The sequence below is a fragment of the Bidens hawaiensis genome, unplaced genomic scaffold, assembly GCF_021521415.1.
Source record: "Bidens hawaiensis isolate Kalapana, Puna unplaced genomic scaffold, B.hawaiensis_p1.1 tig00040085_1, whole genome shotgun sequence".
NCBI lineage: Eukaryota > Viridiplantae > Streptophyta > Magnoliopsida > Asterales > Asteraceae > Bidens > Bidens hawaiensis.
The window spans coordinates 1-72089 of record NW_027497068.1 but is presented as its reverse complement, the minus strand read 5'-3'; the positions used below and the strand labels follow the sequence as shown (position 1 = coordinate 72089).

General features: G+C 34.5%; 5 protein-coding genes and 1 pseudogene across 6 annotated transcripts; 3 read left to right on the top strand and 3 right to left on the bottom strand.

Moving 5' to 3' along the window:
• The first annotated feature begins 5360 nt into the window (after nt 1–5360).
• LOC143591834 (protein JINGUBANG-like) lies at nt 5361–9303 on the top strand. Its single transcript, XM_077071920.1, has 3 exons — nt 5361–6003; nt 7405–7745; nt 8572–9303. Exons 1-3 carry the CDS (start codon nt 5599–5601, stop codon nt 9083–9085), a joined length of 1260 nt encoding a protein of 419 aa, XP_076928035.1. The 5' UTR covers nt 5361–5598; the 3' UTR covers nt 9086–9303.
• Nucleotides 9304–39178: 29875 nt separating this feature from the next.
• LOC143591828 (histone-lysine N-methyltransferase, H3 lysine-9 specific SUVH4-like) lies at nt 39179–51490 on the top strand. Its single transcript, XM_077071915.1, has 13 exons — nt 39179–39291; nt 40029–40430; nt 40524–40578; nt 40651–40760; nt 49250–49438; nt 49522–49614; nt 49862–49960; nt 50024–50070; nt 50159–50241; nt 50367–50526; nt 50623–50911; nt 50987–51214; nt 51291–51490. Exons 2-13 carry the CDS (start codon nt 40032–40034, stop codon nt 51402–51404), a joined length of 1866 nt encoding a protein of 621 aa, XP_076928030.1. The 5' UTR covers nt 39179–39291; nt 40029–40031; the 3' UTR covers nt 51405–51490.
• A 170-nt stretch (nt 51491–51660) lies between these two features.
• On the bottom strand, nt 51661–54638 carry LOC143591831 (uncharacterized). The gene is made up of 3 exons (XM_077071917.1): nt 54448–54638; nt 52545–52728; nt 51661–52298 (listed from the first exon to the last, which is right to left on the bottom strand). The coding sequence occupies exons 1-3, from the start codon at nt 54636–54638 to the stop codon at nt 51675–51677; spliced, it is 999 nt and encodes a 332-aa protein (XP_076928032.1). The 3' UTR covers nt 51661–51674.
• A 1104-nt stretch (nt 54639–55742) lies between these two features.
• On the bottom strand, nt 55743–57383 carry LOC143591833 (delta(3,5)-Delta(2,4)-dienoyl-CoA isomerase, peroxisomal-like). Its single transcript, XM_077071919.1, has 3 exons — nt 56986–57383; nt 56449–56678; nt 55743–56090 (listed from the first exon to the last, which is right to left on the bottom strand). Exons 1-3 carry the CDS (start codon nt 57381–57383, stop codon nt 55900–55902), a joined length of 819 nt encoding a protein of 272 aa, XP_076928034.1. The 3' UTR covers nt 55743–55899.
• A 6652-nt stretch (nt 57384–64035) lies between these two features.
• On the top strand, nt 64036–70779 carry LOC143591827 (chaperone protein dnaJ 16-like; annotated as a pseudogene). The gene is made up of 11 exons (XR_013145789.1): nt 64036–64223; nt 65575–65698; nt 65822–65904; nt 66351–66462; nt 67551–67655; nt 67966–68016; nt 68476–68566; nt 68669–68775; nt 68954–69101; nt 69193–69246; nt 70220–70779. The product of XR_013145789.1 is annotated as a chaperone protein dnaJ 16-like (transcript).
• A 627-nt stretch (nt 70780–71406) lies between these two features.
• Nucleotides 71407–71900, bottom strand: LOC143591837 (uncharacterized; the record flags this gene model as incomplete). Its single annotated transcript, XM_077071922.1, has 2 exons — nt 71407–71630; nt 71733–71900. Coding segments are annotated over 2 exons (392 nt in total), but the record flags the coding sequence as incomplete, so codon positions are not given.
• Between the last annotated feature and the right edge of the window lie 189 nt (nt 71901–72089).

Here is a 72089-nt window from a genome sequence, read left to right as displayed (position 1 = left end):
GTGCGATTCGATTTTGAATCTCGGTACAACCAAAACTGAACAGTAATCCTCAGTTTTATAAAACGAATCATCGGTTATTAATTTGATTATACTTTATCAATTATTTTAATTTTGGTGCAACTATTCAACTAATAGGGTTTTCTCATCCATACCTATTAAAATCAATCTTCTATGTGCCACTATCACTTTATTTATGTCTATTTTTCACACGACTAATATTTAATATAAGACATATTTAAAAAAGGTAATTTTATGTGCAAGTTCAATTGTCCATTGATGGCCACAAAGAAAAAAAGATCATATGCAAGTTGGAGGAATGTTACACAAGTTGACAAGGATAATGTTAGAATGTCTTTAAAAACTATTGACCATGTGAACTTTTATGTTCCCATACCTTTATAGCCTTTTAATATGGAATATAATATAGCTTTTCAACTTTTACCTTATATACCTTACCTTCAATAAAATTTGTGTGTCATACTATAACAAAATGATAAACGAAATAATAACGTTGTATAGCATGTTATAGTACTTGAGTTAAAAACTCTTGGAACAAAGATTTTACAACAATATTAATGGTTCCTTTTATAACTTCAAGCCATTTGAAACCCTAGAAATTCTAATACCATTTATTTTATTTACATTTTACATAGTTAATATTATTTGAAAGTGGTTATATCATTTATAAATTTATGAATACAAGTTTATATAGGTGTAAAAGTTAACTTCCATGTAATCATAAAATTGTATATAATAAGTAACAAAATTACCCTCAAATAATATTAATTAATGTATATGAAAATTAAAAAAAAAATGGTTGGTTATATGAGTTTATAAAGTCCAGAAATTGAAGATATGTGTAATATTTTAGAAGTACAAATTACAAAGCGAATAAAAAATCCGAGACCATTTCCTAAAACCAATTGGGTGCATTCTTTCGATTTCCTTTTTACTATAGAAAAAATTTGTATAAACCTAGCCAATTTAATAAACTTTGGTGAAAAAAGAATGGTTGGATTTTCTCATTTCTTTCATAATAATAATAATAATAAGTTACATTATAACAATAATAATAATTATAAATAATTATTATTATTGTTATAATGTATTATTATTATTATTATTATTATTATTATTTCAAAGGTGTGGCCCCAAAAGGTGTTTAATGAAGGATCCAATTTGGCAACTTGCAGCGGGTGCCTAATATCCGAAAGAAATAAAAAAAATAGAAAATAAATAGCTAAACAATAAGTTTATTATATTATACTAACAAGATTTAAACGTCGCTTTAATCGTTTTAAAAATGACAAGAATTAAAATTTAATTAAAGACTAAACAATGATTATACTTTTGTTTTGTGTTAGTTGGTATGTTTTGGTTGAAAGGTGATAGGTGAACATTGATGGGGATTACTTTTTTTTTCCAAAAGAATCAAAAGTCTATCCATGACATTGATGGGGATTACTTTGAATATATCTGTTTCGTGAGCACTATCTATTATCTAAGTTTTATATTATATATAATTTGATGTACAATATAAATTATATAGAAAATTAAATTTCACTAATCCAAGTTATTATCTATTTGTTGATAATATTCTATACTTAATAAATGTAATTGTTGACACTTTTAACTTTCATTTTCGATATCAAGTGCAATCATAGTCTAACATATGGATAATTTTGTATATCTCCATTTTTTTTCACGGTTCAAAACAATTTGTAACATTCTAATTGGGATAAAACCATCAAATTATTCAATATACAAGTGGGTGAAACATATTTGATTCGTGTTATAAACCAAATGGCTAAACCTTTTATTGGTAAAGACGAAATTTCATCTTCTGAATAGATTAACTGAATGAGCAGAACTGGGGACTATTTCTCAACATTTTGTATATGAGCCTATTCTAATAGAGCTTCGATTTAACTTTTTTATTGATGGCTTTATGTTTATTAAGTATTTTGCTTTTTACAAGCACATGCACAAGTTATGCAATCAAACAAATGTTCTCATATGATTATGTACATTAACACACATATTTGTGTAATATAATTACAAATGAACTAAGTCTAGGTTATATACACACTAACAGAATAGATATACATAGGTATTTATAACTTCAGAGTGGAAGCAATAAACATCATATTTATAACATTTCTTGTTATTTTATTTATTTTGAACTTTTTCATATTGAAAATTGATAGTTAATAAAGATCACATATTTATATGGTAATTTAGCGACAAATCAATTCCTTGCCTAATGCACACTCTAAAGTCTAAGGCATACTTTAATAGTATAAGGAAGCTTCTATTTAGTTAGATCTTATATTAGGCTAATGAGAAGGAAAACCACAATCTTGGATTTATAACAAGGAGACCATGTGATGTGTTTTGTTATGATTGATTATTAAATCGCTCATAAAGTGTGCACAATCCACTTGTGTTAATATAATCCCAAATTTTAATATAGTATATTCTAAGACAAAGATTTGTGATAGATGGTTGGAATGAACATAGCATCTCACAAGTTTGAAAAAATACAAAGAAATTAAACGCCATCTTTTGATGTCCAAATTATTAGAAAGAAAATAAATAATATAATATTTTTAAGTGGATATAAAAGGGTACATAAGCACATTAAAAAAATGTGAATACAACTTAGACAACTTATTACTTCATACACATTTATTACTTTCTCAAGCCTTCTACAACTTATAAAACAAAGTCTTTTAAGAGATCTGTTATACATGCAGTCGGTTCATGTAAAAACCGAGAAAATGTGAGAAGCATTTGGAGTTGCTTCAATATGTTGATCTAATTTTATTTGATAATAAAAAAATGGTTATAACTTTGTAAATATCTTGAAAATAAAAAATGCTAGTTAAGGGGTGAAAGGAATTTATTTCATTTGGTTTTTATAACGTTAGATAAAATAAGAACCTGTATTGTAATACGCTATTTTAGTCTCTAGACATCTTTAGTACATAATTTAAAACTATTGCTTGAAATTTCTTGTTTACGCAAGCAAATAAACTTATCAAAACACGCACAAGATGCATCATAATGAAATCCTGCACAACAAAAGGATTCAATTCTTAAAACTATTTTTAACGTGTGTGTGTGTGTGTTTGTATGTATGTATGTATGTATGTATTTATTTATTTGATACATCATATTTGTGGTTTCTTAAACCTGAACATATGAATTTGATTATTTTCGTTTTCTATCATTTTATTTTTATAATTGTAATTGGATCTTTTTATTGTTATATATGCGTTAAGTGGTTTTTCTAATATTTTAACTATAATACAAAACTCTAATAAAGATTTAACAGGGTTAAATTCAACAACATATAATTATTGATTTTTAACTTTAGAATTTGAAGTGTAAATGATATTCACTAGTAGGTAAGATGGTAATTTGTCTGTCGGTTTTTAAATAACCAACAAGATATCATATCATTATTTAACATGTTATAAAACCAACAAAACATAAATGATCAAAGTTTGAAATAAAACCTTAACATGTTAACTGGCATATGATAGTGTAGATAAATGAGATAAATGAACAAGATAGTCAAATATAAAGACTTTTCAAACATTTAATTATTAAACGATTAGGTTAAATAGTTTTCAAGAATTCAAAAATTAAAAGGGAAAATGTAATTATTTGACCCCATATAATTTATTTAAATAAAGAAATTCAAAAGGAAATTAAAAAAAAATATGATTGACAACAATTTTTATAAAATTATATTCATTAGTAGTATCAAATTATTTAAAATGTAATATACCTTAATAGGGTTAGCATCATAATTCACACTTCTAGTTCTTTCAAGTTGATTCTCATACAATCTAAAATAATTTTGGTAAAAGATGGTTAAAAGGTAATGTTAATGATGGTATATTATTAAACTAATAATGTAATTAGGTGTTAGGTTAGAACTCCTAATTAAATGACACGTCAACATTAATGTAATAATTAAGTCTCCTTTTTGTACTAATATTCTATTAGTTTGAATTTGACATGTCTAAACGCTATTGCGGCCGACAACAAAATCACAAGTAATTTATTTTATCACGTCAAGAGTAAAATACATTGTGAATATGATTCTATAAAGTTATAATGCTATTGTACCGCTGCCATAAAATACCGTGCTTGTTCGTAACTCCATCCAAAACATTAAGAAATACGTACGCACGCATGGGCACCAATAGAAAAGAGTCATTTGGGCATTACTGTGTTAATGGACACAAGGGTGTGAGACTATGAGGGCATAAATTCTTTCTAACTAATAAACGCCACCAACTCACATTTTTATATAAAAATTATTAAATAATAATTGTATGATTAGTTAAATTATTATATTTTTTTAGTGAAATAATTAGTGAAAGCGATTATGTGACAATGACTTGTTAGTCATGTTTTCATTTTTTGGTTAAACCACTGTACTTGTCGCTACGAAAGATAGTATGATTATTTAAATAATTAAAAACTAATTTGTTAAATCTAACAATCTTAGAATAAAAAACTATTACATGTATCAAAAAGCAAGCACCATTGACATTATCTCTTTTATAAAAATGAAATTCACAATACATGACAAAATTTTATTCCATTCATTTCAAAACCCTACTTTATGTAACTTGATATAAATAAATAAATAAATAATTTTAAATCATTCAAGGTTAATAAATGGTAAATCTAGGTTTTTTTAGAAAAATAAAAAACGATAAACCAATTCCAAAACCGCATCTATACCTAATCAAAACCGGTTTCCAGCCCTATTCATACTAACAGTTCGTATACCAATTCACACTTCAGTGACTCAATTTGGTTTAACACCCGACCTAACTTAGATAAAAACCGAATTTTCTCTCGCTTTATAACCCATACGAAAACATTTTCCTACTAAAGCAGTTTATAATTTAAACCAGTTTCAACCAAACATTGATAAACCAACCCGATATACAGTGGCGGAACTTGAGCTTTCAAACAAATGGGGGCCGGAACTATTGAAATTAGTATTAAGTTTTTACAAATATCAAAACCAATATTTTTTACCAAATAAAGATCATAAATCCTAAAAAATATAACCAGTTCTTTTAGTTGGTTTATTTTGGGCTATCAAAAATTATATATTACCACTTCTAAGCCCAAATATATTATTCTAAATATATGGGCAATATTTATCAAAAATATGAACTTTAGAAGTTCTGAGCCAAAAAATATAAGGGGGAACACCTTCTCGCCCCTTTAAAGTTCACCCATGCCGATATATAACCCGAACCAGTTTAGACCCATTAACGGATATTTACAAACTCTACTTACACAAACACCACAAAATCTTCTTTCTATCGTACAACTCACTGTACCATTCCTCACCACTTTCCACTGGGACCCACATGGGCCCCACCAACCCATTTCCACTAACACACGCCTCTCAATGCTAACATACGCCATCACCCAACCCTTTATATTATTATTATTATTCCACACTCCCATCACCTTCACATTTCCTTCATCCCACAACCTTCAAATCCACCGTTGACCACCGTCGTTGACTTCCGGTCACCGGAATATTCCCATCCGGTCATGGGCTTATTCCTTTCATCCCCATGCACATGCACATTATTATTCCCAAATCCAAACCAAGATTCCAAACAGGAATCTTTGTCGGAATATTCCCATTTAATAAACTCATCCGACACAAAATCTATATCTTCACAACCTAGTTTACCCTCCGTTAAATCTTTAACGTCAAATACACAACCGCCGTCAACCGCCGTTAACCACCATTACATCACTACCTTTAAAGCACATACTTCACCTATATATTCACTCTCACTCACCCGAAACCGCCTCATATCCGCATCATCTGATGGCCACATCCGCATGTGGCCACGTCAGCCTTTGAACTCATTGTCACAATCTGTAAACACTCCGCCTGTTGCCGCGGTTGGAACCGCGGTTAAATCCATGGTGGTTCATGGTGATAAGGTGTGTTAACTTTTATATAGAATAATATTAATGATGTAATGAGTTTATTGGTTGCAGTTAGGAGAGTGCATGGTTCGGTTTTGGGCTAGCACTGAACCAAAATTCGGAATGTCAGTTTTTGAGTTTTTGAAAATCGTTCGGTTTCAAAGTTTTTGGTTTTTGGTTTTTGATTTTTTGTTTGGTTTTGAATCACTCCAAGTTTTTTTCTAGTTTTGTCATTCGAGTTTAAAATTTGGGTCGGAAAAATATTGGTTAAAGCTTAATGAATTTGAGCATCAATGTTTTTGTTAGTTAATAATTGACTGATTATTAGATATTTTAGCTAAAAAGTTTGAGCATTAATGGTTCGGTTTTGGGCTAACATTGAACCAAAAACCAAAATGTTGGTTTTTTAGTTTTTGAAAACGGTTAGGATTTGGTTTTTTGTTTGGTTTTGGTTCGCTCTCGGTTTTTTCGTTTTTACGATTTGAGTTTAAAAATTTTGTTTGGAAAAAAATTTGACTAAAACTAATGAATTTGAGCATCGATAATTTTGTTAGTCAATAATTAATAATTGGTTGGTTATTACACATTTTGGCTAAAATATTTATATCAAACTAGGGCTGTTCAAAAAGCTCGCGGCTCGTGGTTCGCTTGAAAAAAGCTCGAACAAAAACGGCTCGGCTCGGTTTCGAAACGAGCCGAGCCCGAGCCATGGTCGGCTCGGCTCGTGGCTCGGTGGTTATATATATATAATGTATATATATGTATATATTAATTATTATATATTTATCTTATATATGGACTTGATTTGGACATCTATCTATTTGGCTGAAATATTTTTGCATATGGTTTATTAAATTTAAATATTATATATATTAAGTTAAGCTATTAAGTTTAAAATTTGCATTATTTTTTTGTATTTCGAGCCAATTCGAATCGAGCCGAGCTGGCTCGTTTTAAAACCGAGCCGGACTCGAGCTCAGGTTTTCAGCTCGATTTCGAATTCGAGCTCGAGCCGAGCCCGAGCCAGCTCTGGTTCGAGCTCAGCTCAGCTTGTGAACACCCCTAGTGGCCAAACTATTATAATTACTTAAAATTAAAAATAAAAATACAAATTCTATAGGCTTGGTTTTTCTGGTTTGGCTAAACGCAAAAGCAAAACTGAACCGAAAGTTTTTTTTATAAAAATTTAAAACCAAAACGTCATTTTTTGTTTCAGTTCGGTCATGTTGGATTGGTGTTTTGGGTTTTTCTTTTTGGATTGTTGACCAAGGTTACTCTTATATACAATGATAAAGGTCATGGTACGAGATATTATTGTAATCGAGTTTTGAGTTGGTTTCTTGCTTATAATAACACGAGAGTTCATTCTAAGCCATGTGTTTGTTTATGTTTCTGATTATCAATTCGTTCTTGAAGGTGTTCACCGGGCACCAAGATCATAAAATCCGTGTGTGGAAATACGACGAGAAACATAACACAATCAAGGTTATAGCGGTTTTACCAACGCTTAATGATCGTCTTACGAAGCTTGTGTTCGCAAAAAACTATGTTAAAATACGACGTCATAGGAGGTGCACTTGGGTGCATCATGTGGACGCCGTTTCAGCCTTGGCGTTGTCGAAAGACGGGGAGTTGGTTTACTCGGGTTCGTGGGACCGGACGTTTAAGGTGTGGAGGACGTCCGATTTTAAGTGTTTGGAGTCCGTTTGGAATGCGCATGATGATGCTATTAACGCTGTTGTTGTCTCACATGATTGGTATGTTGATATTATAAGTTATAACATTTACTATTTTAGTAAATGATACATTTGGAAAATTATATGGTAATATTATGAAGAGAGAGAATATTTTCTGAAAACTAAATATAAATACATTTAAACAAGAGATTTAGCTAGCGATGAGATCGGTTGAAACCGGTACCAAAAATCATAAATATTTTTACCAGTACTGGTAGCGAAATTTTCGGTTCGGTACTAGTAATTAATGCAAAATTTGTGAAATAAAGGTATTGGAAACTCAAAACTTAACACCGATTCGGTACCGGTACCAGTACCAAATCTGCTTATCCCTGGATTTAGCTACAACTAAACCGTTAATAGTCGCACTTCTCTTATGATTTAGCCTTTTGTAAGTTTTTTTCGGAGAGATGCACCCCCATTGAGACTTTAATGAGGAGTGCCTCCTTGTGAGTAACTATTTATTTGGGTATGTAAAAAACCGAACCTGAATTTTATTCGAAATTTTGATATCCAAAATATTTTTTTTAAGTTAGATATTTCATACAACTTTTAGATTATTTTTGGATATTGTGAATCAAATAATTTCTGGATATTTCAGATATATTTAAGATATTTCAGACAATTTTTGAATATCTGAAATATGTTTTTTTCCAACTTTTTTAAAACCTTTTAAATTAATAAATATTATTTTCAAATTTTTGATTTATGTTTAAGTTTGATGTCATATTTTTATTAAGTTCGCTATCTTGGTAGTGAGCTACGCAATCAAAATAGTTTAAAAATGTACTATAAAAAAAAGTGTCACAAGACAAATGCGTATAATGTGTATATCAATTTGTTGTAGTGTTTACACGGGCTCCGCGGACCGGAAAATCAAAGTGTGGAGGAGAGATGGTGGAGAGAAAAAACATAAGCTAGTGGACACATTAGAAAAACACAAATCCGCGGTGAACGCTTTGGCTATAAGCGCCGACGGGTCGGTTTTATACTCGGGTGCTTGTGATCGGTCAATAATCGTATGGGAAAAAGGTGGCGGTGGTGGCGGTGATGGGCGGCACATGTTGGTGGCTGGTGCACTTAGGGGGCACACTAAGGCCATTTTGTGTCTAGTGGTGGTAGATGATGTTGTGTTTAGTGGGTCAGCAGATAAAACAATTAGAGTATGGAGGAGAAGTATTGATGGGAAAAAATATTGGTGTTTGTGTGTGTTGGAAGGGCATAAAGGTCCAATAAAATGTTTGGCTGCTGCAGTGGAGAGTTGTACATCTGGTAGTAGTGGTGGTACATCTTATCTAGTTTATGGTGGGAGTTTGGATTGTGAGATAAAGATGTGGAAACTATGGGTACCTTTTCTTTAGATTTTTTTTTTGTTTTGTTTTTTGGTTATAATTTGTGTGATTATTATATGTTTTGAGGATTTAATTTGTATATAGGACTATAGGAGAGTGATGTTTATTTTCTTTTTTTTTTCCTAAGGGTTTGATGATTAATTTATAGAAAACAAGAAGTCAAAGTTTACCTTAAATTATGATTTATGATTGAAAGACAGATTTGTAGTTTGAGAACATGTTGATATTTTGAAAATAGTATGTCAATGTTTACATAGATTATATATTGGGAAGATTCTAAAAATATTCTTTTTCTCAAACCAAGTTCTAGTTTGGTCCTTTCAAACACGTCGCCGGCAACATATCGTTTAGTCACTACGACGAGTTTCTCGTCAAGAAGATGATACATGTCATCATAAACACAAAAACAGGGTGGCACAATAAAAAAATGTGTCCGAACAAGAAATTTGAAAATATCTATGCGTCTTGAAGGGAATTTGAAAATATATTCGCCCCGATCAAAAATCTGGAAAATTTAGGTGTCCCTACCAAATTGAGAACGAAAATATATGTGGCCCCGACCAAATACTTGGCAAACACGTCAGTTTGACTTCTTTGATGACAGATGTCGTCTTTTAGTTGGACAATAAACTCATCATCCGACCTAAAACAACACATCACCGATGACATGTTTAGAGGGACATCTCATGAATCTCTCTTAATGGAACATTTTAGGAACACTTTCTAAAATATTAACCAAATTTTTGTGGAAACAAATATTTGTTAAAAATCACTTTGTTTTGACTTGGGTAAAATATTGAAATAAAGACGTATATTAATATTTTAACTATATAAAACTTTAATATATAATTTGTAACATTTAAAGAAATATCAGTCAAAATCGATAATCACCGATTCAACAAAAGTAAAAAAAAATTAACGTCTATGTGATTCTTTCAAACCGGATAACTCACACATCCTCTGAATCTACTCGTATATCTACACTTTTATTCATCAAGAGAATATAAATCTTAATCACTTGAAATAAACACATTTTTTACACATCTTGATACCTTAATCATTGATTCTACACTTTTATTCTTTTGTTTAATACCTATCCATTTTTTAAATGGAGCCTAATCTTTGTAGTTTGGTGCTAAATACTAATTCTCCAAGAAGGCCCAAAAAAGGGCAAGGTTATCATATATACTTTGTGGCCCAAAAAAGGTTTTCTTAATTTGTGGCCCAAAACAACTAGATTTCAGTATTCATTAAACCCCAACATGAACTAATTTCTTGCATATGCTTATGCATCATAATTTGTTCTAATAACAATTGTGCATCAATGACACATACATTAGATTATATGCATTCCTTTAAAATTTAACTTTTACGAAGAGAATTTTCCAAGAGATGATTCTTGTTTTTAATGGATATTATGTATCTAAGTCTTTAAATTCACCTCCAATATCTGATGTGGTTCAACCCGATTTCTTCTCCCTTCTCGTCTCTGGTCACCCCAATCGCAACACACACACGCCAAGAGTTATTCGACAACATACGTGCTATTTTCTGATCTCCTACGCCGGTTAGCCGTTTTAACATATTTTCAGTTTAGTCCGTGTAGTTCCATATTTAATGAACTAACACTAGGCTTAAGTTTATTATTACTGTTCCAAACAACTTTATAAACTAACAGTTGGACCTTATAGAATCATCACAACTATTAATTAAGTAAAATACATCATCGTATTTTACTTCAACGTTTAATTAGAATAAATCATCGTAGCATTTAAGTAAAATCTCATAACCGAACAAATCATATAAATCGTTAACAGAACAAGTTTTGTACGTTATATAAGGAGAGAGGCTTTATATTAAACGTGATTGACCTATCCGGTGATGATAAAAGAATCATGAAAATTTAGAAGATTATTATAAAAACCAGTTATACAGTAAAATATAGAAAAAGTTCCTCTAATATGTAATATATAGTCGGGCCACTAGCTATGCTTCAATTCTAGTAATGCCACAATCTATATTGTTGTTAACATATAGTTAAACCAGGAAAGTATGGTTTTAATTTTCGTTAAGCATAACTCTATTGAAAAATAGGGTGCAAACCGCTCATGAGTTACTGGTCGTCGGATAGATAAAAAGCTCAAAATGAGCTTAGTTTTTTTAAGCCGAGCCCGAGTGTTGGTGCATTATGTCAGTAGTTCAGTATCTAGTGTCTGTAATCGTGTTAGTTTGTTTTGGTTTGAATTAGATAGGTTGTCTCACAAGTTCGCCTGATATAAGCGAACTTGTGGACAAGCGAAGTTATTGACAACTTCGCCTAGTCTGTTAGGCGAAGTTGTCGAAGTATATTTAAACATATGTTACGGCTTGGTTTGTGTAAGTTTTTCCAGAACGTGTAATTGTGATTTGTCGATCACGTGTTAAAGGAGTTGCAATACAACGTGTCTGTTGAGTATTGTAACGTGTATTTGTGCTTGGTTTTAACGTATATCGCATCGAACACTCGTATCGTCTTACGTAGGGATTCCGCACCTACGTAGTACAAGATACTTCCGTGTAGATCCGGCTGGGAACCTACAATTGGTATCAGAGATTTTGCTCGTGATTGTGTGGTTCGGGATTATCACACGAGTGTAGAAATCGTTCCGTTCGACTATTCGCGGAACGAGTTTACGTTGAAATACAGAGTTTTTGTGTCCTACCCATCTCCCACCATCACATACAACCCATTACAACCTCGCAAACCTCGCAATACGTCAAATCAAAACCTGAAAAAACCTTGTGTTCATCAGGCGAAGTTGCCGTCACTGTTCGTAGGGTTTAGGCGAAGATATTAGTTTAAGCGAAGTTATCATTAACTTCGCTTGTCTCACAAGTTCGCTTGAATTAAGCGAAGTTAACATCAGGCGAAGTTAAGAAGGAAGCGAAGTTGAGAACAACTTCGCCATCTGAGAAAGCGAAGTTGTGGAAAACAAGCGAAGTTAAGCTTAAGCGAAGTTAAGCATAACTTCGCCTACTGGTCACTGTTCAGAAATAAAAAAAAATTTGGTATTTTCAAGTCGTGTTTCTCTGAACAATGACTTCGATAAACATTACGGAACTGGTGAAAATGGAAGTTGAAGCCGGTTCAGCAACTAAGGCCCCAAAAATGCTAAAGGGTACCGATTTCGTGGCTTGGAAAGATCGGTTTGAGCAGTATGTTAAATATCAAGATGCTAAGATGTGGGTGTGCATTCAAGATGGATACATTCCACCAACGGCCTTGTTTAAGGGTCGTGATCAGATTAAGAAGTACAATAAGATGGAAGAGGAAGAAAAGAAGATGTATGAGGCAGAGAGTAAAGCTCATGCAGCAATCACCATGGCTCTTCCACAAGAAATTCTACACACCTTCAAGAAATACAAAACTGCTAGAGAGCTATGGGAAGCTCTAGAAAACCGATATGAAGGTAATGTGGGGATACGTGCATCCAAAATTAAGCTACTAAAAACCCAATTCTCGGTGTTCAAATATTTGAAAAATGAATCACTTGATGATATCATCACAAGATATTATCACCTGATGACCGAACTCAGCAATTACTCCATTGTATACAAAGAAGAGGAGATAGTAGAGAAACTTCTTGATGCTCTTCCACCGAAATGGGAAATGTACACGGTTTTGATGAGAGAAGATAAAGAGTTTGCCAATATCGATTTGGAAACAGCAGTCAATAAATTACGAACTTTTGAACTTAACATGGTTCGGAAAGAGACACCAACTGATCAGGTTCAGGATCCGGGAATGTATGGTGCAAAAGTTACTTCAAGTTCAAGTTCAAAGTCAGTATCCTCTGCTTATTACTCAAAGGGAGACTCAAACTCAAATTCAACTCATGATGGTCATGTGACTCTCAACATGGATGGTGATGTATGTTTCGTAGCTGGAGGAAGTAATTCTTCAAAACCTCAAGCCACAACTGGTAGTTTTACCCCAAATGTTCCGACCAACAACTACTCTCAGATGCCCATGAGTGTTAAATCAGCTGAACAGCAGTTTGCTCTCTATGCATCTTTCATTGCATCTTATGAGAATTACATCAAAGGTAAAATAGTCGATCCCGCAACTTTGAATGAAGACTATGATCAAATTGATGCTGATGATCTAGAAGAGATGGACCTGCAGTGGCAGATGGCTATGATAGTAAGACGGGTTAAACGATTCATGAAGAAAACAGGCAGAAAGTTCGTTGGAGAAAGACCAGGGTTTGACAAATCAAAGGTTAGATGTTACAACTGTCAACAAAATGGTCACTTTGCCAAGGAATGTACCAATGAGAGAGTCGAACGTAGTCAGAACAGGTCTGCACAACAGAATGGGGGAGATAGTGAGAATAGGGCTATGATATCTAGACACAATGGTGGTTATAACTGGAATCTACAGGTTGAGGAAGTCTTCGAACAGGCAAATTTGGTGAACATCGAAACTGCAGGAAGTGAGAAAGTGACGGGAGAAAATCAAGCTTACATGGCAGAAGTGAACGATCAGCTCTCTGAGGTAAGTTCTGAACTTCACTGTATGAAATGTGAAAATCTGTCTGAACAATTGAAAACAGTAACTGATCAGTTTGTTAGTTTGGACGCTCAATTTAAAACGCTAAAAAAAGATCATCATTACACTAAAACTAGAGAAAACAGTTGCTCGGTAAAAATAAAAGCTAGTGAAAAAGATATCAGAAGTCTTAAAGCCAGTCTAGCTGAAAAAATACAAGTAATTGATCTTAGTTATGAAGTGTTAGAAGAGAAAACCAAACTAATTGCTGAAAGGGATAAACAGATAGCTGATTACCAGGTAAAAGTGGTGGAACTAAACAGAAAAATTGAACAGTTTAGAAATTCCTCAGCAATGCTTGATCACATCGTAAGTGTTCAACGTTCCCCAGTTAACAAAGGGGGAATTGGATATTCTGAAGTTACACCACCATATAACCATAACTATACATATGATCCTAGTAATCAGAAATCTGTTGATGTTGAGATTAGTCAGACAGTTCCTGTCAAAGTTTCGATTAAAGAACCTGAAGTTAGTGAAAGCGAAACGAGTAAGCATGTTTCAAATGTTAAGATTTCTGTTCCTAGTTCTGTCTCATCAAATTCGGACAAGACATCCGAAACTAGTAAGATAAAAGAAGAGGTAGTGTTATTAAAACGTGGGGAGGAATATAACCCAACTGAAAAGAACTCTCCCCTAAACCCGTTTGTCCCACCATATGTTAGACAAACGAATAGTAATGCAACCTCAACATCTGAAACAACTGTTGAGACGAAAGTTGAACACATGAGTTGTTTTAGATGTAATCAAATAGGACACCTGATTGCAGATTGTCCTCTAAATCAGAGATTCGGAGGTATGAGGCATCCGAAAAATGAGAATAAAACGAATAGTAATTACTAAAATGGTAAGAATACAAACTCACCAAAGTTCAGACATTGGACTAAACCAAGACTTCAAAGATATCAATCTCAGTTTTTCCTAGTTAACAACCAAACCTACCATCATAATTCGGTTAATTCACTAAGGTTTGGTAGGCCTCATAGTCGATACTCAAGAAGGTTTCCTTTTAGGACTTACAGAAATCATTCTTATACTGAATTTGGACAACCAACGTACGGGATGCCATTTAACAGATTTAATCGACCCAAGACCAATAGGTCTTGGGTCCCCAGATTTTAATCCTTTGCTTTAATCGTGCAGGAACAGTTGAACAGGACTGTAAACAATCGTTGGGTTGTGGATAGTGGCTGTTCCCGGCACATGACTGGTAACAAGAATTTGTTACACGAATGGAAACCTGTTCAAGGAGGTAGGGTAAGTTTTGCTGGAGAGAGTGGTGGTAGGATTACTGGTATTGGAACTGTGACAAATGGTAAAATGAAGTTAGAAAAGGTGAATTTTGTTGAGGAGTTGAAGCATAATTTGTTGAGCGTGTCTCAGATTTGTGACAAAGAGTACACAGTGCACTTTACTAAAAATGAAGCAATTGTTCTGTATCCTGGTTTCAAGATACCAGAGGCATGGGTGGTGATGAAAGCTCCAAGAGAAAAGAACACATATGTAATGGATATGAGGTCAACTGAGATAGCAACAGAAGAGTCATGTCTTCTGTCAAAAGCAACTGAATCAGAGTCCGAGTTATGGCATCGAAGAATGGGGCATATACATCTTCGAAAAATGAACTACATTGTCAAGAATGGTCTGGTGCTTGGTGTTCCCTTGAAGAATTTCAACTTTGAAGACCAATGCTTATCATGCAAGAAGGGAAAGCAACACAAGAAACCTCATCACACCAAGAAGGTTAATTCGATTGTCAGTACCCTAGACCTACTTCACATGGATCTTTTCGGTCCCGTGAATGTAAACAGATGATTACTCTCGATAATAACAGATGATTACTGCTTGGTAATAACAGATGATTACTCTCGATACTCTTGGGTATACTTTCTGAAGACGAAAGATGAGACGGTTCAGTTGGTAATTAACCTGATTACCAAGGTTGAAAATATTGTGGGGAGAAAGGTTAAGTACATCAGGAGTGATAATGGGACGGAGTTCAAGAACTACCAGATGGAGATATTCTGCTTACAGAAAGGGATAGACCACCAGTACAGCGCCCCATATACTCCGCAGCAAAATGGAGTGGCTGAGAGGAAGAACAGGACGCTAATTGAAGGAGCCAGAACCATGCTGGCTGATGCTAAACTTCCCGTGGTGTTCTGGGCTGAAGCTGTTGCAACAGCCTGTTATATCCTTAATCGTGTTTTAACTGTTAAAAGATTGAATAAAACTTGTTATGAACTTATGCATGGTCGAAACCCAAACTTGAATGGTCTCGAACCATTCGGGTCCCCATGTACGATATTAAAGACAAACTCTAAATTTGGTGAGAAAGCCGACGAAGGTATTTTAGTCGGATATGTAGTTGGGACACCCAACAGACGAGTCTTTAATATATCGACCAGCAAGGTCGAGGTGGTATGTAACACTGACATCACAAGTTACAAACCACCAAAGCCTAGCATGGGACCCGCTGAGGCTTTCGATTATGAAAAACTGTTCAAATCTTTTAATATGCCTTACTTGGATCTTGCAGAAGCTGATGAGAAAATTGCTACATAGATTCTGTATGATGAGGAAGAAAATTTTGTGCAACGTCCGCAGTACGATGAATGTCAACCTTCCTCGTCAGCTGCTGCTGATACCCCTGCTGCCCCTATTGAAGACGAATTTTTCAATCCATTTCACTCTCAACAACATTCGCCCATTGATGAACTCTCTTCGAACCTGGAAGACAATCTGCAAGTCAGTTCGGTTCCGACTACTGGAGTTCACAAAAATCACCCTTTGGAGAACGTGATAGGTGATCTGTCTGACGGTGTACAAACAAGACGAAGCTTGAATGAGCACACTTGTGTTTACGCAAGCATTAAAGAAACGGGTATCTTAAATGAATGCTTGTACACCTGCTTCATCAGCCAGATTGAACCAAAGAACTATCAAATGGCTCTAAATGACAGCTCGTGGGTCGAAGCCATGCAAGAAGAGTTAGCCCAGTTCGAGAAGATGGAAGTATGGAAATTGGTTGCAAAACCGAAGAATGTGCATGCAATTGGCACCAAATGGGTTTTCAAATGTAAGAGAGATGAGAAAGGGATAGTCATAAGAAACAAGGCGAGACTGGTAGTGAAAAGGTCCAATCAGCAGGAAGGAATCGACTGCAATGAAGTGTTTGCTCCTGTGGCTAGATTGGAAGTCATTCGACTATTTTTGGCATTTGCTGCATACAACGAGATGAAGGTGTTCCAGTTAGACGTGAAAAGTGCTTTTCTGAATGGTAAAGTCGATGAGGTAGTATACGTTGAACAGCCTCCAGGTTTTCCTGACCCTGACTTTCCTGATCATGTGTACAAGCTGAGTAAAGCGCTATACGGACTACATCAGGCCCCTCGTGCATGGTACGCAACCTTATCAGATTACTTACTTGAGAATGGTTTCGAAAGAGGAAAGATCGACAGCACGCTGTTTGTCAAGAGAAATGGGGGAGATTTTCTTCTAGTTCAAGTCTACGTGGACGACATCATCTTTGTTGCATCAAAAGTCGCCATGTGTCAGGATTTTGAAGAAGTAATGAAAAAGAGGTTTGAAATGAGTGCAATGGGTGAATTAACTTTCTTTTTAGGATTGCAGGTCGATCAGAAGAAAGATGGATGTTCATCCATCAAACTAAATATGTTCAAGACTTTCTCAAACGCTTCAAGATGGAGGACAGCACTCCATTTGATACTCCGGTTTGCGTCAACCACAAACTGGGTGCTGATTCGGACAGTGATGAAGACGTGGACCCCACCCAATATCGATCAATCATAGGTTCTTTAATGTATTTAACTGCATCTAGACCTGATATTATGTTTGCAGTTTGTCTTTGTGCTCGATTTCAGGCAAGCCCAAAGGAATCTCACATGAAGGGTGTGAAGAGAATACCGCGGTATCTCAAAGGCAAGCCGAAGCTGGGATTGTGGTACACGAAAGGGGGAGACTTGGATTTGGTCGCTTACACAGATTCTGACTATGGAGGTTGCAATCAGAACAGGAAGTCGACAACCGGTGGATGCCAGTTTCTGGGAGGAAGATTGGTGTCATGGCAGTGCAAGAAGCAGACCTCAGTAGCCATTTCCACCTGTGAAGCAGAGTACATGGCAGCATCAAACTGCTGCTCCCAGGTTCTTTGGATACAACAGCAATTGCGCGATTACGGTCTGAACTTCACTCAAACTCCTATTTGCATTGATAACACTGCTGCAATCTCAATCACTAACAATCCCGTAAAACATAGCAAAACTAAACACATTGACATTCGTCATCATTTTATACAGGATTGTGCTGAGAAGAAATTGATAGTGCTCGAAAAGGTTGATTCGTTAGATAATTTCGCTGATCTCTTTACTAAAGCGTTTGACCGAACTCGTTTTCAAAACCTTGTGCTAAATGGGATGATCAATCCCGAGTAACCGTATTTTTCGTCTTTATTTTAAAAAAAAACGTCACTATCACTTAGAATTATGTCAGTTGCTTCAGTTTGAAGGACATAGCTTCAGATGTGTTTGGTCCTCATTTCTACCAGTAGATTATGAGGATAGCCATTAACCAGATGACTGAAAGTGACCGGGGCGGTTTATGATGTGTTTTTATTCTTTCGCTGAAAAACAGTCGTTCATACTTAGTTAGAATGACACATATTCGTATGTGGTCGGTCCAGCAGATCCATTGGATCTTCAGGATAGCCGTTTACCTGAAGACTTTGACTTGATCGGGGCGATAGAATTTAAATTTTTTTTAGGGAGATGATATAATTTTTCAAGTCTATAACTTCGTAAGAAGTTTCTATACAATGTTTCTAAGAAAATTGATCCAACCTTGGAAAGTGATACACAAACTATTTCTGTGGGCTTAACTAGTGAAGTTAATAGGCCTAAAAGACTCTAGAACAGTCATTGTATGTTATGGTAGCTTTTTATGGTGCGTAAAAGTAGAAGTGATACTAACTAAATATTCTCGATTTAAAGGGAAGACTCATTCAGAGTTGTGTATGTCTCCATATACATCTTTCCGAATGATAGACAGAAAAGCAATTACCCAGTCATACACGAGCCCGTGAGTGTTCTGATGTCCGAGAAGATAGTGTGTTAAGTACCTGCAGTGATCCAGATTCGGGACTTGCAGTAGTCTACTGTTTGAAGCTATGTAAAACTTTATTATTTAAAAAAAATAAAAAAAAAATAAAAAAAAAATAAATAATCATAATGATGTTAAGCCTTCTGAAGCCTATAATGTTATACTTATCAAGAAAGAGAACGGGAAGAAGACTCTAAAGATCAAGATGTACTTACTGTTTAATCAGACACTACGGGTCGAGGTCAACCCGGGGTGACTTGGGGAAAGCCAAATAAGCTTTGAGAATAGATAGGAGGTATCACAATCTCTGATGTGTTGTCCATTTATATTTTGAGCTTAATTGAACCTAATCCGTATCACAGAAGCGATGAAAACCATACTAAGTGTTTACCTGCTTACAACCTGTTTCTTTATGTCATAATACCGCTGAACATGGATCTATGTGACAGTCACTTAATTAGTATGATTCCTGTTCGGATCTTTTCTAAAACATGTTGGTCCCTGTCAAGACTGAAATTTGATCCCGTGTACTTTATTTCTAAAAATTTACTTTACATATGTCATTTTATGGTTTAAAACTTGGTTACTTGGTCTTTGATCGTAACATTTAAATCTTTAAAGGAAGTTTTAAAAGACAATTGCATAATGTTCTAACGTATAAGGGCCTGTTTTGTAAGTTTAATACTAAGCGAAGTTGTGCTTGCGCGAAGTTGTTAAGAGGCGAAGTTAAGGGTAAGCGAAGTTAACCTTAACTTCGCCTGTGCATATTCAAACCTATAAAGGTCAACTTGGTCAAACTGTTTACATATTTTCCAAACCCCGGCGAACTTATCACGTTAACCCTCGGCGAAGTTACCTCTCGAATCAAACATTGTTATTTTTCTCAAATTCAATCCGTGTTAAAGGTGTGTAGGGTCGGGTTGAATTATAATTCATGTCAATAGTGTTAATCAAATGCCGTTTCGGTCCGATTTATGACCTCGTTCTTGCTAAACCTTATACACCCGCTTTTCAAACTCGTTTTTAACGTGTTCGTAACCAACTTGATCGTCAAGATCTCTTTAATAACATGTTCTTTTGTATCCACAATCATCAATTTCAATAAACAAACCCTCGTCTGGCCGTCTGATCAGTTGCCGTTTCAGTTCAGGCGAAGTTAGGATTAGGCGAAGTTATTCTTAACTTCGTCTTAGGCTTAACTTCGCCTGCTGCTTTACTTTTTAACTAATCAGGGGCGAAGTTGTTCAAGGGGCGAAGTTATGGTTAGGCGAAGTTATCATTAACTTCGCCTTATACCTAACTTCGCCTGGTGCTTTACATATTATTTAAAAGTTAATCTGTTGTCAGGCGAAGTTATTGTATAGGCGAAGTTGTGCTCAACTTCGCCCTATGTCTAACTTCGCCTGCACACTAAATTTTATCTTAACTTTGCTCATGGTAATAGGCGAAGTTATGATTTGCTTTGACGATTTTCTAACTTAGAACAGTTGTTATGCAGATATGGCAGCTGTAGCAGGAGCCGGTTGTGCAGGTGGTGACGAAGGTGGTGATAACCACCGTCAATTCTTTCCGGGACACAATATGTACATAACACTGGACCCGGATGCTAGCGGTGTTGATGATTATCGCGAGATCATCACTTTTCTTATTCGCTCGCGTATCTTCCATGCAATTACTACAACTCTGCCCATTTCTCTGCCGAACATAGAAGACTTCTGGCAGACGGTGGAATACGATTGTAGAGTCGAGCCGCAAGTCATGCGCGCCACAGTTAACAATCAAGTGGTGCAGTTCTCATCGGAACAGATAAGGGTCGCCTTGCAGTTTGGGAATGAAACGAGAGATGATCCTACAGACTTTGTTGCTCCATTCAGAGATGGTGCATTTTTAAGAATGGGATATTCTGGTCCATTGGGTGACACTCAGAGACGTAAGGGATTTTTGTTGGATCAATGGCGTTTTCTCATGCATGTCATGATCGTATGCATGTCGGGTCGTAAGGCTGGAACGGACGGTATGGGTGCCACGATGCAGTCGGCAATGACAGCACTGACCTACAACAAGCGTTACAGCTTCAGTCAGATGGTGTTTTATGAGATCGACCATCAGAGACGAGCGGTGGCTCGTGAAAGATTCTTGATGTATCCAAGATTTTTACAAATGATCTTGAATCATGTAGCTCCTACGCTACCTCAGCGCCGTCCGATTCGTTATGTAGATAGTGTCAGCAAGAGGATATTCGCACAGTGCAGAGCGTCGAGTGCTCGAAGTAAACCAGAGCTTCGTCCACGACATACTCCGCTTTTTGGTTATTTGATCAACCCGGCGTATGTTGCTCCTCGTGGGGACGAGTTTCGGGATCCGGCACCGCAACAGGCTGTTGTTTCCCAACCACCACCTGTGGTACAGCAAGCATTGCCTGCTGCTCCTGTTGTGGCACCGGAGGAACAAGTAGACCTTGAAGCTGCTTTTGGTGGCCAAAGATTTTTCGATATGGAACGAGTTGATCCTGAGGCAGAGGTTCAGGTCTCCGTAGCAGAGGTTTCTGGTGTTGATGTGTCAATGGTAGCTACATCTGTGGCTGATTCTGAGAGAACCGACTCTGACTCCTCAGCTGATGATGTTGCTGAAGCAAGACAGATTTTGGTCGCCCAAGAAAGGATTCATGGAAAAAGAAAGAAAGATACAGATGACAGTGAATCTGATTTTGAGGAGGAGTTAGATCGGTTGGTTCGTCGATCGAAAAGGGCAAGAACGGGTGAAGGATCGGGAGCTGTTGAAAGCTCGAGGGTGGTTCGTTTCTCTCCACCTACTTTATCTGGTATGACTATGGTCCTGGCATCCATGACTGTGACAGGACCGATCACCACGGGTGTTTTAGTGTTAACTACATCATCTGCCTTTGGCATTCCACCCACTACTTTTTAGTTTTCGGCTCCAGAAATTGTTTCCTTGCCACCTCCTTCACTTACTCCATCGGAGGTTGTTGCAAGATTCGTTGAGTCGACACTGGTTGCCACTGCAGGGTTATCTGTTACGATATCACCTGCGGTTACTTATCAGCCTGTTTCTGATGTCCCGGCTACCTTGGGAATCCCTCCACCGTATTCTCAAGACATTTCTCATATGAGATTTGATTTTGATGCAACTTTATCTGACTTAGACAGGATTGCAGCTCTTGAAAGGGTCGTGGCAGAACAATCAAGAATCAACCTGATCCAGACTCACGCTATCCAGCGCCTTGTTGCAGAAAATCAGATTCAGTCGTCCCTCCTGATTGAGCACGGTAAACTTTTTGATGCTTTACAACAGTTCTTAGTATCTCAGGGGGAGACGAGCTGCAAGGGCGATGAGTTGAGGACGAAGAAGAGAAATGATCGAGACGATGATCCCAATGCATCGAAAGGTGCAGGTGGTGAGTTGCCAAGAACTGAACAAAGTCTTGGGACTTCCACATCTCAGGGGGAGTCAGCTGGTGCAACAGGTGGATCAGGGGGTGATGATGTGGTGGTAGTGGATGACGATATTGTAGGTGACGACGATGTGTTACCGGCTGAAGAGATTGAAAAGATAGGAGCTGACATTGTAATTGATAGTGAGATTGAAGAGGGAGAGATTGTGGAGGAAAATGTTGAGCATGAGATTCCGGAAGTTGATAAGACAAATGTGGGTCATGATATGGGAATTGATGAGACTGAATGGGAAGAGCAGCCGAAATGGAAAGAAGGCTACGCTCAATGGTTCGTAAAGACAAAGAAACCAGCGGTTCCAACTATGTTTAAGAAGAGTTATAATATCAAAGGGTATGCTGAATCGAAGAATGGGATTATATGCTGGTTATATGATGAGCAGTTGAGGCTATTTGTAATTAAACGTTTTGACGGAGTTCAGTACTTCAAAAGGTTGTTGAGATCATTGAATACCTTGCCGGAGTGTGAGGTGAAGGATTTAGCCAAGTTGGGGTTGATAAACAGGAGTGATGATAATATGGCTAGGATTATTGGAAAGATCGTGTGGAAAGAAAGTATAAAAGAGAAAAAGTTTGAGTTGCTAAAACCGCAAAAAGGGAAGCTCGTTGAAGATAAAGACAGAGGAATGAGAGCTGATGGCAAGCCTTGGATGGTAATGAAGTATAAGCCGATCCGGTGTTTGAAAGAAGTGCCGATGAAACCAATGCCCAAGGATGTCCTAAAGAATCTGAAATGGTGGTATGTTGACAGTCAAACAGCTGAAGCGGTCATGGAGGATGAAGATGAACAAGAGGTGCTGAGAGTGTATGATCCTATGCACTTGGTGAATTTGTCTCAAGCTGACTTGCAGGTGCTGAACGAGAAAAAGATATTCTATATTCCTGCATGGAAAGATGAAGCCAAGAAATACCAGAGAGTTGTCTCTGTCTGTGTAAGACAAGGAGTTCATGCTTGAAGACGGGAGAGACAAGATTTTGTGATTACAAGACAAGTGATTGAAGATAGAGATATGAAGCTACTGCCAAGGGGGAGTCTGTTGGTGCATTATGTCAGTAGTTCAGTATCTAGTGTCTGTAATCGTGTTAGTTTGTTTTGGTTTGAATTAGATAGGTTGTCTCACAAGTTCGCCTGATATAAGCGAACTTGTGGACAAGCGAAGTTATTGACAACTTCGCCTAGTCTGTTAGGCGAAGTTGTCGAAGTATATTTAAACATATGTTACGGCTTGGTTTGTGTAAGTTTTTCCAGAACGTGTAATTGTGATTTGTCGATCACGTGTTAAAGGAGTTGCAATACAACGTGTCTGTTGAGTATTGTAACATGTATTTGTGCTTGGTTTTAACGTATATCGCATCGAACACTCGTATCGTCTTACGTAGGGATTCCGCACCTACGTAGTACGAGATACTTCCGTGTAGATCCGGCTGGGAACCTACACCGAGGCTCAAATAAAGCTCGTTTAGTTATCGATGCGCCCGAGATCAAGCCTTGTATATTAATTTCACATTGCGCAGATGAGCTCGAGCCAAGCTTTGGCTCTCTTAAGGTACTCGAGCTTACTCGTTTAAGACTTTTCTCAAAATATATATAAAAATTTTAAAAAATATATATACCCCGTATAAATTAATTAATAAATATAAAATGAGTTGGGCCCGAGCTTGATAAAACAACTCACAACAACTCACGAGCCGAGCTTTATAAAAGAGCTCGAAACAAGCCGAGCTGATCAACTCGAGCTCTCATAAGTCACAATGAGCCGAGCTCGAACTAGTTTAAAACCCTAGCTGAAAAGCTAGGGGATGATTAACTTGTCTTGTGGGTTTCATAACAAAACTAGGAAAGTGTTTGGGATTCCTTATCCGGCCTTCTTATGAGTCATAAGACGTTTGGATAAGTTCAATGTTGTGAGAGCAATAAATCAAAATTGTAAAATACATTTTTGTAACTTATAATTTATGACAATAAGTTATAAGAAGACTAAAATAAGAAATCTCAAACACCGCCTAGATGTCATGTCAAAAGGGTCATCGAGTAACAAAAAAACCTTTGTACATCATTCAAATTCTCATTATTTTAGACTCTCTCTCTCTCTCTCTCTCTCTTAGCAATGATCATGTCTGCTGACCTCTCTCTCTCATCATTTGTTGCTCCTCAAAGATCGATCAAAACCGCAACACCCAAAGCAAAAAGATTATTACTAAAGAGAGTTAGAAAGAAAGATATATATTAAGTCTTTCATTTCAACAAGTGAAAAAAACAAAGATATGGGTTCATTAAAGAAGAAGAAGAAGAAAAAAGAAACCCTAAATTTTCTAGATCAAAGGTCAACTCTTTTCTCTCTCTAACTTTCTTCTGAATCTGGATCTCATGGGGAATGAAAGCATAATGGTCCGATACATATATCATATATGTTATTATTAATATTATTATATTATTGTTTGCATAGATCAAACAAACCCTAGTACTTATTTTCTTGTTTGATCTAGTTATAGATTGTGTTTTTGTTATTGTTTTTATGTTTGTTTAATGTTTAAGGATGTTGTTGACTGGTGAAGAGTATTATAATAAATGTGTTCATGATGTTTGTTGTTGTGAAAGTTGAACAAAGAAAGAGGTAGAGGTGTGTGAAGTTTCTATATTCATGTAAGACATATTATTATTATTATTAACTGTTTTTTCATCATTGTGATTTTGTTTTTGTGAAGAATAATGCATGTAAACTGAGCATACATCTCAATTCAAACTTGTGCTGATGATCTCTTTGTTTATATATGTATATATATATATATATATATATATATATAACCAAATGATATGTGATTGAATCCAGTTAAATTCAAAATAATAAATAATTATCTGGCTATATATAGGGTTTTTTTTTGTATGATAATTTAAACATAAAAAACAAACTTATATAATATTTAGATGTTGTTATATGTATATGCTCACATATGTGTGTGTGTGTTAGTTCGTATGTATAATAATATGTTAAATGTTCATTCTAATTAGCTATATATATACGGTGTTTGGTACAGAGAATGGAAATGGAGAGAAAATAGAAATGGAAATGGAATTGTAGAGAAAGATAATTGGTATGGAGAATGAGAATCATTTCTCTTGCTTGGTACACGAAAAAATAAACAGAGAACTCTACCATACCCAACCCCACCTCCACCCAACCTGACACCACTCATCACCGCAGCCCCACCACCACCAGCACCACCACCACAGCCCCACCACCACCAGCAGCCCCACCACCACAGCCCCACACCACCAGCACCACCACCACAGCCCTTTCTTCAACCACAGCCCACCACCACCGGCTGCCGCCACCAAACCCCCTTCTTCAACCACAGTACACAAGAAATTAAAAAGATTCAAATTTTTGGAACATAAGATATAGAAAAAGGAGGCTCAGATCTGTCATCACTGCCTCTTTGGAGATTTTGTGGTGGTGGTTGTGGTGGCGATGATGATGATGATAATCAGAAGACACCTGCAACCACCGCCGATTTCCACCACCACTGTCACCCACCTGCGACCACAATCAACCGGTTACCATCTCTGTGTTCACCACTGCGAACGGCGGAGACGGGGTGGTGGTTGCAGACTTGGAGACGAGGTGGCGGTTGCAGACTTGGAGACGAGGTGGTGGCCGGAGACGGGGTGGTGGCCGGAGACGAGGTGGTGACATGCTATGAGGAGGCTGCTGAGAAATGGATTTCTCTTTGTTTTAAAGAGAAATGGAATTCTCTAGTTTTAGAGAAATAGAAAGAGAAATAGAAATGAAAAGTGGAAGACAAACAAAAGAAATATTTCTAATTCCATTTCTCCCCAATCAAATCCCTCTACCAAACACCCCCTAAAAGTCTAAAAGCATATATATATATATATATATATATATATATATATATATATATATGTATAGAGATATTGATCTAATCAATTTGGTCATTTCATAGTATAATTTGAACATAAGATACCCTTTTATATTGTTTTCCTTCTAAATTTTTAAACTGGTTAAACTTATATATAGTATTAACTGATCATAAATCTTTACACGATAATTATATTCCAGTTAACTTGTAGAATTGTTGGAATTAATTAGTCTAATATGTATAAAATTAGCCAGAAAACCTCTTACATATAATTTGAACATTACTCCGGTAAACTTTATGTAATCGAACTTATGAAGAGGTTCTGATCGACAACTTTTGTCGGAGAATCTAGTTAAGTACGTAGCTAGGAATGATTTAGAGTTTAACAGGATATCAAGTTTTTGTTGTACTCATGTCTTTGCTATTGTAAGACGTTTCGTTTTGATTTTTTAATTTACAACTTCTTATTGGATTCCATACGAATATGTAAAGGTTACAAATATAAATTTAATCGAAATAATCATTTAGCTACATGCACAAACTCATAAAATTTGACTGAGCTTGAAATGAATAATCGTGTATCTCTTGGATAATTAAATTATTAAATTCAAGAGAAAAATCAGGTAAAATATTATTCTAGAATTTGTATTGTGTAAAAATTTAAAAGTCAAATTAGGCACTAATTAAAGGGTGGGTATTGACATCTTTTTCATTTTCATTGGGAAACATTTATATATATTCTCACTTGGCATAATGATGATGTAAAAGAGCGTTACTTATTGAGTCTTGTTTTTTTTTAATTAATTATATAGAAAAAGAATTTCGATATCCATTAAAAGTATTCTTATTTATCTTTTATACATACGATAATCATCTCTATATTTAGAGTTAATGCTCATTTTCGTCCATGTGGTTTGCTACTTTCGCCGCTTCAGTCTAAAGTTTAAAATTTTGTCAATTTAGTCCTCATAGTTTTAAATCTTAGCCAATTACGTCTCATCCGTCTAACGGCATCCAGCTATACCATTAGTTTAAGGGTATTTTTGTCTTTCTTCTTTTTATTTTGAGTTAATGGTCATTTTCGTCCCTAAGTTTTGATACTTTTACCACTTCAGTCCAAACTTTGTAAATTTGTCAATTTAATGTTCAATTCAATTCTTTTTTTTATAACCCTGAAAAGCATAATCCAAGCCCAAAACAATCGAGCATCAACTAAAACAGGTCTGCATTTACTTTGTTGACGACAGTAATCATGCCCCATCCCCTCGTATTTAGTTTCTAAACGGTTCATAAACTCTCCCCCATGGTGGAATTTAATGGTAAAGTGGTCAAAACGATTCCCTGAAACCGAATTGTACGGAAAAAACTAAAAATCATTTCTTTGATGAATACATAATAGTTAGGGTTTAAAGATTAAAATATTATAACGAAAATCTGGGTCGAAATCAACTATTATACATTAATCAAAGAAATGATTTTTAGTTTTTATGTACAACTCGGTTTCAGAGAATTATCTTGACCACTTTATCATTGAATTCCACCATAGGGGAGAGTTTAGGAAATGTCTAGAAACTAAATACGAGGGGGTACGATTACTGTTGTCAACAGAGTAAATGCATACATGTATTGGAGGTTGCTCGATGGTTTTAGGCTTGGATTATGCCCTTCGTGGTTATAGACAAACAAAGAATTAAAAAAAATAAACTGAATTAAACCGAACATTAAATTGATGAATTTTCAAACTTTGGACTGAAGTGGCAAAGGTATCAAACCACAGGGACTAAAATGACCATTAACTCAAAATAAAAAAGGAGAAAGACAAGAATACCCTTAAACTAACGACATAGCATGATGCCGTTAGACGGATGGGACGTAATTGGCTAATATTTAAAACTATGAGGACTAAATTGATAAAATTTCAAACTTTGGACTGAAATGACGAAAGTAGCAAACCAAATGAACGAAAATGAACATTAACTCCTGTATATATAAAAGACTCCCTGTACCATCTTGAATGATTACTAATTGCACATTAGACTTTAAAAGGCTTTATAAACTTTGTGTATATATTTTGAAGTTTTACCGATATTTAAACTTTGTGCCTTTAAAATTGAATATAATTAAACCATTATTTAAAAATAGGAAAAAATGAAATTATAAACCAATATTGTCATTTTTAAATCTCTCTTCTTTAAAATAAAATATAACTATTATTAAAAGTATTTGTTTTCTTACTCTTTTATGTAATTTTTTAACAAGCTTGTTGCTTAATTAATTTACTATGAAAGTTTGCAATGGTAAAAACAAAGGGTAAGAGCTTAGAAATGATGAGATAAACCCAACCATGTCTTTTGGTATGATGAGGTTTGGCTTTTTTTGGGTATATAATTCTTATTTCAAATGATTGTCCCTTTTTCTCTTTGTCTCTTAATTTTGGTCAATTAGTTGTTTAAGTTTTTTACTATGCATAAATATTCGTTGTGTTGCCTATAATACCCCTCTTCAAAATATTCATGAGTTTCCAAATGTTATTAAAAATGCACTCGACCCTATCTTTCGTAGCAAGCATTCTTATCCGTGTCGCAACTGAGTCAGTAAGCTACGTGTCCGGTCCACGAAGAACTGCCCCACTTCAAAATATTCATATGAGTTTCCAAATGTTATTAAAAATGTCAGGAACTTGTTGAGGGTAAAGTTATTAACAGTTATGAAATTCAAGCAGTACCTCATGCTAAGATCTTATTTGGGATTTAGCTTGAAAACTGCTTTTTGACTTATTGACTTTTTAAAAAAGTCATTTTGAAAAGCCATGATTTTAGGCTTTTAAAATTTTATTTTTTAACTCTTTCAAAAAACTAAAATAAAATGATTTTTGTGATTTTCAAACACCTTTTAACTTATTGACTTTTTGAAAAAAGTAAAAAGTCAATAAGGTATTTTCAAACTCAATCCCAAACATGCCCTAAGTAGCTTCACATAACTTCATTTAGGGTATGTTTGGCAATGAGCTTTTAGGAGCTTTTAGGAGCTTTTAGGAGCTTCAAGCTTTAATCTTTTGAGAAAAAGCTCATATTAGCGTTTAGAAAGAGCTACAAGCTTTTAGTATGTTAATTTACTTAAATAACCTTCCAAAATAAATACATTTACTATTATTGTTTTTAATTATGCCCATTTTAGTAATTTTATACGTTTTAATAAAAATCCAGCTACTCTACCAAACATCTAAATTTTATCTAAAAAGCTATAGGCCTACAGCTAACAGCTACCAGCTACAGCTTCCAGCCAACAGCTTCCAGCTACAGCTACCAGCTACATGTGATGTGAACTTTGTTAAACGTCTCTGTCCAACTAGCTTATTTTCCTTGTTACACAAGCTTCATTTTATATTTAGGTCCAATTTCATGTTTACTTGTTAAACTGAGTCGTCATCTTGTATATCATTTTTCTCCTTCATTGTTTAACTCGTTAGCCAATGACGAAGTAGGCAGTAGAGGACGTTCAATTACTTTAGCGTCGCATGGTGTTAGTAGGCAATGGTGAGGCTTCGACGAAACTGTAGAATGTGGGGAGGGGGGGCATAACTTCGCCAATATTGTTAGTGGAGGCCTTTGGTCCTATGGGCAGCCGACCCTTATTTGATCAACTTATGAGTAAATTGGCAGGTTCGAACATTAAGACATCAAGGTGGTATTTGCATGTAACGAACATGACATGAAAATAATTAGGTTTTGATTTGCTATATATATTTGTAACATGAATAGGAAAGTCCATAGCCTAATATACATGAATTCACTTTTCTTTGCTTAACCGAATTAATCTTCTTAAAACGAAATAACTAATTGAAACCAAATATTTAATTACATTCAGTTTGATATAGTAGTTTAGTTTGTTGAAGTAATGGGCTAATGTTGCTAATGGGCTAAGTCTAGTGGAGTAGATTGATGTGGCCTAGCTTAACATGCTTAAATACTGATTTGCACATTTGCACCTCTAGTTTTAACTGTGATTATTTGGATAATTGGATCTATGAATCCTCTCTTGATATTTTATTTTCTTTTCCATTATATTATATATACTATTTTTTTTAATCAGATTATATATATAGTAAGTAATTGATAATTTTCATAACTCCATAAAAAAATTATTAAGAATCTTTAAAAGTTAAATAATTAAGAAAACCACCAACCGAAGATGTACCGACCGATATCTTTTTTAACATGTTACAACTTCATTTATTTTGGGTTTTCTTTTTCCGCCGTTGTAGCGAGCACCAAATCTCGCCACATCGCAATGGGTTAAGTACCACTAATTTTTAATTTTAATCAATTTGTACATTATCTTCTCACCATTGTGGTCCAACCAAGACCTTCTAATGGTCTTCTTATGAGTTAAAGATTGACCCATCACTAACCTAAGATAGCTTTATTTGCGGGGCTTCTTTTAATTTGCCTCACCAAAGGGCAAGAACGATATGTTAATAATATGCCCACCAAGGAATATATCAACATTTATATTAATTCTAGTATTAATTACTTAAATATCTTCACCACTTTTTATCATAAAAATGGCATAATAACTTGATGTATACTTAGTAGACATTAGTCTAGGACTGCTTTTAATCTTTTTTTTTTTTGGTTTTAGCCTTGGCAAATTGGATTTTAATAATCCCACATTTTAGTCATTTTTAGCAGTTTGGGCGATAATAATTCTATTTTAGAGAATAGATGTCATCGGTCCCAACTTTCACACTTATTGTTTTCATTGAATCCCCGTTTAAAAAAAGTTAACGTTTTTAAGTTTTTTCCTAATTTCAAATTTAGGGCTTTTGATCGGAATGAGCATCATTTCGATATGAGTTTTACATCCATCGACTCGCGTCCTCATTCCAATCAAAAGCCCTAAAACATCAATTGGAAAAAAAAACTTAACGCCGTTAACTTTTTTTTAACAAGGTTCAATGAAAACAGTTAGTGTGAAAGTGGGGACCGGTGATATCTACTTTTTCGGAGTGAGATTATTATCGGCCAATAGTTAAAATGGTAGGATTATTAAAATTCAATTTGCCTTTAGTTTTTAATCCGTCAAAATACGGTTTTAGAGTTTTAGAGTTGATGGTATGAAACATTGATTATATGAATTATGAAACGTGATTACATAGAGAATTTCGTGATGGATATGGAATAGCTTTTTGGGGTATGCTTTTGTTGATTTTTATTAATAGTCAAGTTGACTTTGACTTTTGGAGACGTTGACTATTGGAGACATCATGTAAGTGAAAAGTAATTTAAGGAGAAGTATCGCTAACTTCATTTAGGTATCAAATCAACCTCCTTTATATGTTGCTTATGTTTTAAGTAATAATAACGAGTTCATTAATTATGTTCTTTGTTATTCGTTGTAATTTCTTTTTTCTATAGGCAATTTAACACAAAAAAAACTATTAAACGTATTGTTATTTTTTTTATAATGTGAAAAGATAAAGGGTTAGAAAGTGATAGTTTGGGAATTAAAATGTTTATTGAAGTAGTTTTAGATGTTTTTTTAATAAGCATGAATTTTGAAATCAAATACCTTATAGTTTTTTAAAACCATGAGAAGAAGTTATATATTTGAATTAAGAAATCTCATTAATGTTTTGCTAAACAATACGATGAGATGAATGCAATTTAAGTTACGTAGATAGTTGAAGAAACACAAACCTAACTATAAGCTAAAATTGTTAGATTGAGTCTCTACGAAAACGATTATAAGCATATTGAACAGTCAAACTTCGTCTTCTCTTGCCCCAAACTGGTAGTCCATGAGGCAATGACATTTTGGAGCACGTTAAATAGCGTCCATCTTTCAAAAGTCAAGGGTTCAAGTGTGTATCCGTATCAGGAGTAGAATTATGAGTAATTTAGACGAGTATATGAGTTGTTTTAAAGTATTATAAAATAGAAAATTAAGGAGTATAGAACAGTTGTGGTTTGGTGTTCAATAAATCATTTTTAATAGTATATCTTGCCTAAATAAAATAAAATGACTAACAAAAATTTGATCGGGTTGGCTGGGTTGATGATTCATAAGTTGGCCGACCATTTTGAGATTTTTACAAACTGTCATTGTGACATTCGTCAAATTTAGGTCTCGAGTTATATTCGTTTTGTAAACTTTTATTTTATAAAACCGACTCAACATTTTTGTTTCCAAATCTATATTAATATTTCCTAAGTTTAATACCTCTTCGTAAAACCATTAGAACTTGAGGGGCCAAAAACGTAATATCCATATGCCATATATATATATATTAAAATACCCTAACCCTAAACCCATTTAAAACATTCAGCCGCCCCTCCCTTGGTAGCCGTTTTCCGGCGGACCACAGATTTCCGGTGAGAATCCGGCGACGCCAAACACCTCCGGCCATCACCCCCCACTGTATCACCACCACGCCAAACACCCGCTACCTTTTTCCCTCCCTCCTTCCCTACCGTTTTTCCGGTGACCTCGGATGTCCGGCGTCGATCTCTGGCGAGCTCCACCGACCTCTCTCTCGCTCTCCGTCTCTCGGCCTCTCTCTCCCTGTCGTACTCTCTCTCTCACTCTCTGTCTATCTCCGTCCCTCCGTCTCTCTCTCTCTATATCTGTCTCTCTCTCTCTCTCTCTCGCGAACTCTCTCTCTCTCGCAGTAAGTCTCTCTCTCTGTTTCTGTTTTCCGGCACCTCTCCTGCGGCCGGAATCAACTCCGGCAACCATGTTTATTATCTAGATTATTGTTATTATTATCATTATTATTATTAACTAGATTATTATTATTATTATCATTATTATTAACTAGATTATTATTATTATTATTATTATTATTATTATTAACAAGATTATTATTATTATTATTAACAAGATAATATTTATTATTATTATTATCATTATTATTATTGTCTAACAAAACAATTATTATTATTATCATTATTTTCATAATAATAGATTATTATTATTATGATTATTATTATGGTTATTAAGGAATATTACTAAAATCTAATATTGTTAGTATTATCTACTTGTTTTATTAAACCGAAACCTATGTCGGGCATAGTTACCATTTAACGCCATCGTCACTCGAGTTATATCATTTTTATCACTAATACTACTATTATTAAAATGTTATAAGTATTAGTTATTATTAATATGACACATATAATTATTATAATAACAATAATTATTATTATTATTAAAACCTATAAAGTAATAATTAATAATTATTTTCAACAATAAAGTAATAATTATTATATTTATTATTACTACTACTATTATTAGTTTTAACAACAATTCTCGATTAGTAGTATATTTACATATTATTATTGTCATTATCATATATATATATAACATATCTGTATAGAATTATTATTATTATCATTACTATCATTATCATTAATAATATTATTATAAACTTTATTATCTATTCATTTTCATAAAACCGAACTCTTGATTTAAACCCGTCTTGTTTCTTTTAATATTGGTTTAGCTATTTAAAAGCCCAATAAAATAATATTTTATTATCAATTAAGTACGAGTCCCTAATCGTTAACAAACTAACCAGTAATCCGATTAACCACCGAACTTCTCGTTCAATGTTTCAAATGAAGTTTCAACTAAAGTTCAAGTTCATTAATATATTTTATTTATTCGTTTTCATTTAGCTTTCAAATTGGATTCGTTCGTTTCGTTCGCAAGCTTTCTACATTTCGATCATTTATTATTTCTCGATTCGTCAATCGAGGTGAGTACATTTCATCCCCCGTTTTCCCTTTTATGTTTTGGGGGTAACATGCATACTTATTCAAAACAAGAATGATTTATTATACACTTTTCTCAAACCACAAACTTTAGGGTATATGATACTTGGAATACTTACTCTTTTGGGTGTTATATGCCTCATATGCTTTATGATCATACGCTCCCCTAACTACTTAGCCTTGTGCTAGTAGAATAGGGCCTCATTATCCGAGTATGTCAGTTGTTACCGAGTAGAAAGGATCCTCATTTACATATGTTTTATATGTCACGATTGATGCTTTTATTTATAGTCTCATATACGTTTGTGGATTTCGCTCATATTATATATACTCAAACTATGAAATTGCTCACCAACATACGTGTTGACAAAATATTATTTTATGCATTGTTACAGGTTTGACTTTTATCGACTTGAGGACTTGACGGAAAATGTTACCAAGACTATTAGGATATTAGTAAAACGAACAGTATATTTGTTTACTTGTGTTCAATTTGTTTGTATGGCCAAGATGTGTTGTTTATTGATTTGTGAAAAAAATGAGTTGATTAAATATTTTCACTTTAATAGTGTCTTGTGTTTTGGGCAATCGGTTGCACCCCGGCATGTTCCGCCTTTGGTCGGGGTGTGACAGTCATGTACGATTTGGTTTGTAGTTTGAATCTTTAAATGAACCGTATAAACCGAACCATATCTATCTATGTTATATTTATGAAAATATAGTTGAGGAATTTTGATATTTTGACTTTTTTAAAAAAATCATTTATTTGGTTTTTATTTCCTGATTATAAAGTAATTGTGTAATTGTATTTGAAACTTTCAACTTAACTAACAAATTAAAAAGACTACCGAACCGGAAGAATCTAAGAATGGTTTAACAAATATATGGATCTATGCAAAGTTTTTTGGAATATTGGATTTTAATAATCCATATTAAATGGTACTGGCTGATAATAATCCCTATTTATTTTATCGCCACTGGCGGTCCCAAATTCAAAAAAGTTGGCCCCCAATGCTCCCCCGTTTAAAATGACTTAACGACGTTATACTTTTTTCCGAATTTCAAACTAACTTTTTAGGGCTATTAATCGGAAGGAAGATACGAGTCGAATGATATAAAACTTAGCTCCAAACAATGATCTAAACAACTTGATTTTGGTTAATTGTAAGTTCAAACACCCGAATTGAAGCATTGATTCGTCATTTTGAAGCACTGTTTCGAACTAAGTTTTACGCCAATCGACTCGTATCCTCCTAACGATCAAAAGCCCTAAACATTGGTTTGAAATTCAGAAAAAACTATAACGCCGTTAGGTCATATTTAACGGGGGACCATTGAGGGCCAACTTTTTTGAATTTGGGACCGCCAGTGGCGATAAAATGAATAGGGATTATTATCGGCAAATACCATTCAATAGAGATTATTAAAATTCAATATTCCCCCACTAAATAATTTGTGTTTTTTCTTGGTGAAAATATTAAATATACAAAGAGTATTTAATACAACTTTTATAAGCTTAATTAGGGATACGATCGATATTGTACACGTATCTGTATTGAAAGTATCCATAACGAAAATCATTAAAATATATATCTTATAATGATTTAATGGGATATGTGTATTATATATGGCGTATTTTGATAATGGGACACTCAATTGAATAATGATACAATATGATGACATATTCTCAATTTCTATAATACCAATAATAATTATGTTTTACATAAGTTCTTAGTTAATCAATTTGCTATGTCTCTTCACCCCCCTTAACATTCAAAAGGTTACATTTTACATACTTAGTAAGCAAATTCATTATCATATGATTCAGATCATGCAAGTTTATAATCAAAGAACACTTGTTTTATTTGTATATTGTTGCTACATTTGGGTGGTGGCCGTGCTTGTCGAAAGGTGCTCTTATGGCTCCAGACATGTAAGGAAACAACATCACTAGTCTCCAGCGGTCTGTGTTCTTGATCCCGACTCACACGTGAAAATAAGTATTGTAATAGATAGTTAAGCATTGAAAACATAAAGTGTATATGGTCATGAATGTGTGCACTATGGTTGGTGTTGTATATATTGATAGTCGCCCTGTCTTTCCTAACACCATTGATTCGTTGGTGAGAATTTATAAACAGGGTGGCTGATGGTACTTGAATAATCATTCGATCGTGTTTCATATTACCAAGTACCAACTATAGGGGTGAATAGTAACTAAACCGTTAATCAAGACTGAACCGAAAACTGACAAAAGTTGGCTCTCTTTTTTGTTACTCGTGGTTAACCAAAGCTAACCATTCATATTTCATATATTTGTAGCTTTTATAGAATCATTTAATGCATTCATGTTTTATACATCCATGTCATGTATTTCTAATCAAGATGTTTAGCCCAAATTAGTTTTGGTTGTTAACCAGTATTAACCCAAAACATGTGACTAACCAAATCGAACTGTGCACACCCCTAATCGAATAAAACCGAACCGGTTTAGGCTAGTAACCAAACTAACTACACACACATTTTTCATGATGACACTTCATTATCTGACTACCATCATTACCCAAATCGTAGATATCAGTAAGATTGTAACTAGAGGTGTTCAAAATCAGATATTCAGACCTTTCGGTTAGTGAATTTCATTATCCGAATCATAATCTGAAATTTTGAAATCCGATCAGACAATGAGCTGATCTGAAGAAAAATATTTAAAGAGCTACTTTTTAAAAATAAGTATTTCGGATATCCAAAATATCCGAAATATTTAAAAAATTACCCGAAGTATCAGAAAATTATCCGAAATACACAAAACTTATCCGAAATTTATAACAATGTTTAAAATCACTAGCCTAATCAGTGGTTCCTACGGGTTTGGAAAATTTCAAGGGACAGACGACTGATTGTTTATCACTTAGATTTGGTCAAAATACACTAATATATATTATTACTAAAAAAAAAAATTTGTACGGCCGTTCCCCTAAAGCTGCCTACGCCCCTGAGCCTAATCCGAAAATTTGGATTTTGATTTTCGGATATTTCAGATAAGGATAATTCGGGAGACGTTTGTTCTCTAAAACACAAAGGACTACATGTCTAAGAAACCCCAAACTCTAAGCATCCGTTTTGCAACTACGGATGGCAATGAAATCCGAACCCGATGGGAAAACCCGAAACCCGACATAAATGGGACGGGTAATACCCGACCCATTAGGGTTTGAGATTAGTTTTAAAAGTTTTCGCGGGTTTGAGACGGGTTTGGGATTTCTAATATACCCAATTACCCGATAACATTAACCCATTTACCCGATTATATACCCGATGTACCCGATATAGCTTGTATATATATATATATATATATATATATATATATATATATATATATATATATATATATATTGTATTCCAAATATATTATTTGTCGAAACTTATTTATGTTAATTATTTGAAATATTTTATCTTTATGGTAATCATCTTTGTAATCGATTAGTTATATTTTATCAAAACCCGACGGGTTTTGAGGCAGGGATACCCGACGGGTATTTTATCAAAACCCGATAGAAAATTCGAAACCCGATGGGAAAACCCAAATCCCGACGGCTAATTATCCGATTAAAACCCAATAGGTTTGAAACCGGTTTGGAATGAACTTTAGTACCTAAACCCGACGCATACCCCACCCATTGTCATCCCGGCATGCAAGACTCTCAAAAACAGGTAAAAACTACTAAAACTAAAACAGCATTCTTCTTCTTCTTCTTCTTCTTCTTGTTCTCAATCACAACAACACGAATCACGCAACCTTTTATATAATATAAACGTTATTATTATTATTAGGTTTTGTTTTGAAAATATGCCGCCGAATAAGTCGTCCAAATCAGAGAATAATAATAATAATAATAATAATAATAATAATAATAATAATAATAATAATAATAATAAAGAGTCTTCGTCGGCGTTGAGAGATCCGTACGACCTGCTTGGTGTAGCTCGTAACTCTACAGATCAGGAGATTAAATTGGCATTAAAGTAAGTTATTATTATTATTATTATCTAATTCTCTTTTTTTTTAATTAGGTATAATTTCTGTTTATTTAATTTGAATTAGAGAAAATTACAGAAGCATGGTATTATTTGAGTGTAATTAATAATTAATTATGTTGATTTTGGTTTATATATAATTATCACATTTAGCAATTAGTTCTTTGTGTTAGGAGTGAGTGAGCAAACATAATGTCGGTTTTCAGTTCGCTTCGGATTTCTGTTAATTTTGTTAGAATTATTTATATAATCAGTTTTGTTAGAACATTATAAGCCCTAGGCTACAGGATTTATATAATTATCACATTTAGGAATTACTTCTTTGTATTAGGAGTGAGTGAGCAAATATTATGTCGGTTTTCAGTTCGGTTCTGATTTATGTTAATTTCGTTAGAATTAATCAATTTGAATTTAGAGAAAACTACATATTCGGTATTTGAGTGTAGTTTACTGTGGATTTTGCTTATAAGTTATAAGCCATAGGCTACAGAATTTATATAATTATCACATTTAGTAGTTAGTTCTTTGTGTTAGGAGTGAGTGAGCAAATATTATGTCGGTTTTCAGTTCGGTTCTGATTTATGTTAAATTTTTTTTTAGAAATTACTCAATTAGGTATTGTTTCTGTTAATTCAATTTAGATTTTGAGAAAAGTTGTGTGGTTATGAGTTTGTTAACCTAGGGTTTTATGAATTGTTGAATGCAGATTTCGTGTTTGAGTAATTAATTAATTATTTAATTATGTTGTTGATTTTGCTTATTAGGATTTATTTATTATGTAATTATCACATTTAGTTCTTTGTGTTAGCAGTGAGCCAACACATTATCTAACTCAATTAGGTATAATTTCTGTTAATTTAATTTGAATTTAGAGAAAACTACACATTTCGTATTTGAGTGCGATTAATTATGTTTATTGTTGATTTTGCTTATAAGTTATGAGCCCTAGGCTACAAGGTTTATTTAATTATCAAATTTTGGTTCTTTGTGACTTAGGAGTGAGCAAACATCGATTCGGTTCGTAGCTGTAACCGAAACCGATAACTGAGTTTCATAATTATATTCCTAAATAGACAAAAAAAAGTTGTTCGACCCATACTAAATATGACCAGTTTTGAGTTTTGACCAATTCCCCAACTCATCCATCTTGTACCTTTACTTTTGTTTATTTATTTGGATGCTTCCAATGTCATACTGAAGTTAGGGCTTTTATAAAATGCATATTTTTTGCAGCAAACTTGGAGTGCCCATAAAAACTACCGTATCCGCCACTTTGTTGGAAGAGGCACTAAATGGTGCAGTTACCGTTGAGCAAATTGCGTTAGGGCAACCTGTTGCTCGAAAGGTATGCTAACTGCTAATGTTTCTTTATCTAGTTTGTTGGTTTGAATTCTCTTTCTTATTTAGTAAAAACAGATTGTTTTAAGTAACTGGCTATCTTTAATTTAGGGACAACATGTATCCAGTTTCATTCATACCAAATCGAACAAAAAACCAAATTAAATTAGATGGCGAATATAAAGTTCTAATTTGTACGTATTACATGACAAAAATGTCCTTCCATTATTGGCCATTTGATAAATTTTCATTTGATAAAAACGTCGTTAGTTGAAGGCATCGGAAAAACGTTTTTGGCTGGAAAAGTTATGTTTTTTGTCAGGAAAACATCCACCTTAGCATTCTCATCTCTTATTTTATTTGACATGTTCGTCACCCCTAATCTATTCCGAAAAAAGTTGACTGTGTAAGCTAAAGGCTGCCGAGATAAGAATGCTAATGTGGATGTGTGTTTCAGTTTAGTAATTGTAAATAAATGGCCGAGGAGCCCGGTCTGGCCCATGAAAAGAAAAGAAAAGAAAATATATGTTATTTTTCCAAAAACCTTGTTCCCTCGAATGAAATCATAATCATCATCATCATCGAGTAAGTTTGAAGGTGGGTGTTTTATTTGTTTTCCAAAATTACTTGAATGCCGCCGTTCCGTTGTCGTTTAAAGCAAACAAACAAACCCTAAAGCAGCAATTTTGTTGTTATTGATGTTAATAATAATAATGAGAATGCTGTTGTTGTTGTTATTGTTAGGGTATGGAGTCGTCGGCAGCGGCATTGGATGTTTCGGTGACGAAGAAATTCGGGCAGCGAGTCCAGAAGCTGATGCTGGAATCTGAATCTGAATCTTCGAAAATGAGAAGAAGAAGCAGTCCACGGCTAAGAGAGAACAACCATAAAAGACCTTATTATGGACCACAGCCTCTTTCTCTTATTACCAAAACCCCAATTCAAAAATTGGAATTGGAAGTGGATTTTACTACTACATATGCTCCTCCTTCCAGAGATGATATAGCAATGGTCAAGAAGACTCTTAGATTATACAACAAATATTACCTTCAAAATGCAAATGCTATACACCCACCTGATGAAACCACTGCTGCTGGTAAGCCGCGTTCTTCTATTAACCGTCCTGATTTGAAGGCCATCTCTAAGGTATTATTATTATTATTCTAACTTATTATTATTATTACTACTCATCTCATTATTGCTGCTTCACTAACTTATACATACATACATGATCTGCAGATGATCGAGTCTAATGAAATTCTCTTTCCTACTAAAAGATTCGGTCACTTGCCCGGTACTTAAGTCATCCTCTGATCTCATCATCATTCTCCAATTTCCTAACACGCTTTAATATAATATGCTGCAGGTGTCAATGTCGGTTATCAGTTTTACTCACGAGCGGAAATGGTTGCGTTAGGTCTTCATAGTCACTGGCTTAATGGCATTGATTATATGGGATTATCTTACAAAACAATGGTATTATAATTATGACTTCAATAATAACTATTTACTTATTTACTACTCAACAATCATAATCTATTTACATTGCAGGAGGGCTTCTGTAATATCCGCATATTTAAAATATTTAATAATAAATATTAGTAATGGATATAAGAAAATATATAAAGTTGAGTTGGATAATTTATTTTTAAACTTCATAAAATCGTTTCAGTAACATAATGATTTTTGTAAAGTAACATATTTATCTTGCAAGTATAAATTTCCTCTCGCCTGATCAGTTATTAAAACAATCAAAAGGTCAATAATACTTAATATCAAATCCATAATCATTATAGATTCTTCAGGATGTATGTATGTATGTATTGTTGAGTTTTGATCCTCTCATACATATAAACATACACTCACGGCACATACATACATACTCATTCACATTGTCAAACTTTCAAGCTTCCAATCAAACTCAAGAACATGCATTCATATCAAATAATCAATCATTTATTACTTACTTGTTTCCTTGAGATTGTTAAAGATGAAAATGGTGTTAATAGTGAATGATAGTAGTGTGTGTTCCCTAGATTTAATCTTTCATATTGATCTTCAAATCTCTAAATTTCCATTGATCTTTATCTTGATTATTATGGGTATAATAACCCGAAGTTTATTTGTTTTAGATAATAATCACAATAATTAAATAGGTTTGAGATAATACAAAATTTAATTGAATTTTTAATAATTGTGGCATTTGGTTAGAAATTCAAGTAAGATAAGTATGCAAATAATAAAATAAATTGTATAGAGACATGCAGCAAATAAAAGTCATACGATCTATTTGCAAAATTTCGAATCCTAATCTTTTGCAAACGAACTACCGGACGAGGTGGGATTTCAAGGATTCAGTTCGTTGTATAAATCATGTATGCAACCCACTTTGGTTCACCATATGATAAGAACTAGAGATTTAACCCTTCTATAACTATCGTCGGAACACCGAGGAGATAAGTTCTGAGTCACAACCAGGCGGCCGGTACGTGACTACGAAGGTGAACTACCGCTGCGACTATCTGCCCGTCTGGTTCAGGGATTCTTTATGCTCGTTTATTGAGGTAATTATTTGTTTCCTTGCTTCTGGTTATTCTCGATAACTGGTTCGGAATACCGCGACTTTAATCTTAACTATTCCGGCGACGAAAACCAATAAAATACCTAACTCGAAATCAGATTTCTTTAAATGACAACAAGATGAACAACGTTTTCGGTAAAATCAAACATGTTTTATTTGGATCATGTGATTTTGTTTTTAACCTTTTTAGTAATCGGTTTAGTCTGTGACCATTCTCTTTTGACATGTATGCGCGCGCACACTCACTTGATCTTTTCGCCGGCTATCAGTTTTCTTGTAATTTGTTGCTTGACGTGGTGTTGTTCATCTCCGTGAAACCGAGTCGGTGAAGTGAAAACCTAAGGAAATTTTAATCTAAGTCAAATTTATCTATTAGTTAAATTGTTTTCATTACAGTACGTATGCATACATACTCAATAGTTATGGGAATCTATTTAATATATTTAAAGGTATTGTTTATAAATAATTTAACAAGTGAAGATGCATGGTTATTATTCTTAATAAATCCAAATTTTGTAACACTTTGAATAAAAGAGTCACCTGAATCCTAGACTAATTAAGAATCTTATATGTTTAGTCGCCGGGGATTCGCAAGTTAGCAAATAACCAACATGATAAATTAAGTTATGTAAATTAATCTTACAAGAAACTAAACCGTAGGTTCTCATACAATTGGTGGACAAAGTTGACTTTACTTTTGTTTTCGCTTTTGATTAAGGTACGGATTCTGTTTTTGTTTCTTCTTAGTATTAATATATTCTGTTACTTGGTAGTACGGCTTCCGTCTTTGTTTCCTCTTAGTATTAATTATATTCTGTTACTTGGTAGTACGGTTTCCGTCTTTGTTTTCTCTTAGTATTAATTATATTCTGTTACTTGGTAGTACGGTTTCCGTCTTTGTTTCCTCTTAGTATTAATTATATTCTGTTACTTGGTAGTACGGTTTCTGTTTTCGTTTACTCTTAGTATTATATATTCCGTTACTTCGTAGTACGGATTCTGTTTTTGTTTCCTCTTAGTATTATATTTTATTTTGTTACTTTGTAGTACGGAATCTGTTTCGTTTACTCTTAGTATTATATATTCCGTTACTTCGTAGTACGGATTCTGTTTTTGTTTCCTCTTAGTATTATATTCTATTTTGTTACTTTGTAGTACGGAATCTGTTTTCGTGTACTCTTAGTATTATATATTCCGTTACTTCGTTGTACGGTTTCTGGTTTCTTTCATTCATAGTATAAATTATATTCCGTTAATTTGTAGTACGGATTCTATTTCTTGTTACTTCGTAGTACGGTTTCTGTTTTTGTTACTCTTAGTATTAATTATATTCTGTTACTTGGTAGTACGGATTCTGGTTTCTGTCACTCATAGTATAAATTTTATTTTGTTACTTTGTAGTACGGTTTCTGTTTTTGTTCACTTTTAGTATTGACTCTATTCCGTTACTTTGTAGTACGGATTTTCGTTACGCGTCGGTTATATTTTGAGTTCAGTTATTTTATATAATATATTTTAGTTATACGACTTTAGTTCAGTACTCTGTTACCCGAGCATTTCTGACTTGTCGTTGGGGCGTCAACGACATGGCACTTATCGTGACAGTGCGTAATCAAAGTTCACGGCGTCTCTGAAAGTACTCATGTAGTACCTTGGCCACTTAGAGGCGTATAGATCGATCTTAGCTCCGACTCCTGACTCCTGACTCCTGACATGGCACTTATCGTGACAGTGCGTAATCAAAGTTCACGGCGTCTCTGAAAGTACTCATGTAGTATCTTGGCCACTTAGAGGCGTATAGATCGATCTTAGCTCCGACTCCTGACTCCTGACTTCTGTTTGAGATGGAACAATGTGTGCACGCCACCCACACCGTCTCTTTGGTGCATGGACTAGCTAGCTGTGTACCCCTCTGTTTAGGCTCTGGGTGCTTCCGTATTACACGAGCTATTTATTTTAACATCATCGTCGTGTATTTTAGTAATTAGATTTTGTTTCGCTATATTTCTGGTCCGTTTTGATATGTGTATATGCATTTGATTAAATTTGAGTATATTCAGATTACGTCCCGATCGTGTATCGGATTATGTTTCGCATTTAATTATAGTTCAGTTAAATGTTACACGTTATATGTTACACGTCACACATTATATGTTACAAGTTATATGTTTCTGGCTCTGGGTGTTTTTGTTATAGTTCTGATATATTTCCGCATGCGTTTGACCATGTTCTGGCCAAGTGTCGGATCATACATCTGAATTTTATTAAGTATATGTTTAGGTAAAAAGGGTTGGTTTCGAGTTTGAATTGAAGTTCGTATATTTATTCTCTTACGTCTGCCCTTACCTATACTATTGTTCTTTCCGTTACTGGGCAACTTTTGGCTCAGCCGTGTTTTCTTGTTTTGGTTTTCTTATTTTGTTTTCAGGTAATCCGGGTTTCTGGGAATTTAGTGATGAGAGATAAAAAAAAATGAAGTTCAAGCTTCTAAAAGTTAATTCATTTTGTTTAATAATATGACGTAGGTTGCATTAATTTTTGTTGTATTTTGGATTGTGGCGTTGATTTGATATCTGTAATAGTAACACGTTAGCCTGTTCCGAGTTGGGGTGTTACAGTTATGGTATCAGAGCTAAGGCTCTTTCCTGTAGAAAACTTAAACCTTAAAATCAGACTTGTGAGATAATGGGTAGACGCTTGGTTAGGATTACTTTCTTTTCAATTTTCTTGCTCATGATTTTGTGATTTTAAATTTAAGGGTACAAGATCGCTCTAATATTGACCGTACGTTGACATTTATTTCACTTAATGACTTTCTCGTTTATAATAAGTTAAGTGCTTCTACCGCTGTTTTCGCTTACTCTCTACCAAAGAAAACAATAACTTCCGAAGACAATGTTCAACACAGTTGATGAGATCATGATTTGAGTTACTCCTCTATGCCCTATTCAGACTTTGCTATTACATATGACATCAGACGTTTCCGAAACACTTATACTTTTGAATAGATGCGACACTTAGTATTAGTAAGCACGCATAAGAATTTGGACATCGCTTCTTAATTAGTTTTTCATCACGTCTAATTTAAAAAAAAAAAAAAAAAAAGTTAACCATGTTTTAAGATGCATAATGGAAGGACAGTTAGGACGCGGTCGTAAGGTAAATTGACGATTATGGTCGCGAACGTAATCGTGAATTTACAGGTACGCATGTGTGCTACAAAAATTCTTTTATGCAGATTTTGTTCCTCTAATACTCCATCCGATATGACCTCGTCATAAGATTTTTCACTTTATTGTGCTAGTGTTATGTGTTTATTAATTTATCTATTTATTTATTTGTATATGAGTAAAAAAAAAATATGTAAACTTATAAAATTTGATTTTTGAATTTGATATGTTTTGAGTTTTTAAAATTATGAAGGATCAAATTTGTTACCGTTTTTAAGTTCTACTTATAGTCACCTGTTTCAGTTAGTTGTTTTGTCTCGGTTACTAGTTATAGGATTCATTTAGATGTCTTCGTTTGACATTTTTGTGATACACCCAATTATATGTATTTAGAGAAAAATTTTCTGTTTCATTTCAGTAATATGATTAAGTATTCTCAGTTAAATATTTTAGTTTACCATTTAAGTTTTGTTTGGTATCATTACCGCTTGAAGTTATGTTTCTTATCCGTTACGTCAAAGTTTGATTGCGCATGGATAACTAGAAATTTCGAGGACGAAATTTTATTTAGGGAGGTAGAATTGTAATATCCGCATATTTAAAATATTTAATAATAAATATTAGTAATGGATATAAGAAAATATATAAAGTTGAGTTGGATAATTTATTTTTAAACTTCATAAAATCGTTTCAGTAACATAATGATTTTTGTAAAGTAACATATTTATCTTGCAAGTATAAATTTCCTCTCGCCTGATCAGTTATTAAAACAATCAAAAGGTCAATAATACTTAATATCAAATCCATAATCATTATAGATTCTTCAGGATGTATGTATGTATGTATTGTTGAGTTTTGATCCTCTCATACATATAAACATACACTCACGGCACATACATACATACTCATTCACATTGTCAAACTTTCAAGCTTCCAATCAAACTCAAGAACATGCATTCATATCAAATAATCAATCATTTATTACTTACTTGTTTCCTTGAGATTGTTAAAGATGAAAATGGTGTTAATAGTGAATGATAGTAGTGTGTGTTCCCTAGATTTAATCTTTCATATTGATCTTCAAATCTCTAAATTTCCATTGATCTTTATCTTGATTATTATGGGTATAATAACCCGAAGTTTATTTGTTTTAGATAATAATCACAATAATTAAATAGGTTTGAGATAATACAAAATTTAATTGAATTTTTAATAATTGTGGCATTTGGTTAGAAATTCAAGTAAGATAAGTATGCAAATAATAAAATAAATTGTATAGAGACATGCAGCAAATAAAAGTCATACGATCTATTTGCAAAATTTCGAATCCTAATCTTTTGCAAACGAACTACCGGACGAGGTGGGATTTCAAGGATTCAGTTCGTTGTATAAATCATGTATGCAACCCACTTTGGTTCACCATATGATAAGAACTAGAGATTTAACCCTTCTATAACTATCGTCGGAACACCGAGGAGATAAGTTCTGAGTCACAACCAGGCGGCCGGTACGTGACTACGAAGGTGAACTACCGCTGCGACTATCTGCCCGTCTGGTTCAGGGATTCTTTATGCTCGTTTATTGAGGTAATTATTTGTTTCCTTGCTTCTGGTTATTCTCGATAACTGGTTCGGAATACCGCGACTTTAATCTTAACTATTCCGGCGACGAAAACCAATAAAATACCTAACTCGAAATCAGATTTCTTTAAATGACAACAAGATGAACAACGTTTTCGGTAAAATCAAACATGTTTTATTTGGATCATGTGATTTTGTTTTTAACCTTTTTAGTAATCGGTTTAGTCTGTGACCATTCTCTTTTGACATGTATGCGCGCGCACACTCACTTGATCTTTTCGCCGGCTATCAGTTTTCTTGTAATTTGTTGCTTGACGTGGTGTTGTTCATCTCCGTGAAACCGAGTCGGTGAAGTGAAAACCTAAGGAAATTTTAATCTAAGTCAAATTTATCTATTAGTTAAATTGTTTTCATTACAGTACGTATGCATACATACTCAATAGTTATGGGAATCTATTTAATATATTTAAAGGTATTGTTTATAAATAATTTAACAAGTGAAGATGCATGGTTATTATTCTTAATAAATCCAAATTTTGTAACACTTTGAATAAAAGAGTCACCTGAATCCTAGACTAATTAAGAATCTTATATGTTTAGTCGCCGGGGATTCGCAAGTTAGCAAATAACCAACATGATAAATTAAGTTATGTAAATTAATCTTACAAGAAACTAAACCGTAGGTTCTCATACAATTGGTGGACAAAGTTGACTTTACTTTTGTTTTCGCTTTTGATTAAGGTACGGATTCTGTTTTTGTTTCTTCTTAGTATTAATATATTCTGTTACTTGGTAGTACGGCTTCCGTCTTTGTTTCCTCTTAGTATTAATTATATTCTGTTACTTGGTAGTACGGTTTCCGTCTTTGTTTTCTCTTAGTATTAATTATATTCTGTTACTTGGTAGTACGGTTTCCGTCTTTGTTTCCTCTTAGTATTAATTATATTCTGTTACTTGGTAGTACGGTTTCTGTTTTCGTTTACTCTTAGTATTATATATTCCGTTACTTCGTAGTACGGATTCTGTTTTTGTTTCCTCTTAGTATTATATTTTATTTTGTTACTTTGTAGTACGGAATCTGTTTCGTTTACTCTTAGTATTATATATTCCGTTACTTCGTAGTACGGATTCTGTTTTTGTTTCCTCTTAGTATTATATTCTATTTTGTTACTTTGTAGTACGGAATCTGTTTTCGTGTACTCTTAGTATTATATATTCCGTTACTTCGTTGTACGGTTTCTGGTTTCTTTCATTCATAGTATAAATTATATTCCGTTAATTTGTAGTACGGATTCTATTTCTTGTTACTTCGTAGTACGGTTTCTGTTTTTGTTACTCTTAGTATTAATTATATTCTGTTACTTGGTAGTACGGATTCTGGTTTCTGTCACTCATAGTATAAATTTTATTTTGTTACTTTGTAGTACGGTTTCTGTTTTTGTTCACTTTTAGTATTGACTCTATTCCGTTACTTTGTAGTACGGATTTTCGTTACGCGTCGGTTATATTTTGAGTTCAGTTATTTTATATAATATATTTTAGTTATACGACTTTAGTTCAGTACTCTGTTACCCGAGCATTTCTGACTTGTCGTTGGGGCGTCAACGACATGGCACTTATCGTGACAGTGCGTAATCAAAGTTCACGGCGTCTCTGAAAGTACTCATGTAGTACCTTGGCCACTTAGAGGCGTATAGATCGATCTTAGCTCCGACTCCTGACTCCTGACTCCTGACATGGCACTTATCGTGACAGTGCGTAATCAAAGTTCACGGCGTCTCTGAAAGTACTCATGTAGTATCTTGGCCACTTAGAGGCGTATAGATCGATCTTAGCTCCGACTCCTGACTCCTGACTCCTGACTTCTGTTTGAGATGGAACAATGTGTGCACGCCACCCACACCGTCTCTTTGGTGCATGGACTAGCTAGCTGTGTACCCCTCTGTTTAGGCTCTGGGTGCTTCCGTATTACACGAGCTATTTATTTTAACATCATCGTCGTGTATTTTAGTAATTAGATTTTGTTTCGCTATATTTCTGGTCCGTTTTGATATGTGTATATGCATTTGATTAAATTTGAGTATATTCAGATTACGTCCCGATCGTGTATCGGATTATGTTTCGCATTTAATTATAGTTCAGTTAAATGTTACACGTTATATGTTACACGTCACACATTATATGTTACAAGTTATATGTTTCTGGCTCTGGGTGTTTTTGTTATAGTTCTGATATATTTCCGCATGCGTTTGACCATGTTCTGGCCAAGTGTCGGATCATACATCTGAATTTTATTAAGTATATGTTTAGGTAAAAAGGGTTGGTTTCGAGTTTGAATTGAAGTTCGTATATTTATTCTCTTACGTCTGCCCTTACCTATACTATTGTTCTTTCCGTTACTGGGCAACTTTTGGCTCAGCCGTGTTTTCTTGTTTTGGTTTTCTTATTTTGTTTTCAGGTAATCCGGGTTTCTGGGAATTTAGTGATGAGAGATAAAAAAAAATGAAGTTCAAGCTTCTAAAAGTTAATTCATTTTGTTTAATAATATGACGTAGGTTGCATTAATTTTTGTTGTATTTTGGATTGTGGCGTTGATTTGATATCTGTAATAGTAACACGTTAGCCTGTTCCGAGTTGGGGTGTTACAGCTTCAAAGGCTACACTTTTCCAATAGCTATAGCAATTGTATTGTCCGGTCAATACGAAGATGATCAGGATAACTCTGAAGATATTGCTTATACCGGTCAAGGTGGAAATGATTTTACCGGTGGTAAACATCAGTTCAAAAATCAGGAGATGTCACGTGGTAATTTGGCTTTAAAGGTCAGCAAAACCATTTCTTATTATTATTAGATTTCTTTACCACATGCGTTTCACCAACTTATATTATGTTTCTATGTATACAGAATAGTATGGAACCGTCTATACCTGTCAGGGTTATTCGAGGACACACAGGTGACAATAACTTCAAAATATACACGTACGACGGCTTGTACACGGTAATGCCCATCTGTTTTGATTTAGTTATTGATCATCATATATCACTTACGCCAACTAAATATTTTGATATCCAGTATTGTATTTTGTCAGTTTTTGGTATGTGATTTTATTTCTTTCTGGCTAATGTATTTTTTTATCCTAATATGCCATTCTTTGCATCCTGCCATAAACTTTACACTAAGAAAAAAACTAAACTGATACAAAATAAATACATGAGATGATTTAATGTAAGTACTGTGGTTTCAGGTGTCTGAATTCTGGCCTGCAGAAGGTGTATCTGGTTTTATTGTATACAAGTATCGCCTAAAACGGCTTGCAGGACAGCCAATATTGACAAGCAATCAGGTTAATTGTAACATGCATCATAGTATATAGTATGTCCTTTGTAACTAACAGTTGCATTTACAGGTCCAGTATAGCAATGTGCGTTCAAGGGCTTCTGTTAAAGCACCCCAGTATGACTTAACATACTTAATCTGAAATCTATAATATATTATTTTATATTAACTCACTCTAAGCAGATGAACTTTTTTCCTTTTCAAGGTTGGTGTCCCTGGATATAACCGAAGGTCAAGAAGATATGCATATACCTGTTATCAATGCAGTTGATGATGCTACTATTACCGGTAAGTTATGATTCTAAGTTCTCACAGTTGTGTGTACTTAAAATTGGTTATGTATTGAACATCCCTTTATATGTATATATATGAACATATTTTACTAACATCTCAAGTTGTTTGAAAACTGAAAGGATTTACGTATACCAAGTATAATCAAGTTTTGAGCAACTTGAAACTACCTCCAAATGCGGATGGATGTGATTGCAAAGGTTTTTGTAAAAATACCAAGACCTGCTCTTGTGCTAGACTTAACGGTGCTGATTTTCCGTATGTACGAAGCAATGGAGGAAGGTTAGTAATCAACCCACCCTAGTAAGGTTAGGTTGTGTTTTTTTTTGTTTTGTTTTGTTTTGTTTTGTTTGTTGTAAGTTTAAGATTGTGTTCCAGATTAATTGAAGCAAAGGATGTTGTGTTTGAATGTGGACCAAACTGTGGATGTGGACCTGGTTGCATCAACCGCGTATCCCAAGGAGGGATAAAGTATCAACTTGAGATCTTCCGTACCAAAGATAGAGGGTGGGCCGTAAAGACTAAAGATTTTATCCCGTCGGGTGCACCCGTATGTGAATATATTGGAGAGCTTAGGAGGACAAACGAGCTGGACAATGTTGCTGAAAATGATTATATATTTGAAATTGATTGCTGGCAAACAATGAAGGGGATTGGAGGAAGAGAGGTGAGTGTGAGTTTGTGTAGATAAACCATAGTTCTAAGTTGGATTTCTCTTTCTAATATCTTAAACTTTGATCAGAGGAGGCAGGGAGATGTATCTGAATGTTTAGGCAATAACAAATTGGACGAAAACAGCATGCCCGAGCCTGAGTTTTGCGTAGACGCAGGGCGTATTGGTAATGTCGCAAGGTTTATTAACCACAGTTGTGATCCGAACCTTTTTGTTCAGTGTGTTTTAAGCTCACACCATGATTTAAAACTCGCAAGAGTACTTCTGTTTGCTTCTGACAACATAGCCCCCATGCAGGTAGGTAGTTCATCTTTTTTTAGTTATCTAATTGTCGTTTGGGCTCGCTAACGAGAGGAAGTGTTGTTTGAAACAGGAACTTACATATGACTATGGTTATGCCCTTGACAGTGTTGTAGACAATGATGGTAATGTAAGGATGCTGCCATGTCATTGTGGGACGTCAGAATGCCGAAAGAGATTGTACTAAGGATGCTGCCATCATGTGGTTTAGACTATTTTTTCCCTGTAGAACAGATCGCACATTTGTTTTTATGTGTTTAGAAATAAAGACTGTGTTTGCGTTTTTTTTTTCCGGTAAAACAAAAATGGTTAAACTTGGATGTTTTGTTTGCGTTTAAGATTAAGAAAGCCACCTTAAGTTGATAATAATACATAAATATGAGTCATTCAGGCAAATAAACAGGAATATGCATTTAACTTAATCTTTTACCGAAAGAAAACAACCGGAAACATAACATCAAGAAACATCGTCGTCCTCATAATCCTCCATTTTAGATCTATATTGACGAAGCGGCTTCTGACACTTGGCTTTAGTACAAACAGCATCATCATCATCATCTTCTTTCATCTCTTCAGCCTCCACATAAGCAATGCCAATGCTAATGTTTTGAGTAGATGATAGCTTAACATTAATGTTGTTACCTCCACTCTTTTTCCTTGGGATAAAAACTAACGATTTAGGCAACAATTCAGCACACGATTTCTCGGTGGCATGTTTTGGTGATGTTTCCAAATAATCTTCCTGACTGTCGTCAAGAGTATATCGTGTGTAACTTGAAGGATTCAAAATGTAATCTGGAACAGCACGGCCGTTTCCTGAAACACGGGTTGGATCTGGGCGTGCAGCAGCAGCAGCCTTATCCTTGCAAGCTGAGTCAAAGCGGACACGTTTTGCAGGCTTTGCTGCTGCCGCCACCTCGTCGTCATGGCAAGGTTTCCTTTTGAGTATTGACTTAATAGCATCATTAGTTATTGTAGAGTGATGATTTACATTATGGGCATGATGATGATGGTTAACAGCATCATTATTATTAATCTCCCATGATCCTTGTGCCATCTGATCATATGCATCTTCCTCTTCCTATAATAATAATAATAATGCAAGTTATACCTCAATCAATCAATAATAACAGAACAAATCACAAGAAAGAAAGAAAGAATAAATAGGCATAGTATGTATTATTAGAAAGGCAATAGGACAGACAGGCAGTTTGAAGAAGAAGAAGAAGAATAATAATAATAATAATAATATAAAAGCTGGTGGTGGTGGTGAATGAAATGAAATTCATAGGAAAGTGAAGTGAGGGAAGAAAGAAAAGAAAGCAACCTCGTTATCAAGAGTAGAATCCAATCCGATTGAAGATCGAATGTCCTCCCAATTATTATTATTATTATTATTATTATTATTATTATTATTATTATTATTATTCCACCACTCTCTCCTTTCTTCAACCTGTGCGTTACTCACACACCATGAAGATGAAGATGAAGATGAAGATGAAGATGAACACCTTATTTACTCGATCCTTCACCCTCATCCATATCCCTATAGGACAGGAGACTCGAACCCAAATTCTTCTTATTTGTGTTTTTCTGCTATGTTACTTTCAGTGGTGAAGCTTGAAATGGCCCACCGGGGGGCCGAGCTCAAAATATATACAAAATATTACAAACGAGGGGGGCCGGCTCAAATTTTTGGCCGAAAAAGGCTAAACGTACATTACGTATAAAAAATTTTCGGCCGAAAACGGGTAAATTTAGGTGCTGTTTTTTTAAGACAAAGATTGTCTGCAATCTGATTTCATCTGATTTAATGTCTACAACTGAAGATGTGGTCTGAAGGTCTGCAATCTGAAAATATAATACTGTTTGTTTTATAAACGGGATATCGTCTGCATAAGCTGAAAATTAGTTACCTAATATATATATTAAAGTAGATAAAAGTCAATTAACGTTTATAGACTGCTAAAATAATTGGTAGTGGTGTACGAACTATGGAAGTGGGTGGTGGTAGACGATTGTGGTAGGCGGTGAACGGTGGGTGGTGGTGATAGACGGTTGTGGTAGTGGGTGGTGGACCGTGATGGTGGCCGACAATGGGTGGTGGTGGGTGGTGGATGGTTGTGGCGGGGTGATAGTGGTGGATGGTGGTGGCGGCGGACGGTGGGTGGTGGCGGTGGCGGGTGGTGGTGAATGGTGGTGGCGGGTGGTGGTGGTAGTGGAGGGTGGTTGTGGCCGACGGGGTGTTGGTGGTGATGGTCGGTGGTGGTGGTGAGTGGTTGACGGTGGTGGTGGTGGGTGGTGGTGGCGGCAGACGGCGGACGGTGGTGGTGGTGGTGTTGGACATTGGGTGTTGGTACTTGGTATTATGTGAAGAAGTGTAAAGATGATGAAAAAACTTACTTTTTAAGACCATAAAAGCGGTTTTCAGATCTTTTTTTTATAAAACAAACAGTCTTCAAGAGCTTATGTCTACGCGCCCGCAGACATAGGCTCCTTGCAGACCTTATAAGCAAAAACAAACACAACCTTATACTACTACGCAAAAAAACAGAGGGGGGGGGGGGGGGGGCGGGGCCACCTCAGGCCTCAATGAAGCTTCGCCCTTGGTTAATTCTTTTAACTTTAAACAAACCATCAATACTTAATCCAACAAATAAATATTTGTGTTTATGTTCGTTTGTTTAAGATTTAAACCAATACTTCACCAACATAACTAAACAAATATATTCACAAACATAAATGAACACAAACAAGCAAATATAAACCCAATAACCAGATGACTTATCCGGATAATTAATATTTAATTATTTTCCGTTAGTATGTAAACCAACATAAATGAATTTCTCGCCCAACCGTTTACATGCCTAAACCTATTTATTTGGAGGAGATTAGGCTATTGTTTTTTTCCAACTTCTCATTATTTATTACATATGAAAAGTAAATAAATAATGCATACAACCACCCAACTGCTAATATAATCAAGTTTGTTGCAAAAATCTTGTGATCTACTCATGTGATTGCTTTAATTTGGTGGTTATATATTATTCATTCATTCATCAGATGGATGGACCTCAACCATGAAAAAGAGCTTTAACAACTTATGCACCTGTCATGCCTCGACGTCCACTCTAAACCAGCATCGCCAGCCCACGCTGGAGGAAATGATCATGCAACTGGACCTCGAGGAAAAAATGGCAGCCAAGCCTAGCCGCATGTCATGTGTAAACAGTTCAGACATTTTACGCTTAGCAAGAAACGCCCTCAACCAGTACCCGAGGTTTTCTCTTGATGGAAAAGACGCCATGTACCGATCCTCCTTCCGAAACTTTGACCGACCCGCAAAGGTTGCAGGGGAGAGGGTGATGTGGTGCAAGCCCGGCGTGGTCGGTAAGCTAATGGGGCTGGAGGCCATGCCCATTCCCATAAGACCAAAGCACAAGATGAGAGAAATTCAAAGGAGAATGAATGGTGCTTCTTGTTCCAAGCCTAGGGATGAAGTGGGCTGGCCCATGGGTCACTTTATGTAGGCCCTTTTCTTCTATTCTATTTGTACTAGCTAGCTATCTACTTCTGTTGTTCTAAATAACATAATAAATGTTACTTTGAACTCTTAACATGAGAATGTACATTTAGCATAACAATAATACATACATACTACTAATTGCATAAGTTAAAAACCACCACTTGAATGTGAGAAAGGGTATCTTTTATGAGCATGATCAGTTTTGTAATGCTATAAAGAGTGAGTTTTGTAGGTTCTGCACAACACCCCCCCCCAACTAAAGATTGATGGCTTATATATGGGCTTATTGCTGTAAACAATGAACCATTGTCTAAGTTTGACTCCAAATACTTATGTTTCTTTTCTGTTTCGCATCCATGGTGAATAGGGGTGCAAACAAGCCGAGCTGCTCGCGAGCTACTCGAGATCGGCTCGTTAAAAAGCTCGAACGAGCTGAGCTTAATCAAGCCCGAGCTCAAGCCTAAAAGTAAGCTCGTTTAATAAACGAGCCCGAGCCCGAGCCCGAGCCCGAGCCCGAGCTTCACTTTTCGAGCTCGAGCTAGCTCGCGAGCCTAAACGAGCCTGCCATTTATATAATTTTTCAAAATATATATTTAATAATTATTAATATATATATATATATATAATGTTATAAAAAATAAATAAAAATAACTAAATAATATATATTATTTATACATAAAATTATAATAGAAAAAAAATATAAAAATAATTATAAATTTTAAAAATTAATTAATAAATGATAAACGAGCCGAGCCTGAGCTTGAAAATCCACTCACGAGCCGAGCTCGAGCTTTGGAAATAGGGCTCAAAACGAGCCGAGCTCGAGCTCGAGCTCTGTGTAAGTTAAACGAGCCGAGCTCGAGCCTGGTCGAGCTCGAGCTCGGCTCGGCTCGTTTGCACCTCTAATGGTGAAGTGAAGAAATAAGATAATGCTTTTGTCACTATGTTATGCCAAGGTGCATTACAAAGTTTAATATTGGTCTCTAATGAGCCTTGACACAAATCTTAAAAACTGTATATATATAATGAATGTTTACATTCCATGGAATGATTATTACACAAATATGACACTTCATTCCTCATTTATTTTGTTGCTAGTTGGTGGAAGACAGTATAGAACCTTAAGTTAAGCATCCTGCCTGCATCATTACAAGAATCATAGCTTAGAAAACGAAGGCTTCGTTTTGCGCAGCTGTGCTGATACAACCTCCTCTAAATCAGCTGATAAAAGCATAGCAGAGTTCCATGTGGCAACATAATCCAACCCTTGATCCAATGTCAAGTCTCTACTTTTTAGCATAACCCTTTTCGTCCCGGTCACGGCAAGTGGAGACTTTGCACCAATTCCTACAACCAATTCAATTCAATTCATAGTTGTCAATAGCAGTGATAGCGGGCGCTATGTAGCGATGCGGCTATAGGCCGCTATATACTAAATATCGGTCATTTAGCGTGATTATAGCGGTATTTAGGTTTTTTTTTTAAAATAAAAAATTGTAGAAACCTATTTTTAAGGCTTGTTTATCGACCAAACAGCTGCACCTACCACAGGTTCCACCGTAAAAGCTTATTTTGTGAATATAAAGCCTAATTATTTGCTTAAAAATTTTCTACTCCTTTATCGCTAAAGCCTAATTGTCGCTATTGACAACTATGATTCAATTCATAACAAGATTTAATAAGTAGTAAACTAAGACACACTGACCCTCAGCAATTGCTCTAACACCTTCCTCCAAATCCGCTTTACAACGAAAAGCCTTGGAAACAAGTCCGATCGACTCCGCTTCCGCTCCAGAAAACATCCTGCCAGTCAAAGCCAGCTCCACGGCCTTCCCGTAGCCAACGATCGCCGGTAACCGCTGCAGCGATCCTAAATCAGCAGTAATAGCCAAATCCACTTCCTTAACTGAAAACAACGCATCCTCCGTGCAATACCTAACAATTTAGGGGTGAGCAATAACCGAAAACCGACAAAACCGAACCGATATAACCGAACCGAACTCTTCATTTTTTAATATTTTCAAGCCTTTTCCTCCTCTATTTTATGTATTAACAGTTTAATATTATCATTTTCATGTATGTATATCTCTATTTTATGTACTAATATCTCAATTTCATATATTTATACATTTATTTAATGTGGTTATGCATTCATTTCATGTATTTTTAAGCAAAATTTTAGCCCAAGTTTGAAACTAGTTATTAACCGAAAATTAACCGAATCGAACCGTGCACACCCTACCTAACATCACAAGCGGTTACAATATCAACTCCACCGCCAATACACGCGCCGTGGATAGAAGCAATGACCGGCTTCCGGCATCTCTCAACGGCCGTGACGGCGTCCTGCATGAACTTGATCTGTCGGCGTAGCTTCTGACCGGAGCGGCCGCGGTCTGAAGAGGACGTGATGTGAGCCGTGAGAGAGGTTAGGGATTTGAGATCGATGCCGGCGCAGAAGTGGTTGCCGTTGCCGGAGAGGATGATGACTCCGACGTTAGGGTTTTGGTCGAGAGAAGATATGGCGTTGGGGAAGTCAGTGAAGAATTGGAGTGTGAGTGCGTTGCTGTTGAGGTACACGGTGAACACCGGGGAGTTAGGGTTTTGTTGAACGATTTCAATGGTGCTCTCATTCTCCATTGTAGAATCAAACCAACCAACCAACCAGGAAGACAAAAGTTGAAGAATTAGTCACAAGTATATTAAAACATACACTTTACTTCACCTACCATGTGCTATGGCCGAGCACGGTTCGGTTCGGTTTGATTTTAGGTGAAACCGAAACCGAAAATTCGGTTTTTTATATATAAAAACCGTTCGGTTTTGGTTTTTCGGTTTTCGACTTTTCGGTTTCGGTTCGGTTATATTCGGGTTTTTTTGGTTTATTTTATTTTGTTTTTTTCGTTCTATTAATTGTTTTATGCAACATATTCCTATGTACAAAAATAAATATTAACATTTACTATTCCTTTCACAAACGTTAATTTCTCTTACAAATCTAGTGAACCAACAAAGTCCTAATTTGTCTCGGTTGTTGTCGCATATGGCTTAGTATAAATATATTTAAAAATCATTTAAATTATTTATTTTAATATACCAAGTTAATCGGTTCGGTTCGGTTTTTTTCGGTATTTTTGAAATGGGTAACCGAACCGAAACCGAAATTTTGGTTTTCCAAAAAAACAAAAGAAAAACCGTCGGTTAATGCTTCGGTTCGGTTTTTTCGATTAATTCGGTTTCGGTTCGGTATTTTCAGTTTTCTGCTCACCCGTAAATGAAAGTAGTAGATGGTTGAAGGGAAGAATCAATCAAGTAATCAATACTGAATGAATGTGAGCCACATATTTTTTTATTAAACCTTTTTTTTTGTTAAATATTTTCTCTCATTATTAATGTAATTGTTTGTTGCACAATTGCATATATCCATTAAATATAGTTGTCATCATATATGTTTATTAGTATTTAACCTGTTTTAATTATTTGAGTTACTATTAATATTTTCTTGTTTTCGAGCATCATGTTTTCTTAGTTGAGTTTATAGATTGAATTCTTGACATGTTTTTATTGAAGTATATTTTCATGTTACAGTTTTGTAGTTCTGTTGTGGTTAGACTGTTTCGTGAGCATTTAATCATTATTTTCATTTGTTTCAATTCCGTAGGGTTGGCTTTTCTTTAGGATGTGGCTTGGTGGGAAAATAAGACAAATTTACCATTGCCATTAAAAAATGCATCTTCTTTTGCCAATGAATAAACCTCGCCTTAAAAACGTTCCAGCTTCGCTATATCACATGGCATTTGTTATAGACTCGTTTGTTTCATGTCTATATAATATCTTTAAGAGGGTTGTAACCCATGAGTAAAAATCAATATCAAAGTTTAAAATTTAATTAGTAATTAAAGTCTATAACGATCGCTAATTGTCACGACAAAAATGTGGGTTGATAACAATAAAAATTGTTAAAGGCCTCAATATTTCAACTTGCTTTAGGCCTCTAAAAAGGTTGGGCCGGCCCTAACTACATTCTAAAACTTATGTTGTGATGTTAAATGAAAGGGCATCGCAATCATTTTATCACATGAACAAGTTGTTAATGGATCGTAAATTTCTAATACTAAAGAAGATTGAGACACATAAATAAAGCGTAACAAAATTGGATCAAAATGAACAAAAGCAACCAGAATAATAATATAACAGATTGACAAACAAACGAATACATTCAGTCCACCATCTAATTATTAGAGTATTTGTATATAAGCGACTGCAAATGTTCACAAGCCAAGCTTATAATGAGTCTAAATCTAGCTCACACGCATGTGTTCAACCTAGCTTTAGTTTTAAATTCAGCCCATATTGTTCTCCGTTCAATCTAACAAACAGATCAAACAAAATTATGTTAAAACAATATCCACTTTAATATTATCAGTATTATTTGCTATGTAGCAATACTTTACCAAAAAGTTAGCAATTTAATATGTTATCAAGAACCCCACCATGGTCCTTTCACGTTTCTTTTTTTTTTTATTCTTTTACATTTTCCAAATTGTTTAGGAGTAAAAAGTAAGCAATTTAATACTCATTGTTGGTGTGTTTACAAATTGGTATAAATAATGAAACACATATGGCCACCCATCGTTAAGTAGTATACCGGATCGTTGGGTTTGGCAAAAAGATTCGTCAGGCATATTCTCGGTGGCTGCAGTGAAGCATGTTCTATTCAAGAAGTCTAACCCCTCTGTCCCGTTTATAATGAAGTGGAATAGTTGGGTTTCGTTAAAAGTCAATATTCATGCTTGGAAGGCGGAAATGGATAGGCTCTCGACTCGTATGACGCTCTCAAAAGAAATATTCAGGTGAATTCGGTGGAGTGTTGTCTATGTGGGGATTACGACGAGTCTAGTGACCATCTTCTCACCTCATGTTACTTTGCCACGTTAGTTTGGCAGTTCGTTAGTAACTAGTGCCACATCCCCCCTATTTTTGCTTTATCGGTCAGAGACTTGCTTAAAATTCATGAGTATAGCAACTTGGATCGGAAGATAAATAAGGTGTTATACGGGATCATTCTCACGGCTTGTTGGTGTATTTGGAAGACAAGGAACGAAGTCATTTTTCAAGGCACTTCGGAGAGCGTCTCAAAAACGGTGGCAGACATAAAATCGTTAGGATTCCTTTGGATAAAAAATCGATCTTCTTTTAAAAATTTGCTTTGGAAAGATTGGTGTAATTTTTCCTTGTAATTTCCTTTTGTAACTGGGTTCCTAGCACCTTGCTAGTGATTTTAATGAAAATCGCCTTTCGAAAAAAAACATATGGACACCCACCAAGAGGAGTAATTAATTCAACCTTATACAAGAAAACAAAAAATCACACAACTACCAGTCACGGATTCGATTATACGATTGTATGCATATATATATATATATATATATATATATATATATATTGTGACCCCGTTTAATGCCATCCATCCAGCTTCTTATTCCTTCTACCTATCATTATTCTTTCCCCTATACCGGCTCAACCTACTTCTCCCTTATTATTGCCGCCAGTGTTGATTCCAGGATCCAAGAACATGGTTTCCTCCATCTCCTAACCAGCCTTAGCCATTTGCTATGCAGTTAATTGCGGCGCTATAGCGGCCCGGTGGTATAATAGCGGAACCGCTATTTGACGATATTTAACAACCGATATATCGGTTTACTCATTGAGTTTATCGGCCCAATATTATTGACCCAAGTTTGTTAGATTTTTGGGCCCAAATCGTTTACCTTATTAACCCATAGCCCAATTCCATCTTATTTTAACCTAAATCAGTATGTTATTGAACGTTAAAGACCGATACATCAGATCTTGTTTCTTTCTCCACCTCCAGCGCTGCTGATGCTATCTCAAGTTTTCAACCAAGGTTAGTAAATCTTAATTCATCGGCTCATCCAATTATTGATTTGGGGCACATACTAGGAGCAAAAGAGAACGCTATAGAGATGATGGTGATGCTACAGTTGAAGTGGACGATCTTGAACAACGATTGGAGTATTTGGTTGATGTGGACTCGGAGGATGATTTCGTGGCTTTCGATTAAGTGATTAAATCATGTCTTAAATTAAAAATATTGTTACTTTGTGTTTTGAACTATTGACTTTTATGACTTTGGTATTATTGTATTAAGACTCAAGTATTATTATTAGATAACTTTTGGTGTTATATATATATACCGCTATCCCACCGTAATAACCGACATCTCAGATATCGGTTATTGACCGATATCCGCTACTTTTCGGCATTAATTGCATAGGCCATTTGTACATATAAAGATTGTTTCTCTAAGAATATTAGCATGTAATGCTTATACAAAAGCTGTATAAACTACCACAATTAATATATGTGTGTATATGTATTTATTCATCAGATTAATTCACATCCATGCTTGAATTTGGTCAACTATGTTAGTGTGAAAAAAGTTAGTGTGAAAGTGGGGATCAGTGACATCTATTTTGCGATGTAAGATTATTATTAGCCAATAGTTAAAAGGGTAAGATTATTAAAATTCAATTTGTCTTTTTTTAATCCGTCAAAATACGGTTTTAAACTTGATGGTATGAAAATATTGACTATATGAAACGTGATTACATAGAGAATTTCATGATGGATATGGAATAGCTTTTTGGGGTATGTTTTTGTTGATTTTTATTAATAGTCAAGTTGACTTTGACTTTTGGAGACCTTGACTATTGGAGACATCATGTAAGTGAAAAGCAATTTAAGGAGGAGTATCGCTATCTTCATTTAGGTATAAATCAACATCCTTTATATGTTGCTTATGTTTTAAATAATAATAACGAGTTCATTAATTATTTTCTTTGTTATTCGTTGTAACGTAATATTTTTTTTTCTATATGAAAAAATTTAAAAAAAAAATAAGAAGAAAAATTTATTAAAAGTATTGTTAAAGTATTCTTATTTGGTATCCTCTTGCACCAAAATGGTAGTTTAAAGTTGTTTGTTGAATAGTTGACAAGTTGTTAAAGAGTATTTAAACCACTAGGCATTTAGTCTAATGACATTTTGGAGCGTTAAATAGTGTCCATATTTCAAAGGTGAAGGGTTCAAGTTCTATTGTGATTGCGGAGTAGAGTTAGGAGTGGTTTAGACGAGTTTGTAAGTTATTCTAAAATATTATAAAATAAAAAAAATTAAGGAGCATAAAATAGTTGTGGTTTGGTTTTCGACTTATCATTTTTATTAGTATAGCTTAACTAAAATCAAATAAAACGCCTAACAAAATTTTGATCGGTTTGGCTAGGTTAATGATTCACAAGTTGGTCGACCATTTTGAGGTTTTTACAAACTGTCATGTACGGTTTGGTTTGTAGTGTGAACCTTTAAATGAACCATTTAAACTGAACAGTATCTATCTATGTTATATTTATAAAAATATAGTTAGAGGAATTTTGATATTTTGACTTTTTAAAAAAAATCATTTATTTAGTTTTCATTTCCTGATTATAAAGTGATTGTGTAATTCTCTTTGAAATTTTCAACTTAACTAACAAATTAGAAAGACTATCAAACCGGAAGAATTCAAGAATATAAAAATGGTTTAATAAAAAGATAGATCTATGCAAAGTTTTTTTTTAAATCATTATAATATATAAGTTTTAATGATTTTCGTTACTAATACTTTCGATACAAATACATGTACAATACCGATCGTATCCCTAATTGAGTTTATAAAAGTTGTATTAAATACTCTTTTGTATATTTAATTTAATATTTCACCAAGGAAAAACACAAATTATATAGTGGGATATGGGTATTATGGCGTATTTTGATAATGGGACACTCAATTGAATAATGATACAATATGATGACATATTCTCAATTTCTATAATACCAATAATAATTATGTTTTACATAAGTTCTTATTTAATTAATTTGCTATGTCACTTCACCCCCTTTAACATTCAAAAGGTTACATTTTACATCCCTAGTAAACAAATTCATTAATCATATGATTAAGACCAAGCAAGTTTATAATCAAAGAACACTTGTTTTATTTGTATATTGTTGCTACATTGGGTGGTAGCCGGGCTTGTCGAAATGTGCTCTTATGGCTCCAGCAGTCTAAGTTCTCGCTCCCAGCTCACACGTGAGAATAAATATTGTAATAGATGATTAAGCATTGAAAACATGAAGTGTACATGGTTGTGAAAGTGTACACTATGGTTGGTGTTGTATACTTGTATTGATAGTGTCGCCTTATCTTTCCTAACACTATAGGTTCGTTGGTGAGAATTTATAGGCGGGATGGCTGATGGTACTTGAATAATCATTCGATCATGTTTCATATCAAGACTGAACCAAAAACTGACAAAAATTGGCTATCTTTTTTTTTACTCGCGGTTAACCAAAGCTAACCAAACCGAACCATTCATATTTCATATATTTGTAGCTTTTATACAATCATTTAAACATTCATGTTTATTACATCCATTTCATGTATTATGCATCCATTTCATGTATTTCTAATCAAGATGTTTAACCCAGTTTGGTTTATGTTATTAACCAATATTAACCCAAAACAGGCAACTAACCAAATAAACCAAATCGAACTGCACACACCCTAATCGAATAAAACCGAACCGGTTTTAAGTTTAGGCTAATAACCAAACAAACCGCACACACATTTTTCATGATGACACTTCATTATCCGGCTAACGTCATTACCCAAACCGTAGATATCGGTAAGGTTTTAACTAGATGCGTTCAAAGTCGAATATCCGAACATTCAGATAGTGAGTTTCACTATCCAAATCGTAATATGAAATTTCAAAAATCCGATTAGATAGTAAGCCGAATATCCAGAAATCTGGAAAAAAAAAGTAATTACAAAAATATTTAAAAAAAAAATACTTTTAAAAATATTTCGGATATCCAAAATATCCGAAATGTCAAAAAAATATCTAAAATATCCAAAACTTATCCGAAATTTATAAATAGTATTTATTACTTACTAAATTTTATCCGAAAGTTTTTAAAGCCACTATTCCTAATCCGAATCTGGAAATTCGGATTCTGATTTTCGAATATTTGGCAAACACAAGGACTAATGTCTTACAAACCCAAAAGTAGAAGCATTCCTTTTGCAACATTTCAAACAAAGACAAATCTTTTATCGGCATCACACACACTCTCTCGTCAAGACTCTAAACAAACAGGTAAAAGAGCTCTACACACACACAGCATCTTCTTCTTCTTCTTCTTCTCCGTCACAACAACACGAATCACGCAACCTTTATATAAACATTATTATTAGGTTTTGTTTCAAAATATGCCGCCGAATAAGTCGTCCAAATCGGAGAATAATAATAATAAAGAGTCTTCGTCGGCGTTGAGAGATCCGTACGACGTGCTTGGTGTAGCTCGTAACTCTACAGATCAGGAAATTAAATCTGCTTACCGTAAACTGGCCTTAAAGTAAGTTATCTATTTCTCTTTATTTTCTTACTAATTAGGTATTATTTCTGTTATTTTATGTGGTTGGTTACGAGTTTGTTAAATTATTGATTTATGAATTGTTAAATGCAGATTTAATAATTAAGTAGTTAATTATGTTTTTGTTAGGTTAAAGGATTTATGTAATTATCACATTATCTGTTCGGTTCTTACCTATAACTGAAAGACATAAATGATTTTCAGTTTTTAAAAAATCCATAACCGAAGTCGGTCCGGTTAGCATGTCGGTTTTCGGTTAGGTTAAAAGTGCTTACGGTAGACTGGCGTTAAGTACGTTATCTAACTTTAGATTTCTGATAATTGTGTAATAAAAATTATGTCGAATTTAGATTTAGAGTAAAATTTTGCGTTCGTTAAATGCAGATTTGGTATTTGAGGAATTAATTATGTTCTAAGAAAAAGGATTTATGTAATTACCACATTAGGTTTCTTAATTGCAGTTTGTGTTATTAGTAATTTGAGGAAGGGTTAGGGGATTGCATTTTTTTTTAACGGAATCCGTAAACCCTCGCCCCCTGTCAGGTTGAACCCGGGATTAAAGCCCTGATTCGTCCCTTCACGGGGTTAAGCCCCCTGTCGGTTAGGTGATTACATGGTTTAAGGAATACTTATTTTAGGGATATTTTAGGGATAGGTGATATGGAGTGCCTTTAAGAACCAAAGTGCATAAACATTTCTAAGTAATGTCACCGAGTCAAGCCAGAATGGGTTCGAGCTCGAAATTAAACGAGGCAGCTCAACTAGGCTCGAGCATGATTTTGAAGTTAAACGAGCCGATGTTTGCTCGGGCTAGTTAAACGAGCCGATGTTTGAAGCCATAACTGGTTTTGTATTGAATATTTTACAAGTATTTGAGGCTGTTATTCGGTGCTTGATCTTAAGAAACTGTCAACCCTATGATATGATTGACAACAATATAGTAGTTATTTTCTAACAAAAGTTCTTTGTATAACCAACCTTTGGTATGCTTACCAAGTAACTTACAAACAGCGAACGTGAATTGGTTGCATGAAGGATTTTTCTGTCGAAATAATCGTTTTGTGTTTCGTTTACAGTTTTATCTTAAACTAAAAGAGGGCCATATTTGTATCATCTTATGTATTTGAATGTACCCAAGGATAAGAAATGACCACACTCCTCATTTTTGCCATTACATGTTTCATTTAGTATTTTAGAAAGAGTTACATTTAATAAATGTGCTCAATTTTTTTTAATAAGTTATTTTTTGCTTTTTGAGATCATATTAGTCTGCAATAAATGCATGTGCTACTTTATTTATTGGCGATGAATTTATGTTGATACTGTATCATAGGTACCATCCTGACAAGAATGCAAATGATCCTAAAGCAAGTGACATGTTTAACGAGATAACATTTTCCTACAACATATTATCCGATCTGGATAAAAGGCATCAATATGACACTGCTGGTTTTGAGGTCAAGTTCTCTATATATTCATGCACATGCCATCAAATAAATCTAAATATTTTACAATTTGCTTTTTTTTTATATATATTTTTAGTATATGACTTTATGTTGACACATTAGTCATTGATGCAGGCTGTTGACAAAGAAGGCCAAGATTTGGAGCTAGATCTTTCAAGCTTGGGTGCTATGAATACAATGTTTGCTGCAATTTTCAGGTTTTTTTAACATCAAAACGCTCATAAAACAAACTTATTTTCTGTTTAGATTTTAGAGTTGGTCGTTTTGACTAATTAATGAATGGGACGGTTTGAGTTGTGTTTTATCTCAAAAATGGGTTGAAAGTCGTCCAAAGATTAATTAATAATGCATAAAGCATCCTAACTTTTGTGGTTCCAAGATTGTAAAAGTTATAACTGCTTACCTACTTATCAGTTTTTATGTGTTCATAGCAACGCACTCATAACTAAACTGTTTTTTTTTTTCATAATTATATTCCTAAATAAACAAAAATAAGTTGTTCGACCCATACTAAAAATGACCAGTTTGAGTTTTGACCAATTCCCCAACTCATCCATCTTGTACCTCTACTTTTGTTTATCAATTTGTATGCTTCCAATGTCTTACTGAAGTTAGGGTTTCTATAAAATGCATATTATTGCAGCAAACTTGGAGTGCCCATAAAAACTACCGTATCCGCCACTTTGTTGGAAGAGGCACTAAATGGTGCAGTTACCGTTGAGCAAATTGCGTTAGGGCAACCTGTTGCTCGAAAGGTAGGCTAACCGCTAATGTTTCTTTATCTAGTTTGTGGTTAGAATTCACTTTTGTATTTTCAGTGAAAACAGATTGTTTTAAGTAATTGGTTATCTTTTATTTAGTGTCAACGTGTATCCTGTTTCTTTTATACCAAATCTGACAAAAAACCAAATTAGATAGCGAATATAAAGTTATAACTTGTACATATTACATGACGAACATGTCCTTCCAGTATTGGCCATTTATAAAATTTTTAATTACATAATAGTTAAAAGTAATCAATGCTATTTTTGTTCACCACATATTATAACTTATAACTTTATATTCGTCATCCAATTTGGTTTCTTGTCAAATTTGGTATAAACGAAACCAGATACACACTGGGTGGGTCTATAAAGTAATTCAAATATGAAAAAAAATTTAAGTAGGAATATAAGATTTTTTTTAGTGATTCAAAAGATTAGCTTTCGTCTAAACCATCTCTGACAAAAACCAAATTAGATGGTGAATATAAAGTTATAATTTGTGCGTATTACATGACGAAAATGTCCTTCCATTATTGGCCATCTGATAACTTTCCAGTTACATAATAGTAATATTACTATATTATAACTCTATATTCGTCATCCAAGTTGTTTTTTTTTTGGGTCAAATTTGGTATAAACGATAATAGATACATACTGGATCAATGAAAAACTTCATAAGTTGGGTGTCCTTATCCATTTTATTTACTAAAAGTTGGTAAATATGATATTTTTGTGATTCAAAAGGTTAGATATGATTTTATAACATTTAGAAAGATATATGAAAGTTTGAATGCTAAAACCTGTTGCTATAAAATGAATAGAAAAAACTCTCAGCAGGTGACAAATTTCGAATGATCTTTTTAAGTTTTATGCATTTGCGTTATGAGGTCCCCACACTTTCTTCCTTTTCATGTGGCGAGTCAAATAACCGATATGTGTTCAAATGCTTAAATAATTGCAGTTTAAATACGATTATAATATTAAACAGCAATTATTTACAAAAAAAAGGTGTTTATAGGTCCCTACACCCATACTAAATTATATTATATTAATATGAAATATTTTGTAAAATGGTGCAGGTTGAGAAGCAATGTGCTCATTTCTATTCATTCAAAATAACAGAGCAAGAAGCGCAAGCTGGATTAGTTTGCCGAGTGCAATCATCAGACAAGAGCAAGTTTAAGTTTAGTAATCGATTTATTTCTCAACAAACTCATAATGTAGATTGATTGACATTTATGATTCATTTTAAATTTAAAATTTTGCCAGTCAGAATCCAGTTTTGAAACTCTACTGTATATCATATTCATATAGATAACGTTTTGACCTATTTACTTATATATCGGTTGACTCATGTTATATTTTTCTTTTAACGGGTCAAAAGTTGCTCAGAGTGTACATTTAATTCTCTACTTGCAAAACTAGTATGCACATTTAACTGTCTGATATAAGCATAATGTCCTGTGTTGACTCAAAATCTTTAACTTTGTGCAGCTTTTGTATTTTGATCTGGAAGAAAATGGTGGATTGAATCTCGCCCTACAGGTATCGTGATCATTACTCAATAAAGATAATTACTTAGATTTCTTTTGTGCAACAACAGAACTTTAGAAGCTCAAAGATCGTTTTTAACTAGCGAGGCAAAGGACAAGGAAAATAATAGAACTTCACATTGTTTTAGCAACTTAAGTTTTAAACAATTTTAGCAATGAACCTCTTTTTTGACGGCTTTTACCTAATGTGGTGTTTGTTGATGCATGCTAACTACTACATCAGATGCCACACGTGTAACAAAATTCTTAGGATTAAAAAACTAAAATAATAGTTATTTACATGCTTGTGAAAATGATACTTTTTTCAAAACTATGCTTAAGTAAGCAATAATTATTAAATATCAAATCAGACGTTTTAAAACGGCAGACAATATGCCACGTCACAATTTTTAAAAATAAGAAAATTAGTTATTGTACAATGTCTTAATTTGTAAAATTGTAACTATTGCAGGAAGATAGTGTAAAAACAGGGAAGGTGACATCTGCCGGAATGTATTTTTCTTGGTTTCCCAGTCTATCGACTGGATCGACCATCTAATTCAGTGAGTAAATTTTAACTATCAGTTACATGATTGTGACTATTAAACGTGCGATTAAATTTCCATAACTTTATTCTCTTTAACCTTTTGTCCATCTGACGCTAGGTGGCATCTGCAAAGGACCCAGATGCTGCCTTCTTCAAAAAACTAGATGGATTTCAACCATGTGAAATAACGAAATAAAAGCCGCGTGCACACATTCGCTGTTTACGGTTAGGTTTCTACTTATTTGTCAGTTTAAATGCAAGATTTACTTGTCTCAAAATATTATGATTAAAGGGCAGTAAATTTGACCCGTTTAATTATGAAGAGGCCTATTTATAATAGTAACACGCGGGTTCTTTTGATCATAATCAAGTCCTTAATATAATTGTCTGTTTCCTTTTGTAGGTGACAATTTTTTCAAAAGTGTAAGCTACACAATAGAAGTGATCTGCACAGCTTCTTTCACTGAACAGAAAGAGAGTCTAAGGAAGTTGAAGGTCAGATTTTGTCAAAACGATTCGAGCTTTCTAAGTTTGAAAGTGAATATAAAGAGGTTGGTTAAATATGATTTACTTTATTAGTCTTTTAATTGACAATTAAAATATGTTTTGTTTTGATTTGAATTAGATGTTATATATCTACAGGTTCTTGCGCAATTCACGGAGATGACTAGTAGATATGCTCAAGAAATGCAGGAGGTAAGTTCTTAAATATTATCACATCTTAGTCTTAAGGGGTTGTTTGGATTTGCTTGATAAAACACCCCATCATCTATTGATAACAGAGAAATAGGAATGGGCATTTGATACCGATACCATACCGAACTGTACCTATAGAATTAGTATGGTATTCGGTACCCACTTTACCGATAATTCGGTATCGCGATTTTCGGCGCTGGTATTGGTATGAAACCGATACCATATTGAGAGAAACATTTTGTAACGAGTAACTGTCCACACCGATATTCAATCAGTATTTTCGGTACAATACTGGTATGGTACCAATGCCCTGTAGGGATGAACATTACACCGGTACCGAATCTGCACCATTCTTATCCCGGCAACTAAGTAACCAATAAAATATCCAAAAGGAAAAGAAATGGTTAGTCATTTTATATGAAATTATCATGTAAATAAAACTATTAGTTTTTCAATTATATAGCCAGTGCTTTTTAATTCGGCTTGATTCGGTAATCAATAGAAAGTGCTAATCATAACATTAAGCAAGGTTAATATTAATCGACTAGCGGTTCTAAGCTTTAAGAGCCAAGTATTTAATATTCGAGCTTGACTCACAAGACTACTACAGTAGCTTGAGCTTGATTTGCAACACACCTCAAAAGTTTGATTATAACCCTTGTCCCCTATGTGTATGCCTTAGTAGCTAAAGGCACAAAACACACCCGAGGCACAATAAAAAATTATACAAGCATATAATATGAACCGGTTTAAAATTGACTATAGAATAAGTCAAGTCAAACAAGGTTCAAGCATTTTAAGGCTGTTTTTAACCAGTTTGAAATTTTCAAATGGTCAAACCTGTTTTTTTGTCCTCCAAGCGCCTTTGACAACATGGCCGCAAACGTGTTGTGATTGCCAAATACAATAAAAAGCCCATATGTTGTGATTGTAGCTGCACTTATTGCTAATCCTTACATTTTTGACTTTGTAGATTGATGACCTTCTTAAACAAAGAAACGAGATACACGCCTCTTACACAACGATCCCACCAACAAAGCGCAGCAGTAGCAGCGGTCATAGAATTAAGAGACGAGGAGTGTCAAAGCAGTCAAAAGAAGATGGCGGTGTGTCAAAGCAGACAAAAGAAAATGGCCACCAAAAGCCGTCATCAGGGGACAGGATAAAGAAGAAAAAAATGGTTCAATATTCATGTAAAGGTTGACAAGAGGAAACCTTGCTGAGACATTTGGACATTTCAGTATGACATCAGAATCACAAAATGCGGAATAGTCTATTGTCGGAAAGAAAACAATCTATTGCATTGCCTTCTGGTTGTACATTTGCTTCGTTTCGAATACAAATTTAAAAGTTATTTATGTTCATTATGCTCGTGAACGAGTAAAAAGTTTTATGTAGGGCCTAGGAGTATTTGATCATTGTTTGTAAATTTGTTCTTGATATGTTACTTCTTAGTTCAGTTTTGTTTCTTATTTAAGTTTCACAAGATGTTATGTAAATTTAAGTATTATTTATTACAAGACACTATTGTGTGATATAACTAGTTGATCATGTAAATGTGTATATAATTTCAAACCTTAAGCAAAAATTATAAAAGTTTGTTTATTAAACCAATAAAAGTTTAGATTATAATACAAACTGTTGAATGAATTTTACCAAATTTCTAGTAATCAATCTTCTTTAGTAAATCTGTAAATTAAATAAATTGTCATCCACAATACCAAAAATTTAAAAATAAAATAAAAGGACCACTTTTAACAAACTTTGTTTACCTAGGGGAGGGTGGGAGCGATCTCGGGTAAACCCATGCGGTACCCCTGGTAATTCGGAAACACCACCGCCACCCTCTATTTTTTTGAATTGGGGTCGTTAAAAACGGGTTATTTAAACCCGAGATTGAAAAATGATTGTGTGTGTGACGGAACACTATTCAAGTAATCATTAATAACAAAGATTTATAGATTGTTAATATACCATGGCAAAAGACATCTTAAGCTACAACGCGTTTTAACTTCTACTCTTTACTTCATTAACAGAGTAAACCACAATCTCTTTCAACTACAACTCGCTAATCAAGTAATCATTTACTAAACTCATATCTAAGCTTCTTATAAAATACAATAAACATGGATCAAAAGAACTTACATCGCAAAAGACGAGTTACTCGTCTGACCATTCTTTCTGGACCATTTCATCCCTATCAATGAACCGTTCTAGCAATTCTTTTTCCTTTAAAACTAAACAGTTTGTGTCTTTACCAAACCAGTCGTAACGTTTTTTGGCGATGCAGTCGTATGCAAGATCGCGTATGGGAGTTGGTATGATCATGAGTGTGCTCAAAGCTGAGTATGGTAATGGCAAGTAAGATAACACTTTCAGTGCAGCTGAAAAAGAATATGAATCCGAATGTTACATGTAACAAAAAAAACATTTGCAATAGTCTGTAGAAAGATAGAAAAATAATTACAAAAAATAGCATTGCTAACCAGTAGATCCTTGGTGGTATTCATAGGGTCCTTCAATAAACAAAAACCGACGAAGAACATCCTCACGATCCACACCACATATCCTCAGGTATGGTTCAGCAGCCTTGGATTGAAGACAGCAGAACTTGATTTTCCTGTGTTTGTCTGCATTAATCACTAACTTCACCCCTGCATAAACAATATAAAGGTGGCACATAAGTTTCCTTGTGAACGAATAAAGTCCAACGTTGATGGTTCATAAACTGTGAGTATGCATTGTAGTCTATTCTTCTAGTTCATTAGTAATCACCTAACAAGCTACAGATCATTGTTCACAAACAGTTTATTTAACTTGTAGGCTAATACGAAACTTAGGTC

Excerpts from the sequence above, each read along its gene's own strand:
- LOC143591834 (XM_077071920.1), top strand. The coding sequence starts at position 5,599 with ATGGGCTTATTCCTTTCATCCCCATGCACATGCACATTATTATTCCCA. Across the intron at positions 6,004-7,404 it reads TGGTGGTTCATGGTGATAAG|GTGTTCACCGGGCACCAAGA; the intron begins GTGTGTTAACTT and ends TCGTTCTTGAAG. Across the intron at positions 7,746-8,571 it reads GTTGTTGTCTCACATGATTG|TGTTTACACGGGCTCCGCGG; the intron begins GTATGTTGATAT and ends AATTTGTTGTAG.
- LOC143591828 (XM_077071915.1), top strand. The coding sequence starts at position 40,032 with ATGGAGTCGTCGGCAGCGGCATTGGATGTTTCGGTGACGAAGAAATTC. Across the intron at positions 40,761-49,249 it reads GATTATCTTACAAAACAATG|TTGGGGTGTTACAGCTTCAA; the intron begins GTATTATAATTA and ends GCCTGTTCCGAG. Across the intron at positions 49,961-50,023 it reads CAATATTGACAAGCAATCAG|GTCCAGTATAGCAATGTGCG; the intron begins GTTAATTGTAAC and ends TTGCATTTACAG.
- LOC143591831 (XM_077071917.1), bottom strand. The coding sequence starts at position 54,638 with ATGGGCATGGCCTCCAGCCCCATTAGCTTACCGACCACGCCGGGCTTG. Across the intron at positions 52,729-54,447 it reads AAGCGTAAAATGTCTGAACT|GTGTTCATCTTCATCTTCAT; the intron begins GTTTACACATGA and ends CGAGTAAATAAG. Across the intron at positions 52,299-52,544 it reads ATTCTACTCTTGATAACGAG|GAAGAGGAAGATGCATATGA; the intron begins GTTGCTTTCTTT and ends TTATTATTATAG.
- LOC143591833 (XM_077071919.1), bottom strand. The coding sequence starts at position 57,383 with ATGGAGAATGAGAGCACCATTGAAATCGTTCAACAAAACCCTAACTCC. Across the intron at positions 56,679-56,985 it reads GTAACCGCTTGTGATGTTAG|GTATTGCACGGAGGATGCGT; the intron begins GTAGGGTGTGCA and ends CTAAATTGTTAG. Across the intron at positions 56,091-56,448 it reads TGTTAGAGCAATTGCTGAGG|GAATTGGTGCAAAGTCTCCA; the intron begins GTCAGTGTGTCT and ends AATTGGTTGTAG.